Source organism: Perca flavescens, chromosome 7, assembly GCF_004354835.1.
Source record: "Perca flavescens isolate YP-PL-M2 chromosome 7, PFLA_1.0, whole genome shotgun sequence".
Classification (NCBI taxonomy): domain Eukaryota; kingdom Metazoa; phylum Chordata; class Actinopteri; order Perciformes; family Percidae; genus Perca; species Perca flavescens.
This window is the reverse complement of record NC_041337.1, coordinates 16,306,586-16,378,674: the sequence shown is the minus strand read 5'-3', so window position 1 is coordinate 16,378,674 and position 72,089 is coordinate 16,306,586. Positions and strand designations below refer to the sequence as shown.

General features: G+C 41.6%; 3 protein-coding genes across 4 annotated transcripts in view; 1 reads left to right on the top strand and 2 right to left on the bottom strand.

Moving 5' to 3' along the window:
• mafba (MAF bZIP transcription factor Ba) overlaps window positions 1-3,344 on the bottom strand; it is a 3,839-nt gene extending 495 nt beyond the window's left edge. Inside the window, exon 1 of the mRNA XM_028583953.1 lies at window positions 1-3,344. This exon is cut by the window's left edge and continues 495 nt beyond it. Coding sequence (XP_028439754.1) covers window positions 1,615-2,844 — 1,230 coding nt within the window. The 5' untranslated portion in view covers window positions 2,845-3,344 and the 3' untranslated portion in view covers window positions 1-1,614.
• Window positions 3,345-39,834: 36,490 nt separating this feature from the next.
• rnf114 (ring finger protein 114) lies at window positions 39,835-47,007 on the bottom strand. Its single transcript, XM_028584032.1, has 6 exons — window positions 46,827-47,007; window positions 46,065-46,215; window positions 44,343-44,449; window positions 42,364-42,478; window positions 42,132-42,239; window positions 39,835-41,453 (listed from the first exon to the last, which is right to left on the bottom strand). The coding sequence occupies exons 1-6, from the start codon at window positions 46,961-46,963 to the stop codon at window positions 41,388-41,390; spliced, it is 684 nt and encodes a 227-aa protein (XP_028439833.1). The 5' UTR covers window positions 46,964-47,007; the 3' UTR covers window positions 39,835-41,387.
• Window positions 47,008-47,659: 652 nt separating this feature from the next.
• spata2 (spermatogenesis associated 2) lies at window positions 47,660-52,482 on the top strand. Of its 2 annotated transcripts, none has more exons than XM_028583202.1 (3): window positions 47,660-47,814; window positions 48,878-49,728; window positions 50,612-52,482. In XM_028583202.1, the coding sequence occupies exons 2-3, from the start codon at window positions 49,378-49,380 to the stop codon at window positions 51,962-51,964; spliced, it is 1,704 nt and encodes a 567-aa protein (XP_028439003.1). In that variant the 5' UTR covers window positions 47,660-47,814; window positions 48,878-49,377; the 3' UTR covers window positions 51,965-52,482. The 2 variants fall into 2 exon arrangements, with proteins under 2 accessions (XP_028439003.1, XP_028439004.1); XM_028583203.1 differs by lacking the exon at window positions 47,660-47,814 and adding an exon at window positions 47,850-47,909.
• The last annotated feature ends 19,607 nt before the right edge of the window (window positions 52,483-72,089 follow it).

Here is a 72,089-nt window from a genome sequence, read left to right as displayed (position 1 = left end):
CAGGAAAAAAATCAGGAAAACACAGAACATTAATAGTCAAACTTTGTATTAAAATGCTCGCGCTATTTACATATTAACTCTACACAAAACCCCTGACAAGTAAGTTGTTGTTTCTAAATATTGTTAAAAATATAAAATCATATTGGGCTCAGTGTAATATGCTACAGGTGGCCGCCAATCGGAATGAGAGGTTTAGTCTGGGTTTGATGTCTGTTAAAGAGTTAATAGAAAGGCAGAACATAACTGAATTAGTGGCACAAAAGCCACGTTGAATTACAATGACACAGAGCACTAACCCACATTGTGTGTGCTGCTAAACTATGTAGAAAACGTGTAACCTCGCCTTAATTCTGTGCAATCTGGGTCCAATAATATTGTGGCCACGTGTTTGTCTCCTGAGCCTCACAGAACATGTGTCCAAATATCACTCTTAAAACTTTGCACTGTGCGGAATAATATCACAATATAGTATCCTAGTATGTCTTCCTGGAGGGAGGTCTGCACAAACTTCAAAATGAAAACTTGCAAATCATCATCCAAAAAGTGCATTTGACACACAAAGTTTGTTGTATTTAAATGCAACAGAAAAAAATGCACTCCTCTCAATCAACACCCCACATGATAAAAAAAAAAAAAAAAAAATAAAAAATAAATGGAATAAAAACACAAAACAAAGAAAGAAAGAAGTTCAAACCAGCCTCCTCAATCTTGTTGTGCAGTTTTGCGGTTGCCTAATATTTACAAGCTCAAAGAAACCCACACCATATGATACTGCACCGGCAGTCCTGCTGTTCTGTCCCCGCTGCATTTCTCTAACCCCCCAAAACTATGGAGAAGCGCAGATCAACAACATGCTCTTAATATACACGAGAAGATGAAAGTACAAAATAGAAATTATTACCGTACATGTCCAGCATGCAGGATTAATATTTAATGCAGATTTTTTGTTTCAATATATATTCGAATATAACCAAGCAGGCAATAAATCAATGAGATGTTGCATAAAATGTCCCTCCCGTGTTGGGTTAGTAGACAGAAGTTAAATTTGCATAAAGTGGAGTCTTGCTTTTGGAATTTTTTCTCAGATTACGGGCCCACTTGTCGAATGTGAGTCTCGTGTGTGTTGCAGGCTGCGAGGCCAGGCCTGCTAGTTGTTTCATAACAATGCCGTCATTTTGGAGAACAAAATTACAAGACAACGGCCTCGACGCCATCCCACATACTTACAGATTATTTCAAAGCTGTATAGCCTCAAAGGAAGAAAAGTAAAAGTTCATCAGCCGATCCTCTTCGTTGAAGAAGAAAGAAAAAAGTATCTTCACTACAAAGCAACTAATCTACAAAGATGCTGCGACTGGTCAGACACTCTACATTGCTCTTTGTATCTCAGTTGACACGCTGATGGAGAGATGATTATATATGAGAATACTATTTGGATGGATTATTCTTCTAATATGAATATAATTGTTACCGTTATTAGTATAATCATAAACAGTATGGGAGGTGTGGATTATTATCGTTTGTTCATCGGCCAGTCAGTCATTTGTGGAGAAAGGAAAGGTGGAGGGCAAAGTTTGTTGTGATGGGGGGTTCACAAGAAAAGGCTACGACAACTCACATGAAAAACTCTGGTGATGAAGGGTTGTCACTGGTTGAGCCAGCCTCGCGGAACCCGTTACTGGCCCCTGACCCGGTCAGTTTCTCACACTTGAGTTTGTAGGCGTCCCTCTCTCTCGCCAGCCGGCTGATCTCTGCCTTCAGCTGCTCCACCTGGTTAATCAGCTGCGTCTTCTCGTTCTCCAACACGTGCTTCTGCTGCACCCGCTTATACCGGCAGGACTGCGCGTAGCCCCGGTTCTTCAGGGTCCTCCGCTTCTGCTTGAGGCGGATGACCTCGTCCTTGGTGAAGCCCCGTAGGTGTCTGTTGAGCTCCCTCACCGACATGGACACCAGCTGATCGTCGGAAAAGCGGTCCTCCACGTTGAGTCCGCTCCCGGAGCCGTGGTGCCCCGCCGACTGGCTCAGGTGGCCGTGCGGATGGTGGTGATGGTGGTGGCGGTGGTGATGGAGCGACTGGTGGGAGTCTGGGGAGACCGGGGACGGGCTGTCGGGGTCCTGGCTGTGGTGATGGTGGTGCTGCTGGCTGTGTGGGTGGTTGTGTCCGCCCGGGTGTCCGGACAGTTCATCGGCGTGGTGCGGGATGGCTCCCGCATATGGGTGATGGTGCTGCTGGCCGTGGCCGTGGTGGCTGTGATGATGATGCGGGCCCCTGTAGCCCTCGAAAGCGCCTTGCTGCTGCAGCTGCTGTTGGACATGCGGAGGCGGAGGGTGGCCGTGAGCTGTGGCTCCAATCAGGGCCTCCACTGCGTCCTCTGGGGTCATGCTTAGCGTCTGCGGGTCTATCTGCTGGTGGTACCCGGTGTTCGGCATCCAGTACAGCTCCTCTAGGTGGCTTTTCTGCTCTGTGGGGCTGAAGCTGGGTGAGGAGGGCACCGAGCTGCAGGGTGTACTGATGGGGGTGGACGACACAGAGCCTTGGGGTTGGAGGCGGTTACACTGGCGCACCCCGTTGCGCTCCAGCCCGGCCAGGCCTTCCTTCTTCACGTCAAACTTCATCAGGTCAAAATCATTGACATATTCCAGAGCCAGAGGGCTGCTGGGTAGCTCCGGGCCCATGCTCAGCTCTGCACTCATGCTGCCGTCGCGACTCTTTTGCAGATACGCAAAGGTGCTTGCGAGCGTTGCAAAAACTGGCTTGTTAAATAGTGTCTCTTCTCTCCTTTCTTGTTTCATGCAATAGTTCTTTTGGCTCCTCCACTGCTGTGCACAGACTTGCTGTAGCATGAAACAGCGTGTGATCGGTGGGAAAAAAAAGGAAAATGAAAAAGTAGTCGAGGAAAACTTTCACACTATGCTCTGCACACGGTTTGCGTCATATAGCCTACTTCTGCTGGGATAATCTGGCAGAGAGACCAGACGGGAGGTAGAAAGCAATGCGTCTCAGTGCAAAAGTAAAAGCTCAGTCCCTTCAGTAGAAGTGTACTCGCACACAAAAACAAGATAAATAATAATAAAGGAAATACCACGTCTGTTCGCTGATACGGGCACCAGTCCACGTTGCGACTTCTTGGTTGTAAGTCCTTTTTTTCTCCAGGAAAATAATAGGAGCAAATAAGCAGAGTAAATAGGGCGTCTGATTTTCGCTGAGACGCAGCTTTTCCAGCTCTGCACCGCAGAGATTTAAAGGCTCGCCTCTCTTTCTCTCTCCCACTCAGTGGTATCCAGCAGACTGCGCTTGGAGCCAGCCAGCGCTTTATCCCTATAGCGCACCGTGACGTCGAGCTGAAAGGCTGGCTCCGTTGCGCTCAGCTCTCCAATGGGAGCAGGACTCTGCGCAGAAATAGAGGAAGAGAAGGAGGAGGAAAACAGAGGAGGGGGGCGCACGATACAGTCTTGACAGCTACAGTCAGCTGACCGACTTCCCTAAGAGCAGAAGGTAGAGAGAAATGCCTTTATACTTCATGGACACGACTGTGGTGTAACGCACTGCTCCTTGTCTTTCCTCGTGACAGTTTGTAGTGTAACGTGAGTGATTTACAGGCTGTGAGTTCAATGACAACTATCTAATAGCACGTTTAGGGCACAAACCCCCCTTAGAAAACTTAAGATATTAACAAAATGTTAATGGTTTTTAAGTGTAAAAGTTGATATAAATTGGAAATCCTAGCTTCTTCTGTTCTGGTGATAACAGTTGTTTCCAAAATGCACCTTGACTTTTCCAATTTTCCAGAAATCTAAAAGAAACAAAGGCAGTGCACATGAATCCCATAATTTCGCGATAATGCTATTTGCAATGACAGAGCTTTAAACAACTTGATTTTAAATGGCCTTTTACTTATTCAATCGCTTTTTGCAGTAATATATGTTTCAATTCTTTCAAGTTGACATGCGATTTCAAAACCAATCACCGTATGCTATCTGCCAGCAGATAAAGATCGAGGTAATAGGTTGAAGTTTTTAACAGTGTTGAAAAGTGAAATCTTGACCTTTCTCGCAAACAAGGACACATAACGTTATTGTGTTACTCCGCTCTTAATGTTGCAGTCACAAACACGTGGCTTACAGTCAGATTTGGAAGTTTAGAATAGGCCTATGTTATATAGGCCACAATGGAGAATCATAATATAATCCTGTACAAATCTTTGTATAATTTATAGGCCTATGTCTGTGATCCTCAATATTGACTACATATGGAGACCTTCTTGCACCGAACTTCATAGATGAGAATTTAAGCAATAATATGACCACAGCACTCCTGTGTGTATTTGTATAACCCTGTGTTAGAATCATTATGGGTTAAGTGTATTTTTTTTCTGGTGAAAGTAAAGTTGACTTTGTTCCAAGCCTGTTATTACTCCCGGATTCCCACATCAGGCTCCTCTTGGCTCGGACAGTTTGTTTTACACCGTGGAGCATCACAACAGGGTATTCACCAGAAAACAGGCTCAAGGCTGCCCCTGCGTGGCCAACACAAGCTGCTGCTGAGACGCTGCCTACATAGATTTCCTTTCACTTTGCGCTTGGATTTTTCTTTTTTACCTCCGCGCTAATTGCTCGTTTTAAAGGTCACATCCTTTAAACATGCCTCCAATTATGACTGACAACAATTAATCTCTGTCATTTGAGTCTCATAAACACTCAGTGTCACATGTTTAGTCATCTCGCTGACACTGTCTAACAGGTAGTTTGGCCAATATAGGATCAGATCCTCCAGCATGTGTGTGCGTATTGATTGGATTTGTATTTTAATTGCCCGCCAAAAAAAAAAAAAAAAAAAAAAAAGTGTGAGCAAATGTCTCGCTTCCCTGCAGAAAGAAACTGCTTGTAAATGAGTCAATTTAAAGGATCGATTGGATTATCATTTCGTTTCCACCTCATATGCACGGTTGAGTACAGCCGCGACCAGAGAGTATTGATCAGGCTGGATGTAAGAGGAGGCTGCCAAAGATGAGATCCGATAATGAAGGGCGTATTTGTTTGGTTTCAATTCTTAATCAGTTGTGCAGCAGCGATGAACCCTGAATCCAGTCATAAATCATAGCCCATACTCACTATTATGGTTTACTTTATATTTTTTAAACGCAATTCAAGTCATAGTTTAGGTAATCTAAGGATATTTTAGTTTAGACAAAAGTCTGACCTATTGTTACAACTATATGAAGGTAAAAAAGCTCAAAAATAACATTGAAATTACACAGTCTTTACAAATTTTAAAGAGAATATCAACATTTTCATAAAGCATTAATGAGAAATTTAACAGAAACAGATTATCACTTACCTATTTGTCATCGTGTATTATTATTATTATAATTATGATGATAGTAATTATTTTTTTCTATGATCTTAAGTCTAGTATTAGTCTAGTGTAGAGATGTTATGAGGCTGTCATTATTTGAACCAAAAGCAAATTATAATAATTGGCTATTTTAATTCAAGGATAATAAAAGTGCACTTTAAAGCGATTCTCGATTGTATTTATTCCTCACGTGATTTTTAGCTTTTATCAAGAGAGAGAGAGAGAGTGCTGATTTATCCTGAACCTTTCTAACATCTTAAGCCTATTTAGCCTCAGAGCGCCTGGATATAACCCCATACTAATGCACTGAATACTCATTCAAGCCACTTTTTTTTAAACGTGGAGGTAGCGTTAAAGTCATCCTCTTTTTATTCCCTTTAACTGCAGGCGAGCTTCTCAATTCTCAGCTCCAACTTCAAAAGCGCCCTGAGCGAGTCGTGCCGAGCCGAGTTGCTCTAAAACCCCTTCCCAACGAGGCCGAGCCGACGGCAGCCCCATTAGGTCGTAATGCTCTCTAATATAGCCCGAGTCCACCGTCTAATAGATCCAGGCAGACCTGCCGGTGGCTCTCCCCCTTCGGTAATAGCGGGCTGTAATGGAGAGACGAGATGTAAAAAAGCGTCCATGTCAGCAGCATATCGGTGGTTAATGATCTATTAAGTGATCCGTGTGCTTATGGACAGCGAAAAAAGTGTTGATGCTTGCTTATTCGCCCCTAATGAGAGTCCCATCCTACGGATTTTAGGAATGAATAACAGAAATAAAATCACCTTTAAAATGATACATTTAACAGTTGACGCATGGAGGCTGCAGTGGCAGCAGAGCTTCCCACAGCTCACATCTCACACCTGCAACAGGCCCGCTGGTTTCACACAGGAGGCCCATGGTGTTGTCTATAGGAAGAGACATGATCCCCCTCACAAATATGGATTTGTATTCTGCTCCAGGACCTATCCATGCACGTGCACTTGCTGTCCGGAGGCCGGGATGTATTGCCAAGACCGCTTGGATCTGTGTAAGCTCTGTATGGGAGATGCAGTGACTATAAGGAATACTTTTTTTTTTTTTTTTTTACAGTCAGAATCAGAATCTGTGTCTCACTCTAAGGTAAACAGTTGGTTTTATTTGTCTCGTCTTTTGGCCGTTTGGCGTGCGTAATGATTAACTCTAATGTCCCCCCTCGACCATTCCTGGAAATGTTGCTGAACAAAACGGAAGGTAGCCGAGTTGGAAGGCCAATGACAGGGAGAGTGAGGGATGGAGATGGAGAGGTGCGGTGCTTTCGGAAGTGCTGCTTTGATGAGCTTTGACGCAGGAGGGAAGAAAAGAGACGCGCAGAGCTCGTGCAGCCTCGGCTTCAACGTTCAAAAGTTTAACCCGTAACCGCTTGCATTGTGCAGCAACTACTGATGTTAAAATGTATTATAGGCTAAGTGAGTTTTCACTTGGCCATATGATCTGTGTTGTATTTATTTGATTATACAGAATAAAACTGCCGAAAAAAGTTGTCAATTTTTCATAATTCGTAATTGTCCTTGCGCCGACTCATGTTCAATTAAGTTTATAGCTGCAACTTATTAAAAATGCATTTTATCACTTCAACTGTCCATTTCCCCACCTTGAATCATAGTGCTTGCTCTGTGTTTTGGCATAAAATAATTATAATGCCAGGAAGAGAATGACTTAGGAGATAAATTTAAGGTAGCTCGCAATTTCAGTTTTTGCTTTTGCATCCCTAATCTAATTTCTTCCGTTTACAGTTACTCTGGTATTCTTGTTTACTCCAGACTGATCGATTATCTCTGAGAAAACATGTATTATTAAGACGTGTCGTCTGTGTAAACAGGCAGAGGCCAGCCACTGAAGAAAGCGAACATTCCCATTAGGGATAATTGACTGAGGTGAAAACAACAAGAGGTGAGATAAGAGCAAAATCTGTCATCTCATTAATATGAAAACATATCGATTTAACAGTAACCATCAATTGTTTATCTTTTAAAAAAAAAAAAGTTTGCAAGCTGTCTGCCCTCGTGCATATGTTTACTTTTGACAGTCTCATAATTCGTCAGCGTTGTTATCGCAGCAGTCACACTCCCACCATTTACCCGGTGAGAAGGTAGTTGTGTTTGCAGGGAAAATTAGAGTTTATTTCTTGTGACAGGGCGCCTCTGGTGGCGCATTTACTCATTGCTAATAGTTTGATGTGTATCATCCGTGACATGCAGCTTTTTCTTTTGACATTAACCCCATGCAGACAGCTCCAACTTCCCAACTTCAGTTATTTAGTCTTTTTTTAAATGACAGAGGATATAAAAATATGATGCAGAGGCCAGGGTATAATTGTAGGCCTTTTCTGAGATTAGATGTCTCTGATTGACATGTTGTAAATATAACAACAAATAAATGTCAGTACGCACTGTACTGGCTTAATCCCAGAAGAAAAAGAACAATAAATCTGCCTTTTGCTGTGGTCATTTCATTAATGTAAATTGCAATGCTATGTACAATAGTTTGGCTTTCTTCCAGTTGGCTCTTTGCTGAGGCTTATGCATAACATTGGGTCTTATCATAAACCGGGGCTGTGCAACCACAGAATGTAGGGGACACCACGAGAACCAAATATCAGAGTGCAGGCATAACATAATTAAAGCCCATATTCTCTGGTCATAACCACAATTTACATCTGTATTTTCTAAGCCAACTGTAACTCTAAAGAAACATACAAGTAACTAAATTCTTATGGTGTATTGAATACATAATTATTATATTTTGTATTCATGAGGAGCACCTGTTTCTTGTAAAAATAATTGACGTATGCCCCATGTTGCCTATAAAAAAGTATTTTTCTTTATTGTATTATTTTGCTTTGCACAGAATCAGGGCTCTCTGAAACTCTGGCATTAACATGTCAGTGTTGAGAAGCATCCTTTGTTGTGCATGGCCTTCTCTTATTGTCTGCATATGGAGCTGTCAGACCACATGTCTGGCTTATATTAAGCTTCCAGTTCATATAATATTCTGGAAAATACACATATATAGTATATACAACACTACTATGGTATTAAGTTAAGAGTAAAGAAAGGGTTTGAGTAGGCCTCAAATGGCTCTATGTAATATCTAAGAAGACTTTTTATTTTCCTAACAAGTGTGTAATGTATTCATGTTTATGATAAGAGTTTGTTCAAGACATGTTTCCAATCTGATCACTGTTGAGCACCGGCAGCTAGCTGACCCCAGGTCAGTTTTATGCCAGTGTATGAGTGTGTGGGTATGATTGATCTGGAGGTGGGTGGGTGGGTGAGTGGGTCGATGCTGCAGCGGGCATTTTTAGGGATAATAGCCAGCATTTCTTTTTTCTTCAGACATTGTCTAAAGTCCTCTCCTCTCTTTGATTGTTCACTCCTTACTCCTCCTTTCACCCTCTCTCGTTTTTCCTCTCCTTGTGTTTTTCTCCACTCAGGATGATTGGGATGCTCCTACCCAACACCGTCCCCGCATGTCATAATCTCCTGGACCTGTTGTCGTTCACTGTGGATCAGTAGATATTGCTTTTATCAAACATCTCTACTCTCCCCTCTTTTCGTATCCCCTTTTATTCTCCCTCTCTTCTCCTCTGTCCACCCTCCCTCGTTGGGTGACCTCCTTGCCTCCTGGCTCTCTCACCCCTCTCCTCTGGCCCTGGCCCTGCCCACCCTGGGTCATTTATCATGGGCCAGGAGGGGAGCCCCTGGGCCTGCAGGCCCCTGTCAGCCCCTGCAATCGCCTCTTTGTGGCTCCTAGCAAACAAGTGTCGGATCAGCAAAAGTCTATTAAAGCCTGGTGGGCCTTTCTCAGCCAATTGGGTTCGGGTCACTGAGCTGCTCTCCTTGCTGCTCCAAGAACTCTTTGTGTCGCCGCCGTTCGCTGACACAGATCCCCACAAGATTAATGATTTTTAGCAGCCATTTGGGTCTCATTCGCAGGGTCCTTCTCTCTTTCTTTCTCTTTGCTCCTTTTCCACTTTGATCCACTCATTCTGTCCTCTTTTTTTTCTTTAACCTATTTCTTCTACAACTCTACCTCCCGATTTCTTGCTTTTTGCTTCTGGTTTACTTCTCTGCTCCTCCCTTTCACTGTTACCCCAATTAATGTTTACTGTCTTCCCTTTGTGAAGTCATTACCCATACAAGTGTGATTGCCTCCAATGGCAGTCCCATATTTATATAATAATTGTCTCTGTATTACAGATTTTATGATACAAAGGATGTACATTGCAGTTGCTAAATATGTTATCTCAGTTGTTTGTTTCAGAGTGAAGCGTTCCTCCCTGATAAATCCAGAGGATGTTAAGAAACTTGAGTATTCACATTACAGTCCTGGCAGGCTTCCCCGCAGTGTGCCTCTAGAGGCTCAGAGTAATTTGAAATCTTCAAGCCACTTCCACGAGTTCCATGTTGCCGTGTTCTCAGTGTTGTTTTCCAGTAATTACTGCAGGTTAAGTGCACGTCCCGGAGCCCAGTGGAGGCAGCTCTATCTCTCACCTGGGACATGACTCAGCACAGTTCAGGTCGTCCGGCCATTTCTCTGACCACTGGACCACACCCCGACCTACTCTAAACCCACAGGACAAGCACTGTTTACGAAGGACTCATGTTCACTTACATCACGTAACGTAAAGGTTGTTTTACTTACTGTCTGAGTACTTTCAGAAACACAGCCTTACACTGGCACCATTTTATCCACTTGAGGTCTATAAACACATTTATTTATTTTTTTCTTAAACTTTAAGATGAGTTGTTTGGTATTCAAGGTTAAATAATTTGTACCAAGATAGTTTATATGCCAGTTGGATTATATTTTGTCAAGTTAATGCCATTTGGGAAGATTTATATTTAAATACACATCCTCTGTCCCTTTTTGAACAAACTTTTCCACTTATTTTGTGTTCCTGTCATGAACATTACAGGATTGGTTCACATTTTTTAATTAAAACTATTCTGGTTATTTGCTATATTTGCTTTTCCCGTCTACACTGGCCATGAAGAGATCCCCTCTAAACACAATTTCAATTTAAGTGATGGATGACAAAATCCACATCCCTCATTATGTGCAAAATGCATTTGAAACAAGTGCAAATATTCCATGTATTAGTACAACATTACCTGTTTGTTTAGTATCCCTCTGAAGCAGAAACACTCTGGGGAAACCAAAGGGGGAATTCTGTACTGAACAGAAAGCAACTTTAGAAAATACCACCTGATTTGACTAATTAACAACTAATTTTAGCTTCAGCTGTATGTTGAAATATAATTTTGCTACAAAAAGAGGGCTGTGGAATTAGCCTCCCATCACTTAAATTGGAGGCACGTTAGGAAGGGTTGTCTTTACATCCAATATGGACAGGGGGAATTGTTATTTCTTTTTTATTTCACTGTTTACATCAAGTAATGTGAACAAAACAATTGCTGATGACATTTAAGCTCTTCCTTTTAACATAATGAAAATCTGGAATATTAGAGATTGGTCTGGACTTTACAAATACCTCAATCTTTGATCTGTCTTAAATATATACTATAGATCTTTCATAGTCTAATCTGTCATCAATGGTACATGCTAACAGGATCTGTTTCATCTCTGGAATAGTCTTCTATGGTGAAGCATGTGAGGCAGCAGTGAAAGAAACTGTGTGTGTGTGTGTGTGTGTGTGTGTGTGTGTGTGTGTGTGTGTGTGTACACAATATTTCTCTTGTGTTGTGTTAGTGAAGCTGTCAGTGAGGCTGCTGGTCGGTCAGTGAGGCTGCTGGTTGGTCAGCGTCTGCTTTCACCTAAAACTCTCCCTGTGTGTGTTTACAGCGTGTCTGTTTTAGGACTGAATGGATGAACCCAGCCTGCTGCCATGTCCATCCACCTGCCCTGTTTCCTGTCTGATTAATCTGTGTGTGTGTGTGTGTGTGTGTGTGTGTGTGTGTGTGTGTGTGTGTGTGTGTGTGTGTGTGTGTGTGTGTGTGTGTGTGTGCATGCGCACGCGCGCGCCTGTGTGTGCCTGTGTGTGTAAATGGTTATAGATGGGGCGACACCACCACACTGGCAGTCTGAATCATTACTCACAAAGATAGGGAGAGACCCAGGGCCGAGGAAACCCTAACATCCTCCTCCTTCCTGCGTAGGCACACACACACACACACACACACACACACACACACACACACACACACACACACACACACACATATATCCCCAGGTTATTCATTTCTAAGCAGAGTGCCTGGCATTTCACCACATCCCCCCCGCCTTTATTAAGAGACTGAAGCTCTGGGTTCCTCTTGGAAAGGGGGAGTGAGGGATGGTTTTCGATTGGGCCTTATACTCTTTGTTTGCACCCTTCCTCTTTGCCTGTTCTCTCGTCATTTCTCTTAATCGTTCATTTCCATCTCCTTCTCCCTCTCTCTCTGTCGTGTTCTCTCTTTTTCTTTCTTTCTTTCTAGGGAAACTGTCCGCCCCCACAACAGCTACTTGCTGCTATGAAAAAATACCTCTGCTGACTTATAGTATGTGTTTCTACATGTACATTGAGTCTCTTAACATTGATTATCAGCAGCTACAAGCCTGCAGAGTTGTAGTAAAAGTTCACAACACTGATTTACCGAATCAATACAGAATTCACACTGATGATGGACATTTGGGGAGTTCCAGTTAAAGGCTGTGAACTCGGGAGTAGAGTGTGGTACTTCTGTCTGGCTGTACTGGTGGAGATGCCCTCTAATAATAAGCACAGTTAATGATAATAATAATAAGCACAGGTTCACCATGCTCCCATATTTAAATCAATGCTGCCATGCTCACGATATTTAGTGGGATCACTTTAGGGAAGGTAAAACATTCTTGTGAATCATAGCTGAATTTGTTAGTGTAGAATTTAGCAATACAATTAAAGCTGGCAGTTTACTTGGCATATTTTTAATAATCATTTAGAATTTATTGCAATTCTTTCCCATTTGCACCTGTGTTTAGTTCCTTATTTTGTCTCTTTCTAGGTTGAGGAAGCGTCCTTGCTTGGTGGAATATATGAGCGCAATTATAGTCCCATCATAAAGAGACTGTGAACCTAAACAATGGTAAAATGGCAATATATTTGAATATCCTCATTGGAAACTCATAGAGCAGCACAGAGATAAAAATGTGTGTGTTTGCACATAAGTGTGTTGTGTGTGTTCATATATTTGATTTCAGAAAAGGTGTGTTTGAGGCTTTCAGTGCTTGAACACGTCTGCTGTTTATAGCATATATACATGAATATATGTGTCCGTAGCAGTATGTATGCATGTGTTGGAAGGGGGCTATATACTGTATGTACAGGAAGTGAGCCTGTAAATAAATCTGTTTGGGGATTGGGGGTGCGGGGATGAAATATGGTCCCAGGGATGTGGAGCAATGTGAAAAACTCGGCAACGCCAGGGAATAACAAATCTCCTGATGTCGCCTCGCCGCAAAATAAATACACTCCCCCGTACAAGTCATCCATCTGGACTATGAGTTGCAACAAAGACGCCCCCAATACATCCCCAACACACACACATACACACGTCCACACATACTCCCATCCCACACAGCAGCCGTATTTATTTACACATTTATTTATTTGTTTGTTGAATTAAATGGAATGGCATTGGAAAGTGTATTCATTGGTTTTTTTTTGTGAATGAAACATAATTCCCCCCACCACCACAACCTCTCCTTGAAATGATGTCTGTGTCTTAATGGGTGGTTTGGTGGGGTGAAGATGAAGAGTGGGTGTTGTGGGTGTGTGTGTGTGTGTGTGTGGGGAGGGGGGGGATTAGGCGTTTTAACTAATGATCGATCATGGGGGATTAAATAATTAAATTTCAGCCTTGACAATTTAAAAGTCTCCCCACACGTATTTGACTGAATGAGGAAAGAGGGAAAGATGAAAGATTTTGCCTGCAGCAATGTATCAGAAGGATTCAACATCTAATACATTACAGGGGGCTTTAGAGTAGGGGTGTACTGTGTTTAGCTTATGTGCATGCACACAGACACACACTCTCTACTGTCTTTTCCTGACATATAGGCGATACTGTATGTAAGTATATTCAACTAACCATGTAGACCCACTAGACTCTTCTTCACTTTCCTTATCTGGGCCTCTTCTCCCATACACTTCCATTGCTACATTAAAAAGCACTTAAATCTCACACGTGTGGCAATATGTATCTGTATTTAATAAAAGAAATCACCACACAACTACAGCATAACGGTGTTCACTTTTATAATAAAGGGATGAGATGTTTGCCATTTTGTGGTTTTTCTTTAGAATTCAGTTTTTCCTTTTCCAATTAAGGTCTATTCTCTTGGCTTAATTAGGTCACGGTGAGCTGTGAGTCGGGTTTGCGTGTGTGAGGGTCTTTCTGTCTCTCCCAGGGAAAAATATTAGCCCTCGTTGTTTGCAAATAGGTGATGTATGGTGGCCATATCTCTCTGTGCTGAATGTTTTTTAGAAATTTCCTCTCCTTTATCAATTGACTAACAAACCCATGTATCACTGCCACTCTTTCCCACTCCCCACATAAATTAAATAACTAGCTCTCTCTCCCTCCCTCTTTTCTACCTCTCACTTGTTCTCTCATCTGCTCCTCCACGCTTCCCAATTCCCTTTTCATTACTCCTTTTAGCTTTATTTATTTTATTACATTTTGTACATTTGATATCTTCTCACAAACACACGCATGCCAACACATCAAACATACAGCAGTCAGCGTTGATGTTGTAATAATAATGCATCTCAATCGCAATGATGGAGACAATAAAGGTGCTTTTCACTGATTGGCACTTTGCCTCCAGCATATTATTTGATGTGCTCGTTATCAGGCGACATTTGACGTAGGTATGGACAGATCATCATAACTGAAAATGTGTTTACTTGTTCCTGTTTATCACTGTGATGTTCTCTAAATTTGCTGTCTTTCAGATGGACGGCGGGTAAAGAGCTACAGGCTGGAGCTGGGTTCCTCTCTGCCACAAGATGATGACAGGAGGCCGATTATGCCAGAGTGCCATATTGTAAACTACTCATCATTAATGGGCCCATCCCGGCTAACGACCACACCAGAGATAAACAGGGGCGATGTGGAGAGCCATCTTAATCAGGAGGGCCGTTTAAGAGTGGGGCTCTGTCATTATGCACAGCTGTATCACGCCAGGATATGGGAGATGTTGAGCTGTAAAGCTGTACCGTGAAGCCGGCTCGGGCCCAAGCCTCGAGCTCCGCAGAGGATCAGTGTTGTTCTGATTGTCCCTTTAAATCCAAAATAAAGAATAGAAAGATACGCGTCTAAAACATCCAGCCAAATTAAATTATTACCCACTATTAAAGGTCTCTAGTAACAGCCTCCCAGGGATGCTCACAAGCTTCAGTCAATAGCATGAGGGGGGTGAGATGAGTTGCATTTGTAGTTTATGGGAATCCCACTCCCTTGCTCCTTCTGTCTCCTCCGCTCTGTTTATACACAACACTCCCTTTTCTACTCGTCTCCCATTCCAAAATCATCAGTGGCTTCAGGGAGAAAACAAATAGATAGATAGATCTGTTTATGAGAATGATACTGTGCTGTGACACAGGCTAACACAACTTAAACAAGGTTTTGCTTGTCTTTCCAGGTCAATGAACTTACCGTTTAGACAAATTTACAGTATGTAGAATGTAATATCTTAAGCTTATTCACTGTTATCTCCTTTCCCTAATTCCTACTCATTAAGCAACCTTTACAGTTTTGTTAAACCTAGTAAGATTTTCACAATAAAATGTTTTACAAGACTTTTAAAGCCGCATTTAAGGCTCAAATACGATTAATCCAGTTTAAACCCAATATTGTTTTAGATTTTCAGAGACTCCGATCTTTCCTTGCTTCCTGTTTTTCGTTGCATCTCAATCCTTCTCCTGTGTTGTTATAATCCAGTGCATCCGGCATCTCTCTCATCATGTCTCCCAGTAACCCACTCTCTTGTCCCTCAGATGGACAGGCCTGAGTTGTCTGGACAGGCCGTAGCTCTCTCCTCAAATGCTTGAACAATTGGAGGTAAATACGTTGGAGACAGCCCATTTGTTTTGTGCCGGCGGTGATGCATGCTTTTGCAGCAAGCAGCACATTTTTACCACGCAGCCCAAAGCAGCTGTGAGTAATGGACTGCTCCGGCCTGTCCACTCATTCTGCTATTTTTATTATTGTCTCCCTTATAGTTTTCATTTTTCATATCAGGGAGAGAGGGAGAGAAAGAGAGAGCACACAGCATTCCCTTCAAGTATGTTCTTTCCCTAAAAGAGGCGGGAAGTGAGCCCCCCTTCCACTCACTTCATCATCTTCCATCAACTGTCCCTAGCTTTTTTTAGTCAGACTGAAAGATTTTGTTGGATGCCAGGAAGAGACAAATAAGGGATTATCAACAGACAGCACAATATTTCAGGTTGGACAGCTTCATAATAATTTTTCATCGATCCATCACTGTTTTTCTCTGGCATGTTGTTTGGTTCAGCCTCTGGGGATTCTGGAGATCTTGGGGTATTCTTAGATGGGAGACCTGGGTGTCAGTGACGAAAGAAGCAAATAAAACAAAGCTAACTTGAACTCAAAAAGCACAAATGAAGCTGCTGAAGAGAATATACAAATGTGTACTTACCGTAGAAGCTGTAGCCACAGAGCTGAAAAAGCTTGGCTCCAGCTTTGAAGATGATTCACTAAGTAGCTAAAATTATCTGCCGCTGCCGGCCCCAGGGAGAAGACTGGTATTTTGCATTGAGGCACTCTTATGGGCACCTATAATGGGTGCCTCTTAATTCCACTGACAGCTTTACAGGACCTGAGTTATGGTGCCACAGCCATGCTGCTCGTTAGGCCCTCGCCAATGGGTTACACTAATACACCTTCCGCCTCCCCTGCCCTTTCCCCCTGCATACACACGGATATAAAATCAGCCATACACACACATTTATGCAGGCTAGCACATCCTCACACACCTAGAGAGCTACTGGCCCACACAATTCCTCCACACACTTTTTGTATAATGGGGGTTATTTGTTCAAGTTGGTTCAGCTGATGTAAGTCTCAGATTTATTTCCCCGCTTCTGCCTGTCATTTTGTGCTCCTCTCTTCTACCTACATTTTCTTCTCCCCTTATCCTCTCTCTCATCATGCCCACCAAGCCAACACCTTCTCCCTTTCCTCGCCCCCCCGCCCCCTGCTCCTGTGCCGACAGTAGCAGGGTCCTGCCGGGTGATCCATCTCTGTCAGCCCGCTAAAATGATAATGCCAATTAAAGCAGAGGAGTAATTGCCCTCCGCTGCCTCTGATCCCCTGCAGACCCACAACAGGAGCCACGGCCCCAAATACGAATGAGACGCGGGCCCCTAGAGGCCCACGTCTGGGCCAGTGTGAGGACAGGTGGGGCGGGGAGGGAGATGGAGATCGGGGGGAGGTGGGTTGGAGGGCAGAGTGGGGGAGGAGGGGTGATTTGTAACTTTTAACCTCCACTGATCACCGATGGCCTTGACGACGAAGGAGCGGATAGAAGAGGAAGAGATATCACACACACACATAGACTAGCACACAAACACACAGGCGGAGATGCTGGTCGTTGTTGCACATGGATGAACACACACACACACACATATGTTCAAGGTCGCTATCAAAGGACTTATGGCCCTTGCCACTGCACGCAGACTCTGTGATAGGAGTCTAATAGGAAGTGAAAGGACTATCTGGCAGTGGACTGTAACACCACTGATCAGAGGTGACATAGCTGCACTCTCAGGTCAGCCAGGCGGCCATTATTACCACCATTCCTATCACAAATTCACTTTGAGGGTTATTGTCTTCCTTCTGATAACGTGCACAACACACGGTTTGGTTCTCAATATCTAACCAATGATCTTTATAGCTTGATGTGTCCTCTGTCTTTTGTAGAAGAAGAGAAAGTGAATGAACATAGCTCCTTGGAATTATTTTGTCATACCTACCAACCACACATGGGTTTCCTCAAGGTATGTTTGTTATTCAGTTTTTAAGTCTATAAAATGTGAAAATACTGAAGTGGGAAACTCCCAACACAGTTTCCCATAGCTTAACAGAATTTTCTTTTGTCTTAAAACAATAGTAAGGTGCCCATATGAACTTTATTTGTGCTTGCTGTAATCACCCTCCTGTTCATACTGGCCATTAAAAGACCCCTTCCTAATCTGCTTTAAGTAAGTGATGGGGGACAAAATTCATAGTTCTCGTATGGTGCAAAAATGTATTTAAAAGTGCATCTGAAGCTTCCAACCACTTTTGTAGTATATATATTTTTTCCTTTGTGTTTCCTTGTTGAGCTGTGTAGAAGGAATAGTAACACTAAGACTAAAAAGGCTGTAAATTTGGAAGACAAACAGTTAATTTGACAAACTGACTCATATCAGCTTTTAGATTAGATTTTGTCACTTAAACCGGAGGCGCATTAGGAAGGATCTTTTAATAGTCAGTATGAAGAAGAGAAATGACTACTGCAATAAAAAATATGTTACAACGTTCATATAGGCACCTGAGAGAGACTTTAAATTATTAATTGATTAAGCAAATTGTAGTTGTCTGTCAGTCAACTAATCGATTATCATAATTTCAGCACTATTATTAGCCAATTATCAAAAATAGATTCCTTTTAAAAGGGACGCCACGTCATCATGACTTAACAAGTGCAGGCCTTCTGCCTCAACCTCACTACCAACCAGTCAGCCATGACAGCCCATGCATCACAGCATACTTATGGCAGCTCTTTGTTGTATGAGCGTGTGTGTCAAGGTATATTATTACTGCTCAGTTTCAGGAGTGTGTGGGTGGAAGGCTGGATGCCGGACAAAGTGTGTAGGTGGGTTAACACAGGCTCCGTCACCCATCTTAACTGGGTGGTGACCTGTGGCACAGACAAGCGGGAGAGTGCAACAGCCGGGAACGTGACATAAGGCCTAGGGATGAAAATCACGCTGTTGATCTTTTTAAGGTTTCACATAGTTTAAAAGCATGTTATAAAAAATGGGCTACCATTGTATTTTAGCTCTGTTTCATCTGTTGAATCCTCTCTGTGGTTGTATAAGCACATTTAGGACACATGAGAGACACTTGTGTGTTGCATGATGTGTTGACAGGAGGGAGATGCTTCTGCCTGAACATCAGGAGAGCAGCTGATGAGCTCCACTACAGAGACCCAATGAGCTCCGTCACAAGAGTAATGATCACCAGAGCCTCAATGTGACAATAATCTCCTCTAACTTCATCAACACAAATTTATGCCAGCAGGCCACCAAATGCTTACAATATGTTCTGCATTATGATTGTCCTCTCAGCTAAAATCATAGTTACAGTAACAATAATAAAACATGGAAGCTCACATTGATTCTACGGGGCTACTCTACGCTGTGTGTCATAACGTCTTAGCACCACGTCGTGGGCTCGATGCTAACATTGACTTATTACAAGGGAGCGTGCCGCCAAATCCATAATTAGACTCCTTTTGTTGCCCTGGTTGTTGTTGAAAATGTAATTATGAAAGATGAAACACAGCCTTCAATGAGATGGCTGTAAAATAGCATAATTAATATGGGCTTTTGCGAGAACAATCCCCGCTTTACGGGAGCCCCGCGTTGGCTGTGAAATTAATTAAGTGTGCCAGGATTTATGGCCTGTGCTCGGAAATGAAGAGAATTAATCGCCGGCCGAAGATGGATGGTTGCTGGAAAATGATGATGCCCAGGACCATGTGGGGGGAGGCGTCTAACTGCTTTAGGGGGGCGCTCTTGGAGGGGATTAGAAGGTTTTGACACAATTACACCCCCCAGACAACAGCTGGGCCAGTGGTGGGATGGAGTACTTTTTGGGCCAGCTTACACCTTCAACCCACATGCACCTTTTCCCTGCACACCACATATGGCCCAAAGTGGAGTTAGCTTCGGCAACATGGACATTTCTTGGAGACCGGAAGAGTTGTGTTTTTGTTGGCTGTCTTATCGCATATGACTACATGACTTTTTACCCAGCCTGGGTAGCTCACCTGTCAAAGCATGCACCCATATATAAAGGTTCACTCCTCGACGCAGCGACCGCGGGTTTGACTCTGACCTGTGGCCCTTTGCTGCAGGTCATTCCCCCTCTCTCTCCCCTTTCAAGTCCAAGATGTCCTATAAAAATAAAGGCCTAAAATGCCCAAAAACAAATCTTTAAAAAAAAGTTAACATTATTACTGCTTTGAAGAGAGTGTCAGTTGGGTTAAAGGTATAAAAAAATCTCAGCACAAAGCTAAAATTACTTCATCCCACCACTGGCCCAGCTGTTGTCTGTTAAGCGAAGGTGAAGAAAAATGACCAAATCTCATGCTTTGTTTAATGGCAACCAATATTAAACACAGATTGTTAACTTTGACCTCCTACAGTGTCCTTAGACACAAAACACAACCTCCCAACCGTCCTACTGCCCCTCTACTGACTCTTAGGCGTGTGTGTGTGTGTGTGTGTGTGTGTCGTAATAATGGAAGGCTAATTACCTACCTCCCATGTCCCTGGACAGCGCCACAATGTCTGGGTTAGGTCTGTGTGTGGGATGGTTCGTGGTGGTAATTAGCTTGACACACTCATACACTCACAGACAAGATAAATGAAGGCTGGGTGGGTGTCTGTTGTTGGACAGTTGATTGGGCAGGTACTAGGGGAGTGTCTGGGGTCTCCAGAGCATGTCCACTCTGATAATTATGTGTGTCCATGCATGTGTGTATTTGTGTGTGCTCCTCCGCTGAGAAGGAGCTCTCAGCCCAAATTGCTGTCTCTTGTCTCATTGTCAGAGTGATTATGAAATATTGTTTAATTTACTGGGTAGTAGAGTCTTGTGTGATTTTGATGAATCGGACCTTTTATTTCTTCATTCCCTTTATTGTCTGGTGGTTAGATATTGTGCGTTTGCACGCTCAAGTGTTATGAGTGCTCTCTTGGTACCCATGTGAATAGAACAGTGTTACACCCACACTGATAGAAATGTGTGTTTATTGTGTGGCAATATTAGATACATGGAAGCTTAGTGTATGAGGCACTGTAAAAGATGCTTTGCTCAAAGGACCTGTGCTTATGACAAATGTACAGTGTAAAAAATCATACAGGAATTTAGTGGAATCTACAGCAGCATATTGCGGCCACCATGACAAGAAATATTTCTTCAGTTTCTTTTTAGAACAATAATTTCTTTTTTTACAAGATCCTTGTCAGGTGATATATTTTTCATATTATTATGACTTATTTCCTCATTATTACTAACAAATTATTACGATCTTACAAGAAACATTTGTTGTAATAAAAACATGTCACTTTATCTCGTCTTATCTTAAAACATACTTGTAATTTTACAAACTCAATGTATCAAACATACTTTTCTTGTTAAAACATAAGTTGGTATGTTGTTATAACAAGAACCAATAAAAAGTTAATAACATTATAGGGGCAGCAATACGCAGCCGTAGAAATCCAATCTTTTTTAGAAACTTAGAAACATGAGTTAACCTGACTTGAAGTCTTTTGAATTGCATTAATGTACTACTGAGAGTTGACTCAACTTATTAAATTACTTTTCTTAAAAAACAAGATCAGCATATTAGCAGACTTATCAACATGCATTATTTTAGGATTAAAATGGTCCAGAGACTCCTCGTTTTTTGAGAATCCTAATGTCTATCCCATGTGGATCTATGGCACATGTTGGTGTTTGCGTATTAGATGGTGAGGAAGTTGTGTAGGACATTCAGAACAAAAATAGACCAGAGTTTTGAGAGAGCATACCAGAGTTGTTAGAAACTGAGCCAGTGTAACAGTGAGTGTGTGTGCAAGAGAGAGGGAAGGAGGTCTAGGCCCACTCTAATTGATTATACCGCTATCGACAGGGACCCAGAAAAACAGGCACTCACTTTCCTCTTGATTGAATTAAACACCTTTTATGGGGCAAATCGATGGGACGGAGATGATGGGGGGATGACAGGGATAAAGGGAGAGGAGAGTCGAGTGTTATGATATGTGGAGGTGAGATCTGTCTTTACTCCCTTTTTCTCTTTACACACACACACAAACGCACGCACACACCCACACACGTAACCACACACACGCACACACGTAACCACACACACACACACACACACACGCATGCACGCACGCACGCACGCACACACACACACACACACACAACCTCCCACAGACAGGTGAGAGTTCTGATGCCAGGTTGTAATTCAGGCAAATCAATGCTTTTTAAGCATTAGCCGTGCCTTGAGATGAAGTACAGTCAGAATAGGCCCGCCAAGCAATGTATGTCCCAGACCCAAATCAATCATAATTACAGGACGGCCAGGCTGGGACAGTGCAGTGAGTGGACTGAGGGGTGGACTCCATTCACTCCTTTTATAGTTTGATCAGCAATGAATAGTAAAAAGAGAATTGCATATCAGATGCCCTCTGAAGAGCATCTACACTGTACTTACATGTATGGAGCCCAGGAGGTGACATGTCACAAGCGCTCTTTAGTAAGTTGCATGCACCTAATTTGATTAAACCTGCATTGAGACATTGTAACACATTCTTAATTTTCCTATATTTGAACTGTAATCAAGCCTCTTAAGGAACATTTTTATGAGAGTTCAAATATAAAGAAAATAAGAATGTGTTACAATGCATTTTTAGGTGATTTTTCCTGTACAGTAATGCACAGCTTCTCAGGAAACCTATTAGGGAAATGTTTTTATCAAATTCGGACTTCTTTGGTGGCGTCACATATTCAACAAGACTTTGATATATGATGTGTAATTTGATGTAAGAAATGATTGCTGCTCCAAGCACTCATACCGTAACAGCATGAATAGATGCGCATTAAAATCCACTCAAATGCCGTCGGGCAGGGGGACTGCATTGCCAGCCATAGTGAAGTGTTTGTGCCGCTTATTAAAGCGTATGTGAGCTTTATTGGTCATAGGCTTTTTTCACAGTCAACATTTTGACTTGTCATGGTAGAAAAAGCACAGGTGTTACTAATAATATTAACAATGGCTCAGTTCTATTCAAGTGCCTCACTACGCCATGCCAGTGTGACGGTGAGCCATCATGCCCAATACCAGGATGCTGAAATTCTGCCATCATTGATTTTATTATCTACAGATGTGTTTTTTTCTAATGTGACATGATGTCAAAATGCTTAATGACTTTATAACCTTTTTGATATCTTTCTTTCTTATGCTCCTAACAGATTGTTCTTGCCGGGGTTCTCATGTCTCCCAAAATCTCTACGAAGGATGTGGTGAGTTAAATGCATGATCAATAGTCATTGTGGACAGGCATACCAGAATAACACCCATTGTAACAAATACCAGACTGTTCCTTTAAAAGAGAACTTCACAGATTTAGCATTGCAATTCTTTAATAATGTGATGACAGGAACAACATCTATGATAGGCCTGTCGTCTTTTTTATTCCATGCATTCTTCTTCCTTGTCAAAACTGGTGCCTACATTACCCACAATGCAACTCTACTGCTGACAGTAGGGTTGGACATTTGGGCATGTTATGCTAGTAGCTGCTAATGTAGCCTCAAGCTGCTAGCCTCAAGCTGAGTTGAGGAGCGGGCTACAGAGGTCTGGTAACCTCAGTTCTTGCTAACTCCACACCCCAGATTATTATTTTTTTCATTTTGAAAAACTTGTAGTCTTTAGCTCCAAGCTTGCCAATTTATCAGACTTTGTGCAGCTCTCTCTGGAGCCACAAAAGGCTTTATACAACTTATTAAACATATGCAGTGGTACTTCCCAAAACCTGTAAACAGGCTTTGATGTGTAAAATCAGTGGAGATCTCCTTTAACTTTGGTATATAAACCACAAGAGAAACAGATTGCACTGATGTCAGAGAGCAGCAATACCACACCTCTCCGATCACCAATATCAGCCATGACAACAGATCCAGGCAAAGTGACATCATACCCACAAAATTGGCATAATCAATACAAAACAGGAGGCCGATCATTTTAAAACTCAACTGTCCTCTAATTAGTGCACACTGACCCGCGGCCCTGGCCTTGATTTTAATAGACCTCACTAAGTCGGAGCAGGACAGTATGACCTCATGTTGCCACAGGGAGGCCCCCCGCCTGCCGCCTTTCCTAATCAGCTCCTCAGCCGGGACACTTGGTCCACTATGACTACATTAGTCACCAACAGCACCCTACTACTGACCCCCACAAACCACCACGCTAACTCCGTAGTCTGGCTCGGCCAATCCACACTGCTGTCAACATCGGCCAAACCAATTAAAGTGTCTAATGAGAGTCTTGTATAACACTAACACGGCCATTAAAGAGCATTTAAAGAGAGTACAGGGGTATCGGGTGGAGGGCTGCGGGTTATGGTGTCATGGCTTATTAGTATTCAAGCAGCGTTTGGTTTCCATTAAGGCAGCATTCACGAGCACCTCAGGTGTCTCGATGGATCCAACTCCAGTGATGTGATGATTCACGCATCCTGGACTTTATAAACAGCTCTTACACAGATGAAAACAATCTCCCCTCATAAAGAGCACTTTTGATTTCATTTGCGAATATGGAGATATGCAAGAAGAAGAAATAAAAAAAAGCGTTTGTGAAATGTGTTCGAGAAAACAGTGACTTGACAGTATTACACAGGCACTCAGTTTAATACCCAGCCATAATATTGCTGAGGGAACAGGCCCGAGGCGCTACTCTCTTTTATTAGTCATTCACTGGGATTATGGACACATTGCTTCCATTACCTAAGAGAGAGGAGCAGAAGCCCTGTCCCTCTGGGGATAGCCAAATAACTCTCTCTCCCTCTAAATCTCACACACACACACAAACATTAATATACACTCTGTGGCTTAAATAGATATGAGCTTTAGTGTGCAGACGTACACACAAACACGCTTCATCATTAAGATGAAAACAGGCTTCTATGAACCCTTTTTACCATCAGGATAATAGAATCAATACTGCATGTAAATAAATGGCAACTAAATACATCCATAATAAAGCGGCTGAAAAACATAATATCACAAAGACTTTGTGAATAACCTTTCTACCTGTGCTTTTGATTTGTCTGTTTGTTACAGGTTATCCCATGTGTTGCTCTTTGTCTTTGCATTGTTTTCATGTTTGAGTTGATCTGCTGTTAGGTATCTGTGCCCTATGCAAAGATAGGTAGAGGTTACATATGATGAGGTCAAATTTGCACATGCTAAATCTACAAATGCAGTCGCACAAACACACAGCCAGCCAGCCACACGCTCGCTTGCTCACACACACACACACACACACACACACACACACACACACACACACACACACACACACACACACACACACACACACACACACACACACACACGTTGGTTTTGTCAGCAGTGATGCGATGAGGCTGATGGATGGCAGCAGAGAGAGAAAAGATGGACAGATGAATTTGATTTGTCTTAATGCAGGCGAACTGCAAGGTGGCAGGGTCCTACATCAGTGCATTACAACTACAGCTGTGAATGCATGTATCAAAGTAAATCAATTACCAATCAATACGATTCTTCAATTTGCATGAATCAGTGCATGAAGCCTCTCTCCCTCCCTCTTGTTTCTTCTGTTTCAGACAGAGTGAACATGCTCTTCACCTTCATCTTCAGTCTTTCAGTCCATCATCCCTCCATCGCCCCCCCCCCCCCCGACTTTGATGTGACATTGCTTACAAAAGAATATGATGTACTCTGGGGACAGAGATCTGCAACAGTCAGTCATGTTATACTGAATATTTCACAACTTGAGATAAACATACCCCTGCTGGCTCTTTTCCACACAAAAGTTGAATAATTTAAATTACTAGATTATCAAAATTACAATAAACAAATACTTCCCATGACTGTAAAGCATTGGTTCCTAACCTGGGGGCATCCCAAGGAGATGTAAAATAAATCTGAGGGATATGAGATGATTAACAAGATATTTCTTGCTTTTCTCATATATTTGCATTGTTATTGTGGAATATTTGATAGCTTGTTTCTGTTCTGGCCTCCATCCAAGAAGGGAACATCACTCTTTGGTAAAAAAAAACAACAACAAGAAAAACAGCTGAGGAGAGAACAGAGACAGAGATTGGGTGAGATGAGATAAGGGGTTAATATGACATGCCTGTATGGTTTGAAAACAGCCGCATACATCACTGATACTTTGTCTATAATGACTAACTATGTTATTCTAGAGCTGGACCATGTTATCAATCAGCACTTCATAGATTCATAATCCCTTACATTTTGACACTATAAACTAAAGATTCTGTAAAATCTCTTAAGGCACAAAGTAAATATTTTCTTTCGATGGCCCAATGAAATCATAAGCTGAAATTCATGTTCAAACATTTCTCATTTAATAGAGTTAAGATGCATGAGCAAGAAAACACAAGCGGGGGAAAGTAGCTGCCTGTTGACATCAATTCAGAGAATTAATGTGTCCTAACAAATCTTGTTGTTTTATTTCCGCCAGGGCCTCCATTATGCACTCTTAGTCATTAGTGCTGATACTTCATGATTGACACCCAGTTAAAGTGCACCTTCAGTGCATCGCTTATCATGACCTGCTCTCGTGCACACCACACACATACACACACGCCTGTATGCGTGCACACACATATTAATATTTACTCTCTTAAACACACAAACACACACAGCCATGCACCCACTCTCCTAAACCCCAACGTGGGCATAAATTTCTCCAGCTGTGACTTAAAAGACAAATAACCAATAAAAGTGCCAGGGGTGTTCACACATGCGTTTCTGGCACAATCAAATCAATTTCCTCTAAGTAGCCATAAACATGTTCTCTTTTAAAAGGTGTGAGAGGGGTCCCATTATCCCCGGACCCCCTGGCCTGCTCCTCCACCCCAGAGGTCTCTCCATAGGGGTCAGCATCAAGGCCTAATCTGTCTCAGTCCGCTAGATCTATCTGTAGCTCTGAGACACAGAGAGATCAGGACCTCAGCCACGTCCGAGCCTTCTGATCACAAGACTACGTCCATTAATCAGTTAGCAGGCAGCACAGTGACAAAGAGATTGCCTGGCAGGGGGTTAGAGTCCGGGGAGTTAGCCTGTTCCTGCTGCAGGGCCCAGGCTGTGCTCCAGGCCTGTGGAGGTCCGCATGAAGGTCCAGACAAAGGGCCCTGTTGTGGTCAAAGTTATTAATCAACAATTGTTGTCACTGAGTTGTCATTTAACAGATTTATCAGAACTCTAAAATCTCTAAGTACTGTGAACCCGTTACGTTTGTCCTCATCCTTCCTGCACCAGTGTTTGCTCCATTGTAATGCAGTTACTGTAGTGGCTTCAAGGGGGGTACGAAGACTTCAATTACCCTGGTTGTCCTTCCCATGGTGAATGATTGTAATTGTAATTGACTATAACTACTTTTTGCATATAAACCCCATGTAAAACACTCATCCCCCCACCTCGCAAATGCTCCTTGTTCCCCCTCTTTCCTCCATCTTCACCGTCTGCTAAACCTTGGGCCTCCAGCTTACACTCATGGGAGTTGACACTCAGCTCCTACAAATCCAGTTAATATTCAATGGCTCATTAAAGATTGATTGTGAGCTGTAAAGGGGAAAATCACACACATATATGAGCACAAACCCCTTCATTTAGCTTGTAATTGTGCTTTATGGAGGAGCTTTGGTTCTGCTGCTCCCTCGGTCCTCGTAGGGAAAGTTAGGGATAAATAGACCTGCATGGTGGGGACCATGGCCTGGCCCAGGTTAAGCCGGACCTACCCAGGCTATAAATGCCAGGCCAAGGCAATCAGGCACAGGATTGCCCCCCTGAGAGAGCAGTTCATTTCTAGTGCTGAAATATTTAGAAGTCTGAGGATGCCCTAAGAGACTACAAGTAGCACATCGTAGACACAGACCTGTATATATGCTGGAAGAAGTAATCCCTGCACTTCCCAGCCCAGGTGAGTTTTGCTGATGATAAAACAAATTACAGCCAGGATTATGGCACATGTGTATCATGGTATAATTTAAATACTGTCACATCTTGTTTTTATCAAAAAAATGGCATTATTATCATTATTTTAATTATTTTTAGATTAATTATCTTTCAATTAAGTTTTTTCAGGCTTTAATCAAGTCTGTTGTTTATTCTGTCTTGGTTTCTCTCTCTACCCGACCCCCGTGACCCTCACAGTTTCCCAGGAGTCCCTGGCCTAGGCAACACCACAAACGCAATTTCTGTAATGTCATTTGCAGCATGGATGAAGGAGAGAAAGTCCTGGCTGTCAAAACCACCTCAACGCTGCAGCGAAGAAAACACGACCCGACACATGACAGATTCTTAGGTTTGTACAAATGGACAGCTCCCCAACTCCCCTCTTTCTCACTTCAAACCTCTCACCTCTTCTCTCCACCACCCAGAAGCACCTTATCCCTCCACCCCCCACTAAACCACTCTCCAAATGCCTTGCCCTTACCCTTTCCCCTAAGAGTGTCACTCCCTCGCTCTCCCCATGTCAAATGGGCAGAAATTACTGCATTATTAAGTCTGCGTGGAGCATTGAGTCTCATCAAATCTAATTTAATCAGGCTGTAGAGTGACTCCTACTCTTATAGACATGATGCATAAATATGGAGTCAATGACTGAGAATTAGGCTAACCTGTTTCTGCCTCCTTGTTTTATATTATTTTATAACTTAAACAATCAGTATATAGACTTATATGTATAAAAATACAAATAAACAGAGCAAATAATTGCTGAGTATTTCCTTTATGGTTTATCCCCTTTCTTCAGCCCTCGCCTCTTCCCGCTGGCATTGTAAAGAAAGGTAGGACCCTCTCAATCATTGGCTCAATCAATGAAGATGATTGGACCAGTGAACAGGAACACATTGGGTTAACACCTCCAACTTGCTCTGCACCTGATGTGACCCACAGTCACCCAGCGTGTGCTCACATCCCATTTGTCACTGCAGTTTTTCCTGGAACAGGGGGATAAGATTGAATGGGCCACCATGGAAATATGATTTTTAGTACGCATTGTTAACTCACCGGGGAGAGGCTTTTGCCAAATTCTATCAAAGTGTGCAACTGTGTATTAAATGACTATTAAAAGGCCAGCCATCATTTTTCATGCCGTAACCATGATGTGCCCAAGGACTAACACTTCTACAATCACAAAGAAAGCTATTGCCATTGATCTGCTGTGAAAATGCTTCAACACTGGATGTGACAGTGCCACGGACAAACAGAGGCGAGACAGTTTTGAATATGAAGTCATGGTTAGTATATCAGAGGGCTGGATGGCGCATGCAGAGGGCTGGGTTAATATAACCACTTGCTCTTTGCACAGATGGAGAGGAGACCTAAAAGTCATTTTCTTCCCACGCTACTACCAAAGGTTTTTGCGCTCTGCCATAGTGATCCATATGGAAGCAGGTGGGTGCGGGCCCCTGAGTGGGCGAGAGGGGGTCCCAGTGGGCGGCAGGTCATGGATCTCGTGTTGACGAAACATCAGAATCTCCCACAGCAGAGAATGGTGGCTGAATGTGGTCTTCAGTGTGTAGGAAGAGAGCTGGTTAAAGTTTAACCAGCCCCATCCTGTTCTTCGCAAACCTCCATCAGCCAGCCAGAGCGGGGCCCGGCCCCACAGCCACCACCCCCACTGACCCCCACCCTGTTAGGGACAGAAGTGATGGATCGCCCCTGTCATTGTGCACTGTGAGGGGACCACTGCAAAGAGGGACCGGACTCCTTGTTAATCTGACCCTCTAAGCCAGAGTGGACAACACATTATGACAACCCCCGCCCCCCCTTTCCAAAAAGCAAAAAGACAACACATGGCATGTAACTAAACTCGCCCACCTACATATGAGCCAAGGCCCTCTCCTCTTTTTCCTTTATATTTAGCCTATTTTCACTCGCATTTGGTGAGGATTATAAAAAGAACAGAGAAAGTTGGTCAGTAGAGAAAAATGAGAGGTGGAGGAGAGAGACGGCGAGCAGCTGTGTGGAGTGACAGGACGCAGTGCAGATGACTAATGGTGCTGGATGAACCTATGATATTGACGAGTGATCAGTCATGTACTGATGCCATCTCTGTCCCAAACCATGTGTTCACTTGCACAGGGTGTTGCTATTTTTTTCTGTGTTGACTGTAAACAAAAGATGCATCAAACCGTTGTCATGTAAAAAAATAAACATTTGCCTATCACAAAGGGGCTTAGAGACCAAACAGAACAATTCAAAAGTACTGTGGGTTATATATAATCAACCTAGTTTTCAAATTAAATTCATCATATGGATTTATATTAATTATCTGTCTTTTCCCAATTCATCAAGTTTGATGAAGCTTTCCAAGAAGAAGAGATACTTTTTATTGGTGAGTATTTTTTAAATGCATTAACATCCTCATCAACAAAAGCAGCAAAAACTCCACATTTGCATCTTTAACACAAAAGTAATCTCAAAGTAAGGAATCAAAATTATTATTACTTTTTTTTAAAGACAAGTGAATAAAAAACAGATAATGGCTTTAATATCCAAAGAGTGAAATGTCAAAGACTACTCAGACAAAAGCATGAAAATCATGCTTATTTGTAATGGTCCTCCCCTTGATTATTACATGTTCCCGTGGGGTGAGCTGGCAAAGTTAATTTTACTGGTTTGTTAAGGGAACAGGATGTCAAGCCCTCACAAGGAAATGTAATGATGCGGAGGACATGGGTCAAGTTTACCATTTGCAGGAAAATAAAACATAAATCTGTTTTCCTTCGTCCAGTGACAATGGGGTCAGAGCTCCCCCAATCTGGGTCTAAACTAGAGACATTGGGTGTCAGTAGGTGACGGAGAGGGGCTCCATATTGCCTGAATCAGGGGACTTGATCACGGACGGACATGTGTGCATGTGTGTGGGTGGAGGGGTTGAGACACACGCGCTGCACCTCTCTCAGCTGACTCTGAGAATATGTTTGCGTGGGACAAGTCCACCAAGACCCATCCATCAACCGGGTCCAAATACGCCCTGCGCCACTGTTGACACGGGGTTAACAACTTGACACTGACAGAGGTGGGCTAGGCCCGCAGCAAAATGGAGACTGAGACAGAGAGAGAGAGATGGATTGGACTTTGATCGACATTCAATTTGAATTATTGCAAATATTTCCATTTAGCAGAAAATTGAGTACATTATTAAGTGTACATGCCGCTGGACAAGTGAGAGTGATTTTCCAGAGTGTTGTACACGGACACGCTTTGATCAAAACAGTTTGCACACAAACTGTATCCATATCCGCGACTGTTCAGTGCATCAGAAGGGAAAACAAGCAGCAATGTATCTCCTCATGACCTTACTTCAGAGTATTGCTTTAGGAGAAAATAGACAAGCTTGTCAACTTGGCCGCCAGAGATGAGTTATGTTGGAATTGTTCATGAAGACATTAAACTTCCTTCCTCTCAGTAATTACCGTGCATTATTACACATTAAACATGCACTAATGTACAAGTCATCAATTCTGTGGTAAGACAACAACCAGAAAGTGATTAAAAACTTTTAGGGAGCATTGATTTAAAAACTACTTTGCGGGCTATGTGGAAAAAACACGAGCTGTACATAAAGTTGTAAATCAGGGGTTGAGGAACAGGTCAGGATGCCGGGAAAGTTCCCGTCCAATAGAGACTGAGAATGTAAAGTAAATGTCTGAGTGGCTGTGGCAGGGATGCAGGTGGAGGAAAGCGCAAGGGAAATGTAGCGTAATCTCAGCCTCAGCCGCGTTATCGGCTGGGCTTTTTAACACAGGGGCCAATTTAATTGCACTTAAAGCAGAATGGCAGAACATCAATCTTGATGAGTGGATCTGCATCACAGTTCTCCCAGGCCAATCTATCACTATGCCTCTGGGTAGCCTCCCCCCAACACTAACACACTCATACATGCTCCTACTCCCTCAACGTCCCATCTGCACGTTCCTATCATGCTTTTTTCTCTTTTCTTTTACAAAACCATACATTTCTATATCTGTTGTTTGAATGTTGTAGCATATAGAAGCAATCCATAATAAGCAAAGCAGTATTTCCACATAAGAGCATGTTTATTTATCTGTAAAGGATAAGTCTGGAGATATTCTATACTTCTGTCATTGTTAACAAATCCCAGAAAATGTTACTCAATTTGGAGTAAATTGTGTATATGTTTGGGATTATTTTCAGCAGCGGATTCGTTGCTACAGCAACAGGATGGTGTATGTTGTATCAACTCAAAAGAAACGACAGGGCCGACATACCAAACTTTGGTGTTCTGAGTACAAGTTTAGATTAGTAGAAAGTTGTGTTAGATAAATGCTACCCAATGTCAATTAAAGGCCAGCACATTTTCACATTTACTGGTGAAATTAAAGTAGGGGAAATAGATACACGCATTAGGGCTTTAGCCAATAGTTCTGTGGTTAGAGAACAGTAACTACCTCCTGTGCCATAAGCATCTTGGACTCTTTGTGGCCATGGAACACTTAAATACAGAGAGTACTGGCTACCGAGACCATAAAGCATAAAGAGGACTTATCTAGCTTTGAAAGCTAGGGACATAGCCTATAGAGGAGTAATGATACCTTAATGTGGTGGCCTCTCTCTCTCAACCTCTCACACTCTCTCTGGGTTCCCCCCCCCACACACACACACACACACTCCCACTCCCTACTGCTACATTAGCAGGGATAATAAATGAGACTCCAGCATTACAAGCATAAACTTTTTATGACCCACCTAACCAGCCTTATCAAATGTGGATGTGATTACTTTGCCAGGTGACAGATAGAGAGATGAATGGACAGAAGTGATGGAAGGGAGGGAATGCAAGGGGGGGGGGCGTTTGCAGATGCATTTCTAGTGGAAACAAATAATTATTTCATATTATGTACACGAAGGAATGATGAGAGTGGGAAAAATAGGAAGAGGAAGTGTTAAAATAAAGGATGAGGAATAAAAAATGAGAGTAGAATGAGGAAGGTGAGGAGTGGGAGGATGGGAGTGTCTTGAGTGGTGCTCTGGGTAGCTGCTGTGAATGGGCTGGTAAGATGGAGTGGACAGGCTGTATGGGCCCAGTGAAAGGTGCCTTTCTCCTCTACATGATAACTTTGATCCCTCCTGTTTCCACACACCAGTCAGCAATATTGTTAAGCAGCAGTTGGTTAATACTTTAACCGAGTCCTGGTATGGAGACAAATAGAGGAGGGTGAGGAGACTCCCCCCAGCCCCCTCTCTCTACTCAGACAGTAGTTTATCCTGATATTTATATTTACTGTATTCTATTAAAATTATTCAGTTAGATGCATTGTCTATGTCTTAAAGTTATCAAGAGATGATAAGAAAAAATGTACAAATATAACAATATATATAAAAGGTAAAGATAACATGTAAAATGTAAGTAAGAAAGCCATTAAATGAAAGAAAGAAATTATAGAAAAATATTAATATCAATAAATATACAGAAATATAGTAATGGAATGTATATAAATACAGTTACTTTTATCACATGCAGTATCATAACACATAATCAGAAATGAAGGATAAATATTTAGCTGTTTACAAGTTTGGCTACAGAAGACAAATATTGTTAATATTAATGCTAAACTTTCATATTAAATGTAATGTCTTGCTGTCATTTTTGCCTCCAATGGACCTGCAACACCGTAGAATGCCGCCTTTAATATTTATATTTCATTAAACAAGAAAAAGTACAACACCGTTCCCCACCAAGTGATGTTATCTTTTATATTTTTCTGCTGAGATGCAGGACTCTTTTTGAAGTCAGGGGTTTTTCCTCACAGTAACGACTGTGCCATGTTAGCTGTATGACTGATAGCGTGGATGCACGCTAAATATTTTTGACATGTAGTTTTTGTTCAGCCTCATTAACAAACGGCCCGAGTATGAACAGATCAGATTAAAGGTAATTAAAATGACAAAAACACACCATCGCTCCTAATGCAGCAGTAATGATGGCCTAAGTGTAGCTGAATGCCAGCCCCCTTCCACCTGTTTTCCCATCTCTGTTCCTCCCTCTGCTCATCCCTCTCTCCAGCTCAGCTGTGGCTACAGAATCATTAACCTGGCTCTGTGAGTAGGATGTGCTGACAGAACACTCTGCTATTGTGCTTCCTGTCATCTTCAGGAAATCAGGGTTTCCCCCTGCTGTCGAGGTAAAGCACCACTGGGTGATGAGCGATGCCAATCTTTCTCTTCGTACCTCCTTTTATTTTGTTCTTCTGTTTCTATGTTTATCTCATTCTCTTTACCTCTCTTTATGTTCCTCTACAAAAACTGCTTGCACACAAAGAAAATATCCTTTTGTAAAATATCCAATACCAGTTCAGATTCCCGAGATTCAAGAGAGCCACACACAAATGCCTAAAATTATTAAAATTAGACTTTTTTTCTACATTTTGAAATAAGTGGAAAATAAGGATAAGATATACTATATGCAGAGGGTGGACAAAATAACAGGAACACTTAAATTTATAATAAAGTCCAGTACAACCCTGCATGAAAAATGAAGAAACACCTCTCTAAAAGTCTCCGTATCACAAGCTTTACAGCAGTAGTAGTTATAGCAAGACTATTATACTAGATTGCATGGTATTGTCAGGTGATCCTGTTATTTTGACCACCCCTGTGTGTGTGTGTGTGTGTGTGTGTGTGTGTGTGTGTGTGTGTGTGTGTGTGTGTGTGTGTGTGTGTGTGTGTGTGTGTGTGCGTGCACATGTGCATGTGTGTCCTGGTGTAAGTGATGGAGTGGGTATGCTCTGTCATGAGCAGCGCAGAGTTGACGCTTCCTTTACATGGCAGCTGCAAGGCTCCAGTGATGTATCAGAGTCAGCAGAAGCATTGATCAGAACCGAGGTTAATCATTGCTCCGGGAACCCAGAGGAGATAGAGGCTGCCTGGGGAGAAGTAAGCCAGGAGAGTGGGCGGCTTCACCACAGGAAGCCTGCAGCTCTACAGTAAAGGAATGCTGGCAGGAGGACATAACCACTTCTCTGTTTATCTCGCTGTCCAACTATAAGCTGTTCATAGAGGTTCAGTACAAGTTTATATGCTGGTGTGAGTATGCATGAGGTGGAGGCTGATGGGACCAGCAACGTAATCCCCTTAAATGGACGGACTTCCGAAATGTGGGCAATGTGAAGCCGGATCTGTGCTGTCTACTCAGCAGTACCCATTCACTTCACTGAGCTGGGGAGTTAATAATTCAAAAGAGAGATGGGGTAATAGGCCATAGGCCTGAGTGACAACATGGGGATCCACAGAGAGAGACAGAGACCAGTATGAGTTTGGATAAAGAGACCACTGTAGGAATGGAGAAGAACCATGGAGAAATATGGGAGAAAGAAATATTCCAGAAGGCAACTGACATGACATTAAGTTGTGTATTGTTAACATCTAAACTGACCCATCGACAACAACAGCAGAGACTTGTCCCGCCATTCAGCTTCCCCCTCCTCTCCATCCTCTTCTCCTCTCACTGCCCGTCCCTCTGGGATGACTCTTCCCTGTGACCTGCCACCACCACCATCACTGTTGCCAACATCAAAGTCCAGGATGCTCTCTCCAAGAAACGCACATGAGGTTATGAAGGAAACACACGTGGACCTACAAATAAGCAGTGGCACAGATAAACACAAAAGCCTGCATATATATACATACACACACACACACACACACACACACAAACACACACATTTGCATAGATACTTGAAGGAATGTCAGAAATGCCATTAGGAAGGATGAGGGGCAATGGGAATACAAAGAGGTCCATCTCCTCAGAGGGGAGGAAAAACAGGGCAATAAAACCGTCATGTCAAGCCAAGAATCTGCTGATGGCACACATACATATACGCAAGTTCAGAGAGACAAAGGAGAATCTGTCAAGCAGATAAAGCCATCACTTCTCCTTTTCATCGCTGGTTTTTGTCCAAAGGCGTCCCCCTTTCACCTCTCCTCTGCCCCGCCAACACTTGTCAGGCAAGAGAGTCATTAATGTTTAGCTGGGCAGTGATGGCAGTGCTGACAGCACTCATCTGTCTAAGAAGACAAGATGAGAGAGAGGGACAGCCCATCAAAGGATGCCACTTAAAAAGTAAGAAGGAATAAAGAGGGGCGATAAGGGGGGTGGATGGACGGACAGGGAAGAATCCCATCTTTCTTTGCAAAGTTAAAGGTTACGTCACCAAGGTGGGCTATAAAATGTTGCTATTGTCATATCTATCCTCCCCTTTCTATTTCTCTATCCATCCTCCACCTACACAGCCCCCACCCCTCCACGTGCTTGTCAGCAGTTTGATTCAATACCTGCAGGTTAGTTACTCATTGAGCTGAGAAGGGACCGGAGCCGATGGAGGTGTATGAACGGCTGTCTATGGGCAGCAACCGGTGGTTGGGGGCTGCTGTTTGATTGACAGATCTGCCTGCGTCGTCCATTCCCGCCTGTAAAGACAGAAGACACAAAGCACAGGAAGTAGAGGGAGGTAAATAGCTTTGAATATGAATGGTACACTGCAGGGGCGGTTAATAATTGGGAAGTGTTGGACTATTAATCTGAGAGACAAGGCGATGTTGGGTGTACGCTGCTGTAGATCTCTGACACCAAACTGTACGGTATTTGTGCCTATGTGAACAAGTCCAAATATCTATGTGCAATGTAGTAAACAAGTGTTTCCCTCCATCTTTCCAGATATGTCAGAAGTTAATGGAGAATTTGCTTTGACTGCCGTGACAAGTTAAGTAGAGGGAGCGGGACCATTGTCTTCCAAATCAGCTGTCAGTATGTTTCTACTGTCAGCAGTTTAACTCACTACCTGCCTGGTTAATCATCAAGCCGCTCTGAGCTGCTGGAGGTGCACGGCCCACCGTCACGGACCCCCATCATTGCCACAACAGGAAAGCATCTGATTGACAGATTAGCAAGCACTGACGCTTTTTCAAAGAAAGTCTGGGGCAAAACAGGGTGGAGAGTAGTGATTGGAGTTGAAGGAGACTCAAAAAGGAAGTGTGAGGTAGAGGTGTGTGTTTGTGTGGGTAGGTAGGGTGGAGGAATGAAGGTTAACAGGTCTTCTCTTCTATTGTATGTGTGCTGAGGAATATAAAGCTGTAAGATGTTCCTGTCTGTACAGAAAGTTTTTGCAGTGGGAGAAAGTGGAATAGATGGGTAAAATGAAAACATTTACAGGACTCAACAGATATGAGTGCACTGTGTCAGTTAGATGGGCAGATAAAAACATCAGGGACAGGGTGTCTCTAAACAGTCAAAGCAGATCATGTATGACTTTTCTCATCTGTTTTCATAACTGCTTAGTTATGATCAAACAATGTCTTGATGGCAGGCAGTGTTTCCCTGGGGCATGCTGGACCGGGAAGACTAAGGAAGCAGAGAGGAGACAGTCTGACAAATAAGGATTCCTTTGAAAGTGAAATTGCCTCCCCTGTTGGACATTAACGCTGCTACAACCAACATTTGTCCCCCCACACCCTGCTAAGGTTATCGCCACTCTAGTCCTCTCCCCCTCTTCTGATTCCCTCATGCACGCCCTCTGAGGTTTGATTTCAAATGGAAAAATTAATGGGAGAAAATTAGCCTTGGGCCTCGCTCTCCTCCACACACACACACATCCTAGTTGGTCTACAGGGGTACAGAGAGGGGGAGTCAAATTTAAATCCATTCGCCTCACATGGCCGACTGTTCCATTGTGACACAGGCACACACACAGTGCATGAGCACACACATACACCAGGGACGCCCCCCCCCTCCTTCATTTACACCTTAGAGGGCTTCACTTTCAAATATTAGTACAGTGGCTGTGCGGATTTCAAATAAATAAATAAATGAGGAAGCGATGATTAGCAATTCTCCTGACAGTTATACCGATGTCTTTCATATTCATTTTCACTTCCAGGAGAATATTTCTGCAGAAACAGTAACTTTCCAACTTTCCAAGCTTTAAGAGGGACTCTTAAAACTGGTGTGAGGAGTTGTTTTCCCCACATTTTTTTGTTTTGCAGCGATTGGGGGAGTCACAAAAAGAAGCTTCAACATGAATTCAAAGTCCCTTGCTTGGATTTACACCAAACAGATCAAATAATGATTCTTCTCCTTCAATATATTGTATTTGATTTACTGTGACAAAGTACACATTATGCTTTTAGAGACAGGAATAAAGATAAACTGTGTCATCCTTGCAGTTCTGAGTACCTCTGGCATAATTTTGGCATAGGGCACAAAAATAGATGCACACACATGCACACGCAAAATGTGCAAGTTTCACTTAGCTGATACAGGGCCAAGCTGGTTGCAGGCATTATTAAATCAAAGTTAAGTCTTGTTGCTCTCAGGCTGTGTGTGTGTGTCTGGCTGGGGTAGGGGGTCGGTTGTTAAGAGTTTAAAAGCGGAAGAGGAGTTGGTGTAGAAGCAGTATTGATGTCGGGGAAGCCCGCTGGCACTTTCTGTTCAAACATTTGAGAGGACCGACCTGCCCGTGCTGCAGTGCCCGGGCGGCAGGATTCCCGCTCTTCCTGTTTCTCCTGACTTTGAGGAATTTTACGGTGAACAAACTCCCAGTGCTCCTCTCACACGCCCCACACCTCATCACAGATACCTGCCTCAGCATAACTAGAGAGAGATAGACCAAGAGAGAGAACTTTCCAGGCATTCCAGGAGTTCCCATCTCTTGTCACCCTTTCCGTGTATCACACTAATTTTAATATCACAGACACATTTTCACTCTTTTTACATTATTCTTCCACTAAAAGCACCAGGTAATTTAGTCCGTCCTCCTGATTTTTATCTGACTCACTTTAATATACACTTCTTTTCTCTCCGACCAAACATTTAGGCAGAATGCAATGTGTGATGATGATGATGATGATGATGATGATGATGATGATGGGTGTGAAAGAGCCTAAACCAGGAAGAAAACCATCTTTTTGAACCGGGTCCAAAACAAAATCTTTTCAGACAGCTGCCAAAAATCAAGCAGACAGACAGAGAGGAGTCTCCTTTCTATTCTGAATCAGAAGTAGGCCTACGCAATTTCAACAAAAATGGTAAAACATTGACTGAACTTGTAGTGCGTTCACCTGGGACTGTTCAATCGTCTTTGCAATAACCAGTTTAGACAGCTAGTTCAGGGATGCTGGATTTCAAGAGACTTACAAGGTTTACAATTCATTGAAAGAAAACAAAAGGCTGCTAAAAGGGTGTCTAGGGTAGAGTGATGGTACGACACACTTCTAAAACAAGTCACCGTCCCCACGCCTCTCACATTGTGCCTGTGGGCACATGTAGCATTAATTGCCGCCTCCACTGAGCCTGCAGACTGCACACACTATCTATTGCTCGCATCAAAGAAACCACATGCTGAACTTTATGAAATTTTTATTCAATGTGTTCACTTCTCTTCCCTTTTTCCTCTTTCTTCCTTTTCCAATTCCCCACCTTGGCCCCCCTCTTCCTTTTTTGCTCCGCCACCAAACATACAAGAAAGACTTCTCTCTGCCATGTTATTCAGCTCAACTTCCTTCCTGCCCAGAAGCACTCAAGTATCTCGTTAGTTCTCTCACAGCTAACATCTCTCCTCTATTTGCCAGGAGCAACAAAAAAAAAACTGATCGGGAGGGGGAGTTTGGAGATTCTCCATAGAGCTAGGTGAGAAACTGTAATATCATTTAGCTACAGTAATTACACTTACAAGAAGCACACAAAGGAAAGAAAAGATATGAGAGGGTTTTCTCTCCCTGGGGCAATGTACACCAAAGGGCCTAAGTTTCATCATAAACTTAGCATAGATACAAGTACATGGAAAAGCACATTGCAATATCATTGTTGGTGTGATATAGCACTGCCCTGATACCTAATATATGAACAAAGGTTTGCAGAAAGGCAAATGGCTTTTTTCATGTAGTCCACAACTACTTTGTTTCACCAACAAACACCTTTTGCCCCTTGCCTGGTTATTACAACTGAGCAAATCCATTTTCAATTGATGCACCCTGCATATTAACTCCCTTTGAACTGCTCTTTCTTTCTCTCGCTCACTTACAGACACACACACACAGGTCATCCATCAAAGTAGCAAGTGTTGTTTCTTCCCCCACGTCTCATACACAGGTATAAATCACTACGCCTGATTTCTGGGGCCAGGGTTTAAATAATTAAAGAGCTTTAATTTATCAGGATTTAGCACCACTGAACAGTAGGGCTGACAAAAGAGAATGAGATATATTGAGAGAAAAAAAAGGTAATTATACATGAGAAACACATCAAATTATTACACATTTTACTGGAGAGAAAAATGAATATCAAGGGCTAAGTGGCACCAAAGACAACGTGAAAAGGCATTAAGGCTCTGCTCTAGAGCTACTTGATCTGGGTGTAGTAAGTTTTATTTACCTGTTGGTAGAAGACAATGCAATGCAACCGTGTGTGAAGATTTGCACCACTGTATATGGTTGATTTGTGAGAATTACAAGTCATTGGAAAACAACACTGATATAAGAGATAGACACAATCCACATTTTAAGAATTAAAATGAAAAACATCCAAACTAAATTTTCTTGTTACTTCACCTGCTGTCAATTTCAGAGGCATACAAATAATAACCATGTTGATTTTCTCTTCTTTTTTTCCCCAGAACTGTTGCCAGTGATTTTTAGAACTATAAAAGAGTTGTTTGTGATGGAGGATCCAAGACTCTGGGCACTACAGTAAGTTACATGTCACATCATTAACGGTCTAAGCAAAGTTAGGGTTAGTTAAAACTTTAACAAATAACCCCACTAAATCCTCTAAAGATCCGTGCATCAAAAAAGAACAACACATTGAGAAAAGCACATTTATAGTAATTAAATCTGTGTTGAATTATGTCTTGCAACAGAACCACGAGGTTGGTGAGGGCCAGTGGCTGTCATGGATGGCCAGAGAACAGTAGAACTCTACTGCCCCCTTATGGCTATTAACATGCAAATAAATTCTCATTCAAATGAAAAAAAAAAAAAAAAAAATAAAATAATTCACAGAACTAAACAATTATGACACACTGAAGGTCTCCTACCAGCATCTTTTGGTTCACTGGATGAACTATTAGCCCTATGAGTTTTGGAAGTCAGAAACAAGATCTACCAGCAGGCACAAAGACATAAGGGAGAAACATTACAATAAAGCAAACAGCCAACCTCTGGCTTTGTTTGACCCTCGTATTATTTATTCTTTCCAGTAGATCTCTGAACACAGGATGAACATACACTCTCTCACACAAACACACACTTCAGCCAGAAACAGCATAAAAAAGACAGAGCTTCCATCTGCTAATGAACTCAAAAATAAAAACAACCCCCCCCCTCCTCTCCACTTTTAAGAGTAAACATGCAGTGTCACTCGAGTAGATTATTATATATTATTGTTAACATTACTCGACCACCTCACTGAGTGAAATTTATCATTTGCTGGCAATAGTTAGCCACCTAGTGGTCGAACCCTCTTATAACATCAAGTATTGACGACAGGGACATTTTATTACAACTTTGGAAGTTTTTGGCTATATGACACCTTGTCATCAATGAACAAACAGCTTGAACAAACATAGTTTAGTAGATATTCAACAAACTATTAAGTCTACAGACTCAACTGGGGGGTAAGATAAGAGTTTGTCACACCAGAAACACATTATCACTCCTAAATCAGACAGTACAATATGCTTTTTTAACCATATTGCATGATTTATTTTCTGAATAATAAACCTAAAGATCCATAATAACAATACCAATTTCCCTGTGAAACTGATTACCCATAGTAATACAGTACCACCACCATAATCGTGATAGATGAATGATGTTACAGTGTGTTGTTATGCCTTCTAAAGACTTCACGTCACCATCTTCCCTTCACTGGATTCCTCCTCTGATGCATTGTTCTTCACACTTCAGTTGTCCAAAAGGGAGCGCTGTAGAGCCTCCTGGATCATTGTGTGCTCATCTGTGGAGTAATCCTGCAACGACATGGACGTAAAGAAAGAAGGAAACCGACTGAACATTAGTCTATATCCTCGACCTTCCACTTCCGTGATTGCCCTGTTAGCGCCTGAAAATCCACTGCATGTCCTCATTTTTGGCCGGATTTCCATTAGCTAACGCTTCCTGGGGGAATTACTGGAATTGTTGGGGCTTTGTAAATTATAGAGTGTGGTCTAGACCTACTCTATCTGTAAAGTGTCTTGAGATAACTTGTTATGTTTTGATACTATAAATAAAATTGAATTGAATTCCTTTATGTTCAAATTCTAAACTCCGGTGGATTTATGAAGACTATGGTTAACTGCTCCTCAGATCTCTGCAGGGTAAATCCAGACAGCTATCTAGACTATATCTGTCCAATCTCAGTTTTCTGTTGCACGACTTAAAAAAACACCAAAACAAGTTCCTTCCCAAGGCTATTTTGCAACCGCACTGGGGCTCCGTGCAGCGCTTAGTGTCGCCCATGACGATTGTGATTGGTTTAAAGAAATGCCAATAAACCAAAGCACGTTTTTCTCCCATTCCGGAATGCTGTGTGGACTAGCCAGACCCTCCTCCGCAGCGCTGTAGAGGAAGGTCTGGCAAAGTGAGACTAACTAAACATTAACATCACAAAAAAGAAACTACAGATACTGTTTAGGGCCTCAACTTACAACAAAAGTATCATAGGAGAATGTGTGTCTGATCTTCAGGTGCTGGAAAAAGTCAGCACTCCTGTAGTTAGGGTCCCCCCAGGGCATTGAGGCACAGATGGGACATACCTGGACAGACACAAAGTGAAAGTAATGCATCTATGACCAAATTAACCCTAGCTAAATCCAATGGGTGGAACCTTATTTTTGAAAGAGCGACTCTTGGGGTCACTGTGTAGTGTAGATTTCCTACCACTTGTCTTGTATCACGAGCATGCTGGGAAGTGCAATGTTCAACCAGGCCATCCTGATCGAGGTTCTGGCAGTTGCAGTATGGGCAGGTGAATGTGAAGCGATTTGGTACTGGACTGTGGAAAAGAAACAAACAATAAAATGTGTTACACTACTGATTCTGTATTTAAACATAGAGAAGAGATTTGTTTCTCTTTTCTATCAATTTAAGGGTCCCCACACTTTCTTAAAAATCAAATCCAATGACGTTTTAAGGACTTTACAGGCCTACGACCCAACCCGGCATAGTTTGAGACACGGATTACCGTTACAACACTGAGAATTTTTATTATGAGACTACTACTACTACTACTACTACTACTAGCAGACTGGCTCGTGACACAATGACGCAACTGCCGGAGACGCACATGCCAACAACGGAACGTAGCCTATTTATTTTTACTATTTACTAACGTACTAAAGTAGTCTGGCTTACTGGATGTACAGTGCGGGTATAAAGCCTGACAGCCAGCACGTGTAGTTGTTGGTAGTTCCCCTTCCCTTCTGCTATCTATTTTGCAAGAGCACCTTAGCTGCATCCGAAACTTAACGCTGCCCAATTGTGATTGGTTTAAAGAAATAAAACAACCCAGAGGGTTTTTCCCCTATACCAGAATGTTAACTCATGCAGCCAGACCATACTTCAGCGCTGACACACACTGTGGAGATAGGTCTGGCAACACAAGACTAAACATTAAGTAAAGAAAACTAAAAATAGAAAAAGAAAAATAACTTCAATTTCTATTCTTGCACACAATATATAAATTCAAGCACTTTTAATGACCCATATCTACTCATGTCTATTTTCCAAAATGTTCAAGGTCTTGATTTTTACCCAACTTTTCAAGGATAGCAATATAATATTGATATCATGATATGAGAGAAGAAATCATCTGAAAATTTAGCTTAAAGGCCACTGATTAGTCCTCATATCCACATGACTGTTTCTCAGACTTTTCTTGTTTATAATTATCTTACAGTCATTACAACAAGTTAACATTATGGTCACAATATTAAAAGCAATTCCACGTCTTACAACCTGGGTCTTGCTGTAGTTTTAGCCAATTTAACTTCAGATAATTGTAACAGTCAAGGAAATCATCCCCCATCACCGTAAGTGCAAGTGTGTGCACTCTAATGGATTCTTTCATCGATGAAGTGAAAACAAAATGGCAAAGGTTCAGTCTGATTATCAGGCTAAGGAAATACAAGCACTTGACAGAACACAGGCCAATCTTCGGACAACTCCAAAAGGTTATAATGGACTGTCTTTTGTATGGCAAAGCTACTTTCCTATGTGTTCATCCTGCAGGTTGATTGTTCGGTTTACAAAAGGGATGTGGGATATGCTAAGACGACTGGCAAGTTTAAATGGTACAAAGAACCAGTTTAAGGCTGGATTGTGATGGCAGTGAGAATGTAAATGGACTGTTCTTATATAGCGCTTTTCTAGTCTGAACGACTACTCAAAGCGCTTTTACATGGTACAGGAACCATTCACACACATTCATACACTGAATGGCCGAGGCTGCCGTACAAGGTGCCACCTGCTCATCAGTCAATCATTCACACACATTTACACTCCCGCAACTCAGGGTTCAGTGTCTTGCCCAGGGACACTTCGACATGGGACTGCAGGGCCAAGGATCGAACCACCCACCTTCCGATTGGCAGGCAACCGCTCTACCACTGAGCCACAGCCGCCCCAACATTCAGCTGTCCTATTTCCTTATCTTGAATAAAGATAGAACAGTAAGAATTTTGCGACACTACATATATCAGTAATGGCACAAAATCTCTCTTTACTTCACACTATAGTTTAAACTATTGAGTGTTTATTATGTAGGTAACACGTATGTACTGTACGTTTGTATGTAGGTAATAGTGAATGAGTACGCAACTTCAGACAGTCCTTGTTTTTCTTATTGCTCTCTATTTCACCTGATGATGGCAGCCTGACTCTGGGCAGTGGTCCTCACTCCCTCCTCAATGTACTCCTGGTATTTTGAGCAGGCAGCTGTGTGGCTTCTCATCTGAGAAAGGCCAACCTGAATAGTGAGAAAACACACATCAGTAACTGCTAGTGCATAACCAAAATTAGATCATTGGTTTCAAATTTCAACTCTGCTACTGTCTCAATATAAAGACTAAAAAAGTTTAAGTTCAGAATCAGATTAAGTTTGTACATATGTGTAGTTATGATTTGATTTATTGGGCCAATAATAATCATTTTGAGATAATTAGCATCAGACGAGGTCTGCACTTACAAAACATGTCTGCAGACACATCTGCAGGAAGCCTTATCAGTGTAGCTGCTGTGAAACCAAGCAGCAACTTCAGTTTGTATAGAAGTCTATGACAAAATTGCCCTACTTCTCAATTGATTTATTACCTCAGTAAACATTTTCCTAACAAGTGTATGGCCTCAACCATTAGTTTCAAGTCTTCTTCAATAGAGCATGATGTTCATTTAGTTGATTATGGTTCCATTTACTATAAAATAAATGATAAAGTAGGGCATGCTTTAGGGCAAGGCTACACGCCGACCTGTCAATCATGACAGAGCCTAGCAATGCTATCCATGGCCCTGTGTACATTAGAATAGCAGTGAACTTGTTTTTGGGGTGTTGTCCATGTTTTCATCTTAAACTTTGACCCTCTCACTGTGCGTTCTCACTTTGTCAAAGTTTTTTGGAACATTTTGGTCACCTAAAATATCTTGCTTAGCGTTCGGTAGCACCTTGCCAACCGAAGCGGGCTAGCTACCGCTAGCATTAGCTGGTAACTTATGGGAAAGTCTGCCAATTTTCTGTACTGCCGTACATGCATGTATGATGTATGATTTCATTTTGATCTTGGCAATGCCAAGAATAGTAGTTGCGAATAACCTTAGTTGGGAATTGTAATATTAGCAAGCCTTCAACTAGCTAAACTAGCTTACAGGGCTAGAAAAACTAATGTATGGGCATCCCCCACTCCTACTCCCGTCAACTAAAACATTGATCAGATTTTTCATTTGAGATGGTTGTAGGCTGGTAAGCAAGTGTAACTGTAAAGCCTTTTGATTAATCAGCGAAACACATATGTGCAGCGACCGGATGAAGATCTGCATTCACACAAAATCCGTCAATGTGGTAACTTCCCACAGGGTTGTGGGGGAAGATGTGTTTATTTGTACTTAAAACGTAACTGCTGCGAAACCATCAGAAAATAATGTTTTATTTCTCTGATTCATGGCTTTGTTCTTGGCTCCCTCTCTTGGTTCACTCTCTAGTTGCTCAACTACCACTGCTTTCAGTCAACCTTGAACGCTGTGTTTCCAAACACCAACCGACAATTGCTGCTTAGTGTACCTTTAAGCAGACAATAACAGTGTTAAATAAAGGTTCAGCAATTTTGTGTCTCATATGTTATTGTTGTATTTTATCGGCTGTAAAAAACAACAACAACATGACATCGGTATTATATATTGGCCGGCCACTAGTCGCCCTGCTTTCTAAATATCGTCATTGGCCATTGAAGTCGTCAGTCATCCACTAGATATGATACCGTAGTGATATGTTCTGTTTAAACCCTTGCATGTTCCCAAATCCAATAAACAACAAACCAGCAGAGGCCATATATGCCTTATGTTATTAATCTTTTCAGTGTCAAAAAACATACCTGTGCTCCACATCCCTTGCAAGCAGCCACAGATGATTGGATGACCATCTCAAGCTCAGTAGCTTTAGTCCAGTGGCCCAGCCCTGCCCGACATACAGCACAAACAGGTTTCTGTGGACGCAAGCACTCCTGCAAACAACTCTGGCAGAACCTGACAAGAGATGGATGAAAAAAATGTAATGATGAACAAGGTAAGGGAAACATCATACTGAAACTGTGATCAATTTTAATTTGGCATCTTGTGACCAGAAGGAAAAAACCATTTACAAGTATTCCTGCTATTTTTTAAGCTGCCATTAAAGTAAACTACAAAAAAAAAAAAAACATGCTGTCATTTGCTGGAAGATCCCTGTAAAGCTCCTAACTAGAGATTCCTGTAAATCCTATGGAAAGTCCCCACCTCAAGAGGGCGCAGGGACTTGTAGTCCTTTAAAGAGGTGTCTTGAGCATCATTCATTACTTAAGCAATAGATATCTAAACTACAACTCCCAGGTGATGCCGCCTCTTTGATGTAAACAAAACTGAAACTGATTTAGCAAGGTGGAATTGTTTTTTTACCAAATATCCAAGTGAGCTAAACAGAATAACAGGGTCACAACAAACACACACACACACGCATCGTCGAATTTTTGCGACTCTGGTGGCACGACATGTTTTAAAACAAGCCTTTCCCCCTATTATGTTTGCCTCTAACCATTGCATCGCTGGTGGTAGAGGTGGGTTGAGGGGAGGGCGATCGAAAACAAAGGCAAAAGACTCACGTATGGCCGCATTGTGTTGTTACTGGACTGTCGAAAATTTCGAGACAAACTGGACAGACGAATTCTGACACGTCGTTGCTCCCGTCAGAGACGTTTTTCTTGTGCTGTGCTGCACTAAACCCTCCGAGCATCGCCATTTCTTTTCTTCACTGAGTCAGCCCCCCCCCCCTACTCTTGTTCCTGTTCGACGTCATCAGGTTCTGGTTCTTTTTTTAAACGCGAGGGCGGAGTTATCGCTGAAAGTACAACATTTTTGTATAAAAACGGTGGACCACCATTTAACTGTTAAGTATTAGTGACAATATAACCATCGTTTGAAAAAGACAAATGAGTTAGGGCTGCATATAATTATTTTAATCTATTTATCTTCATATTTTCTCGAATAATCCACAAAATGTATATGTATTATATATATATATATATATATATATATATATATATATATATATATATATATACACATATATATACACATATATACACTTATATACACTTATTTGGAACCACACGGTGGAACTGGAGAATGACACTGCGACTAATTACTTCATCTTCTCATAACAGTACAATGTATGTTAAACGTTTTATTGAAAGTATCATATGGACTTGGGACATATTAAAAGGGAAGGTTAACATAAATTCAAAAGAAATGGTTAAAGTAAGTTTGGAAGTTATTTGTAAATTGTAGAAATTGTAGCTGAAGACAAATAGTTTCTATGTGAACACACGTACCGCTGAATGAACTACAACTGCACACGTGAGCTCATATTTTTGTTTTCCGAAAAATATTGTACACACTGAACAATGGTGGTGATGAAGTCCGGGGGGCTTCGCAACCTCCTCCTCCTCCGGCTCCTTCTCTCAAACAGCACGTGGGCCCCCGCTGATGAACTGTCAGAACTGTGCGCATGCGCGTTATGATGATGGGAATTTCCAACAGCTGAGTCTATGCTGAGGAGGCGTAGCTAGCCATGGCTAGCACTTGTTAAAGGTAAGATGTGCTGGTAGTGGTGTTGAGAAAACGGTGTGGTCTCTAAGCTGAATCAGAATTAGACTTGGTCGCACAAGAGTCATACCACTATGACGGTATAACGTTATGTTTAGAAAATTGCCAAAGATGTCTATTTAGCGATGGACCGCCCTGCTAGCTAAAGCAATTGTTAGCTAGCCAGCTGCGCTGAAATGGGCGTTCACTGCTTAGCCGATACTCAGGTGTGGGCCCGTGACAGGATCGGGTTTTGAGGGTTTGAGATTAATGAAGACTTAATGTATACGCTGTCCTCCGGGCGTCTATCATATTATTAACATCGTTCACGAGGGAGCGATTCTGTTGCACTTAATGCGCAATATTAATGCATGGTGATGTTGTTAGCTAACGTTAAGGCGTGTTGCTCGTTAGCTCGCTAAACGGGTGCCCACTCGGTTGGTGTGTGAGGTAACTGGAATAGCTGGTCAACTTGCCTGGGAACGAGAAGCAGAAACACTCAGCTGATGTGGTTCAAGCTTCAAGCTTACAACCATCCATATTCTCACATGCGTATAAATATTGCGTTCTTAATTTGAGCTAGCTAAAGCTAAGTGCAGGCTACCATGGTTTACACGCATGTTGTACCCATAGGTTTTACTGCTGGCTCACATATTCACTTGCGCAAACAGTCGCGCAAGAATAAGGGATATGTCTGTCAACAGTGAGTCCCGATCCTGGTTATGTACACTGTAATTCCTCTAGTGTTTTTCTTGGTTGCGTATATCGTTATAATCAGTCAAACCTATTAGCTGTACGAGCGACATAAAAATAGCCCACACGATGCACCCATCAGAGAACACACTGTCTTTCAAAATAGTGATGTCTACACACCCTCTTTCTTGTTTGAATCATTGCAGATTTAAAGAATACTCTTGTTAATGATCGTTACAAATGCATTTTCTTTTGGACTGAATTAACACTACTGAGTAAATAGAATATATGTGGCACAAGTTTCCTTCTACTGTATTTTTGTGGGTGTCAGAATGAGAGATTTCCATTTTCACAAAGCTCTCCTATGTCATTACAGCTTGGAGACGGCTCAGAACGGCTCAGAAGAATCACATGATCGTGAATGTGTCTTCATGATGAGTGACCTTGAACTCTCCACACTCTGCTGAAACCAAGGAATGGGATAGATACAACTCTGCATTAACAGAGCATGAAGCAAACGCTCCTCTTGACCTCATCTTGAACGGCAGGCCTTTTCGTCTGAAAACAAGTCAGGCTTTTAGCCAGTACCAAAGATGCCCATAAGAAGGCATCCCTACAGGCTGCAGCCTAGCTACGCCAACTGAAAGGTCCAGGCAACTGCATATAATGTTTAAAGGATGTACTGCTGATTGGATGCAAAATTTTATTCCTCTTCCACATCTCCAAAACGTTAACGTTGAGTCTGTGCCAGCGTTTACAGTGAATTATGGTGACCAAAAATGGTGCTTGAATGTGGCATCCTGGTGCAGAGTATGCTAAAAGGGGTGAGGCTCTCTCAGAAAAGTGTAACAGCCGACTGATAGTCTGCTGCCGATAATGGATGCCAAGTTAAAAGAGGACCTTTTTCGAAGGTATGTGACAGCACTGGAGAGGCGTCTGGAGGATGGAGGGGAATACACAGGGACAGGAACAACACCAGAGGAGGACAGAGGGAGACACAAGGACAGTGAGGCACTACTCTCCACAGCTACAGCTCTGCTAGGGGCCTACCAGCCTGATCCAGCACAACGTTTCCGGATGGTGTGTTTTTATGAAGTGGTGGAAAATGCTCTCCGCTGCCAGAGAGGCGGCAACATCAAGAGCCTGGAGAGAGCCTTCCACACATTGGAAACAATCTGCACCAACCTCTTGCTCTATCCCTGGAAGAAAGAGTTCAGATGTATAAAGGTGAGTTGAGTTTATTGTTAAGGTTGTCACTTACTTGAAGCTGTGTTTAAAGCTGAAAACAAATACTTAGTTATTAAAATGTTGGTTATAACAGCATTAGCCATCAGCTTTGAATATCACTTCCCCCACAGAGTGTGAATTCACCATATAGATTTCCCAATCTCTGTATTAACAGTTTCAGAAACACTATCCAAGTGAACACCTGAAAAATACAGCCACTTGCAAAATAAATGTATTTGTTTATCTAATTTAATTTGTAGAAGTTTGGAGTGCAACTTTTAGATTTAAATAAGACAAGTGGCATATGCGCAGGCAGAAAGAGATACAGGTTATCTGGTCACAAATATTGCACTGAACTTTGAGCAACAGTATACAGAGGCTTTTCTTTTAAATATGTCAGCTGTTTGACCCCATAATTGATCCGATACCTAATAATTGCTAGAAAGAATACAGTGACCTAAGGTTACCCAACATTAGCAACTGACTTACAACAACAACATACATCCTATAATATATAATACTACATAATATAGTACATAATATAGTTAACATACAAATACTCCTTATAATGGTTGTCTAATTTAGTATTTAGTTTTCTAGAGTATTTATTGCCTAATCATAACACCATACTATGTTTATATGTAAACCAAAATTTGAAACACCGGATTGGAATCTGCAAATAGTCCTGTTTTTTAACACTTTATTTCTGTACAACATCTGTGCGTGAGGTAATGTTTTCTAATGCTGTTGTAAACACAGTAGCCAAACCAACCTACACTTTGAATTATATATCAGAGGAATAGCGTGTAGATTTGAGCTTTTATCGTGTCAAGGCGTTTGAATTGACTGACAGCATTGCTAATTAACCCATTTCTCTTTTTAGACCTTCACTGGCCCATATGTGTACCATCTGCAGTCTGCCATTTGTGATGCTGAACTACGAACTCTTATGCGCACCATCGGCTATGCCTGTGACCATGATTCGCAGTTCCATTTGCAGGAGCACCCAGGAGGCACAAATCATCTCCGGCAGTTGGCGTTTGAGCTCTTCCTGGCCCAGGCAGAGTGTCGTCTTCTGAGAGAAGTAGTGGCTCTGGCCCGTGGTTCGGCCTCAGAGCTGGAGGCCCTGGAACTCCGAAGAGGCTGCAGAGATGATGCAGCTGGCTGTGCTGAGGCGCTCCGCAGACGTGACAGCCTTGGGGCAGATATGGCTCGGTTGTCTGTGCGGCCGTTAGATATAGAGAGGCCTCATGCCCACCACCTGAGGCGAGGTAGCCGACCGTCTAAGTCTGTGGATGTTACAGATGGGGCTGGTCACTGGCACGCAGCAGTTAGCAAGCCTGTCTTGAAGGCCTCATTGAGTCTGAGGAAGGAGCCTCTGTTTGTGGATGCGGAGGAGGATATGAAGGATGAGATCATCAGGCCCAGTACCTCAGCATCTCTGTTCTCTGTGGCAGCTCCGCCTTCCTATAGCCCTATTGCGGATTTCTTTCCAATTCAGTCACCTCCCCTGGCCGATGCTTACACGTCCTACCACCTGTCCTCTTTGGATGAGATTGACTTGTACACAGAGAGGGGTGTTGGGACAGGAGGAAGGCAGACCCCCTCGCGACCTCCATCCAGAGAGCCTCGGGATGTAAGGGATGGGTGGCTGCTCAAACCTCATGGTAGTGTGAAGTGTCAGGGCTGTGGGCTTGGCTGCTCCTCTATGGCCTCCTGCCAGAGATGTGACATGATCCTCTGTTCTGCCTGTCATGATGTGGACCCCTCCCCTTGCTGCGGCCTCCAGGACTACCACCCAAAATCCCCACGACCCCTCGATGGATACATTCCTGTCAAGGAAAAGCTCTCGGTCTACTCTAACACTCACTCCCACTCCCATCTCCATCCGCACCCCCTCACACTGACCCACTCACACTCTCACCCCCACCCCCACCCCCAGATGGTGGAGAAACCCCTCATGTCCACAAAGCTGTTTGCAAGCAAGTCTATTGCCTTGACCACACCAAAGGGAGGCAGCACTGAGCGAATAAGCATGGGGGGATCGCGATGCGGGTTTTGCAACAAGCCAGGGGCATCCCACACCTGTGTGAACTGCTCTAAGGTGTCGTGTGACTCATGCATGGGCTTGTATGCAAAAGATATTTGCACGCGAAAAAATCCCCAACACAGCTTTGTGCCCAACCATCAGCTCAACTTCAAATCTGGCACCATATCTCACCTGGTGTACCGATGAATCAGGCATGGATCAAAATATTTGTTTCTCCCTTCTAGTCCCCTCCCTTAACCTGCTGCATAGTCTTGCACTATTGCTTTAGCTCTGTTCCGGTTTAAATAACTCATTCACTATCTTCCCCTTAACTGATGGTCTTTTGGCCCTATCGAACCCTCTCTTGAACTTTGTACATTTTCTCTTACAGTCAGTAGGGCCCTGGAATGCACTTGCCACAGAGAGCAATATCGTCTGCCCATCTCTCTGCCTTGTACAAGTTCAGGCCTTTTATCTATTTCTTCTTCTTTTTACCTTGCTACCTGCTCTTGAGTAGTCATGTGATGTTGTAGCGCTTCCCCAATTCCTTAAATTTTGTCCTCCTGAAAAGGGAAACTGAAGAAGATAGAGTGTAATTCCTTCTCATTTTGAATGAATTATGTCCAAATGAACATATGTACTTTGCCTAACTTCTCAGCTAAAAATTCCTCTAATATATAAATATATATACAGTGTGTATATATATATATGTGTGTGTGTGTGTGTGAGAGAGAGAGAGAGAGAGAGAGAGAGAGAGAGAGAGAGAGAGAGAGAGAGAGAGAGAGAGAGAGAGAGAGAGAGAGAGAGTGTATGTATGTATGTATGTATGTATGTATGTAGAAAAGACCTCTGAGCTTGCATACTGACACAGGAGATCTTTTTAAACTTGAAAAATAGTAGGAGAAAACATAACACTGGAAGTCAATTAGTCAATAGTATATATTTTTAATCTCTATTCTCTAGAACAATGTGAGACTGTTAAATGGGCATGAGGTCTGGCATTGGGAGTTTTGGGGTATAAACTTATGTCCGTGGGCTCGGGTGGATGATATCTCAAAGGGACATATTGAGACAATGGTTAGATGCCATATATTCTATTTAAAAGATTATGCCTTGTAAATTAACCCTCAATTGTTTCTGGTGATATGACTGAGGTTTAAATGCTGCTGTTGACTTGAAGATGTGTGGCGTTGACTTCTTTCTGGTAAATAGCCTGTTGAGTTGTGTCAGTTCCAAGCGCCCCATTCTCTTTTATTACACTCCTTAAGCCCCCATGGTCCATGATGTTGAAGTGCACCCTTACCAGATCAGTCATTCCCTGTCAGTCACAGGTAGAGTCACAGAAAGTCTCAAGCTGGGCCACAAATCAAGTGATTACGGTTTTTTGACAGTGTGTGAGCCTATTGATTGGTTTTAGACAGTATGAAAGTGTATACTCTGACACGGTTTCTGTCTACCTCAAATGGCTTCAGCTTATACACCCAGTTTGACATTGTGGTTTCAAACTAGCCCGACTGGTGTTTTAGCTGAATAGAAAACATATTTTACTATCAGCTGATTTAGTCACTTTTAAAGGTTAGCAGAGGTTATTTATCTTGTGAGATAATCCTTGGCTTTTTCATCTGAATGACATAGCACAAGGTTTTCTGTCTTGCAGCTGTTTAGTTTCTCAATGGAATGGACATAAAAACATGAACATTTGTAAATCATAATGCAGTTCAATACAATAGCCCTGCAACTTGTGAAGCTCTAACTGTTATGGTTGCTTGAAACGGTCAGAGAGGTGCTATTTAGTTTATTGGTCACTTTTGAGCCTGTATTTTATGAAAGTGCATTGAAATGCATTGCACTGTAAGTTGTCTCTTTTTTCCCCCCCCATGGACAAAAGACTCACCACTTATATGTTGCAGTTCAAGACAACACCACAACAGACTAAGGGCTCAAAAATGACTTTAGAGTTGAATCTACGCCTCTCTGACATGAGTTAATACCATTTAACATTTTAGCTTTGCAAAGGTAGTATTTATCACATGACTATTGCACTAAATTATAACAGGGATTCATGTTGCTGTGTCTACCCTCTTGTACAGCACAGCAATTGCCAATGTGTAGTGTTATTTTTCATATTTTAAGACCCCGAAAGCCCTCTCTAAGCCCCTTGTTTTAGGTAAATTTGGTGCATGAGGTTAGCAGGCGTTTCCTCAAGCAAGCCACTGCCGTTTGCTGTGGACATTTCATTAAACTCTTTTATTAATATACTTCAAAGGGGTGGGGTCATCATGGGTGAATAAACTCTGCTAACATGTTAACTGAGTGTCTTAAATTTGGAAGGTATCTTTAGTGGTTAGGCTTTGGTTCTATATTAAGGGATAATTCATGCTGTATTTTGAAGCTGAGAGTCACCAAGGGCTAATTTTAAATCACATTTCATTCAAAAAAAAAGTCTGAGTCTGGGTTATTTTGACAGACCGTTTAGGCAACCGTAGCCTTAATGTTCTGTCAGGAATAACCTCTAAATGCCTTAAGCTCATTCAGCTGTTTTATCAAGTATTTTAAGTTTCCACTGTTGTCATTGACATGGTTTTGTGTTTTACCAGCCGACATGAACTAAATGCACAGCTAGATCTATGACCGCTAAGGAAAGAAATCGGAGTAATTCAAAAACACACACAAGTAGGGATTACTTAAAACGCAGTGTCTTAAGACGAAGCATATTAAACCATGCATATTAACAGAATTATGCAGCAATTCACACTTTGTAATATATATATATATTATATATATATATATATATATATATATATATATATATATATATATATATATATATATATATATATATATATATATATACACACACACACACACACACACACTACATGCTTGCTGGGGTTAATGTCTGTTTTCACAGATATTACCTGAACACATGGTTGGTTACAGGGAGTGATGTTATACTTCTGTTAATTTCTTTCCTTTTTAAATGAGTTCTGTGTCTTCGTAATGTTAACATGAAAAAGGGATCTTTTGATACCGTTTGGATCTACATTAAGGGTTCTTTTGAGAGATGTTTTTGGGTCAAGGTTAGCTAACTTGGGTATCACAAAAATCTTGAGTGACCTTAGGGGAGGTGTGCAATTGTTTTTTTTTCATCTTCTGAAGCCTTTCTAAATAGTTTGAATATTTATCATAGATATATTTCAATTGCACGTCTGTTTATCGCAAATCATACCAGCAACAAACGAGTTTCAGAAGTATCGAGCCAGGTTGCAAGAGTGATCATATTGCCAGATGAAGAACAAATATCTCATTGGAGTCGAAAACGAAATCCTGTTGCGTCCCCGGATGTACAGTTCATGTAAGATAAATCTGTGGTTTTGCTAAAGTTTAGGCTTGTGTCCGTAGATGTGGGCCTTTTTAAGAAGCCTAGAAAGAGAATCATCAACATATATACCTACTCGCACACCATGGAACGTTGATTTTTACTCGGATCAGTGGACTGATAATTTGTGTAGGTCACTACAAAGGGCTAAACAGTCTTCAGGGCTGCTGCTAAGTTTGTGGGCACTGTTTTAATCTTTTAGTGAACAACCGCCTTGTCATAAAGTAGGTGAATATCTAATGTGGAGTTGACTTTACATTCATCAGTGGATGTGAATTACTGATGTTGGAAAAAACAAAGAGCTATTTTATTTTATTTTTTGTGTCATGGAATACATTGAGCCATTTGAACATGATTGGTTTAACCCACACCGGACACACTCAAGTCATTGTGGAAGTCAATACTCCCTTTACCTCTTTGTGTGGTTATCTTACTGATGTTAACAGTGGTGGTGTAGTTAGGCAGCCCCTTTACCGTTCCCTATTTCCCCCAACCCTTTCTTGGCATGCTCTGTACAAGGCCCAAACCCATACTACTTCTCCCTTGACCCTCACCCACTGTCCCCACCCACCTCCTCCCTTCCCACCCCTTCCACCTTGGCAATGAGGATCACTGCACAATATCTATATGAAGGGGTATGGACCTTATGATCAATATGTGGGCATACATTGGGGTGGAAAGGGAAAATAGCCAAAATTGTTAATCAGTGAAAAAATATATATATATTGAAACGTAAATGAGATTTTATAAAATAATTTAAAGAATAAAATTCTGGAGAAAAAAAATTGCCTCGAGTTTTTGGGTGATTGAAACTTGGTATGTAGCATTATTTTACTGTTGAATGCAATGTGTGCACAGTCAGTGTTTTTGAACCACTATGGGTAAGTTTTTTTATTTTATTTTTTTTTACTTTCTACAGGTTTACACATTCACGTTTCCCAACAATATGATAATTTAGAACTGTAATCCATCTAATATCTCCACTGAGGGTTCACACAGCTGTTGTCTGACGCATTGAGCTAGTGAAGAGGATTTACATCCCCTTTTGTATTTAACTTATACTTATCACAAGCTCTCTAACTTCAACGCATTTGATATGTTCACTTTGTGTTTTCAACTGATGTGTTTGTATCTCCCTTCTAACTCAAACTGTGGACAATTGTACTAGCACATTTTGAGTTTCCAGGCTGCCCAGTTCTGCATTGGTTTGCTTTTTTCCTATATGACCACTAGATGGTGATAAATACCCATACATGGAGAGACAGGCTGCATGAAATACACTAATCTTTTTGAATAAATACTTCCTTTTCAACTTAAAATATATTTTTCTGTACATTGAATAACTATATCCAAGTCCTTAGTTGGGTCTAAATTAGTATTTCAATATGAATTATTTTTTATCATCAGCAGTGTAGCTTTGCTGTAAAATCGTTGAATGACTTTTTTGCCATTGTTCCTCTTATCTGAGACGAACATGAACATCTCAAAAAAGGCAACTACAGCGTAAAAAGACAAACTAGATGCAGCCCCTTTCCTCTGTATGTCATGCCCCTCTGTTTTAGACATTGGCTGACTGTTGCATGACATAGCGTACTAAAATAGTCTAGGGTCAAAGAAAAACTATGCTCAAGCCAAGAAGGAGATGAAAGTGCAAATGCAATACTGTATTTCTGTATAGCAGAATACAATTTAAGATTAGCCAAGTCAGTTATTTTGCGTGTAGTATTTGCTATTCTATGAGGAGTACATTACATGCTGCAACAAAACTGTTAAGAGAGAGGTTGTGTGTTAAGTTGAATGATTATCTCTGTTATGAAGAAACTAAACAGCAATTGCATAGAGAGAGAGAAAACCTATAGCTTGAGTGACATGGAACAATATGTGAGGAAGTTAATACAGGACAATGGTGAGACCACCTGAGAAAACAATAATGGTAACTTCCTGAGATGAAACAAAGTGAGTTTTCTTCTGATGCTGCCTTTCCTTAAATTTGTGACTTGTGATGTCTTGATATGACTCGCTGTTCCCAAATTAATTATGATTCCTTATTTGCACCGGTTGAAGCTAAGGTGGAATTGCTTTTTATATTAATAACTACACGACAAACCTCATTAAGCTGTTACCTCAGATCCGCATGGCATGCTTCATTAACTATGAGTTATAAAGAGGAATATTTTTAAATGGACACCTGCTTACGGTTGGATAAACTCGCATATGCTTGTTTTGGCTCACTGTGCTTTAACAAATGACATATGGAGCCTAAATAAGCTTCCATGTTGTGTACATTAACTGCATACGTGTCTGGACCTGCGCCTAGCTCCAAAAACTCATGTAAGATATGATATAGCTGTAACTGAGATTATCCACAAAAGGGGAATTAGCAAAGATGGACATCAGCGGGAACTCTGCAGTGTCCAAAATGCTAAGTGCCAGTCCCTGCACTATCCTCTCCTCTGGGACACAACTATGCTGACTAACAGCCTTTATCGGCCTTGAGGGAGCCCGAGACACACTGAGTAACACACATTACTGTTCAGCAGAGAGAAAGGTAATGACTGATGGCACACTGCTTAGCCTTTGAATAAATCTGGCAGCAGCATTAGCACCATTTTAGTTAATGGTTTCATTGAAGAGAAACTGCAGGCATTTAGATAACCGTTATCTGAACAGTTCACATCTTACTTATGTAGGAGTATTTGCATGTTTATTTTCACAGCACAGAATGCATTAAGAAATATATTGTGCATGTGCTCTATTCTCCATTGCATTAGGTCATGGTTTTCCTGTATGTGCCTCCAATTTATTACCATTTTTCCCATTTTCATAGTTACATTCTACCATAACTGCTGGAGAAAATGGACCGAGAAATGTGCATCTTGTGGTTCCAGCAGCAGAAACGTCCATGGTTTGCATCCAACAGCAGCTGATCGTTAGCCAAGGGAGTTGAGCACATATTTGAATGGACTACATTTAGAATCTGAAAGCATGTCGCTCCTAATCGGGGCAATGACATACACATGACACTACGATTGTGTTCCACCCACATACCATGGCATGTTACCTATTGCTGCACCTACACCCAGTATAATTCATACATTGATGCATTTACACCTACACACACATGCATTTGTGTGAATGAGGTCAGCATTAGCTTGACAACCACTTGTTATAGAAGCTAGCCATAAAACCTGTGTTATGGGATGAGTTATGCCCTCTGTTAGAGTTGGCGCGTGTTCAGTGAGCATCAACAAATACATGACTGTACACACACACACACACACACTGTATGCATGCAAAGGCTAGCACTTAACCGCCTATTATCAGTGCTTACTCTTGCTCTTGTCTTCTCAAGGAAATATTATAATAGAGGTCTTTTTTCCAGTCTCATAAATATTTTACTACACACAATACGTAATTGCCTGCAGCTAATGTGTGTTTTGTGATTTATAATTTTAGGTGTTAAAACCTCCAATTGCCATTACAAAGCCTCAATTCATCACTGCTGATGATTGAGATTTTTCTTTTCAAATATTTTGTGAAACGATACAACAGTGATAGGACTGAGAGTGATAAATGCTGCTACATTGTAAGTAAAATAACTTACATAACTTTACACTTTACTTACACTTTGTTCTGCTAGATAGTATTTCCTGCTAGATAATATTTCATTGTCTTAATGCCAACCACACACAAACTTGACAGTGGAAGCAGCTTATTGCTTTACGTTTGCCTTTACTGTATTTCATTGTCTCGATTTGAAAATGAACATAACAGTTCTAACACTAACTAGTCATACATTTTACATCTGACACATTTAATACACAAGTAAATTCAGTGGACTCTAAATTACATTTATAAAAGAGAGAGAGAGAGAGAGAGAGAGACAGACAGACAAAACAAGCCTGTCACCGTTAAACGGTAACTTTGTTTTTTTGACTGTTTTTGTGTCTAAGTGACTGTTGGGAACAACAGTAGTTTTATTTCTGGCTTTTCTTCTGCTGTATTTCTGTTGATTAATAGGGAAACAATATGTTTTACAACCTAAAACTGTTTTAGAATATGTTGAGTGATCAGTGAGTGATTATAAGACACTGACCTGCTGTATGCCATGTTAAGGAGGCATACAACTCCTTAACCCTCCCTTCCCTTGAAAAATCAGATCACAACCTAATCCAGTGCTCTGTAACTCACATGGAGAGGACGTTGATGATCTCACGGATTGCACAACTGGGTACAATCAATTTCTGTGTGGAAAATGTTGTTCCAACAGAGACTGCACACTGTTTTCGCAACCACAAACCGCTGGGTCAACAGAGACATTAAGGTCCTCTTGAATGAGAAGAATAGGGCATTCAGAGGAGGGGCCAGGGAGAACGTAAAGGAGAGGATTCAGCAGGGCAAGGTTCAGGAGGAAGATAGAACAAAAACTCCAGCAGAACAAACCAAAAGATATGTGGAGTGGCATGAGGAGCATCACTGGCTACAAGCAGACTGATTGTATTGCTAATTTTATCCCCCCTTCCCCTTCTCTATCTCTAAAGGCATATGACTCTGTACATCTCTCCATAGTATTTGTGTTACATCTCTCACTCAACACAAAGAGGCATGGCTTATTGCTTTCAGCAATTAATTAAAAATAATCTTTATTTTTTAAGATCAAAACCGAGTTAAATTGCGTAGGAAAAAAATCCCATTTACATTGCAACAACTCTGCAGTTTAACCATTTATTTTTTACTTCCTTCCTTACGGGGGCGCTGGTACATAATCAGCAGCTCATTTGCATGTTTTTCCCATGTTTGCCTTACTGTAAACTGCAGTCATCAGTGTCCTCTTGCAGCATGAAACAGACCCGCACGGGGGACATAAAACCTGGGTTCAAACAATGCTTTAAACTAACTAAACAATATTTGGTAAAAACCTGTTAGAAGCAAAAAAACAATGCCCCTTAAAAATAAGAAAAGCTTTTAATGCATTAAGACATTCTTCAGCCTGACATCATTCTTGATCTTCCTGCCTGTTTGACAGGCTGTGTGATCAGCTCATCGCTGTTCATTTGCTTCAGCACCGCACAGCTCACTGACAACCTCTAAGGAAGAGAAAAGGAAAACATATTTTCCACATTAAAGTGCAGTGGATGTGTTTGGTGTCCGGAGGTGAAGCTGATTTGATTTTTAGATGTGGAGAAGAAAAATACATGTAATGGCATAATTAAACCTCTGCCCTTGTGTGAGAATATGCAGTATATGTTATAGTGGTGGATGACAGGAAGATTTATATCTCAAAGCATGTTCAATTCCCCCTTGTCTTGAGCTTAATTAAGGGAATTAGCACACATCTAGAGATGAAGAAGTCATGGAGCATGCATAGCTTGTCGTGCCATGTGGGCTGCCATTAAGAAAAGCATATATAAAATCACTATGGAATTCACACATAAAGAAGAGAAATGTTTTGTAATTGGTTATATAAGATGTATGTTATGTAAGTGCTAAGGGAGAGCATACATGCTATGTTAGTACTTCCCTCTTAGGACACACCAGAGTGGAAAGCCTTGAAGTGTTAAAGGATCGGTGTGTGTGAACACAAGAGTGAGTGTGGGCTTATGTGTGCTTGTGTGTTTAAGAACAAGGGAGAGAGAGAAAGTTGGGTTTTGAGGGTCTCCCCAGATGAGGAGCAATGAGCATGTGGGGGACTGATGCTGATAAAATGAAGTGATGAGACAGATAATGGCTTTTAATACGTAGTAGTGGTGTGACAATTTCCCTCTACTCCTCCTGTTTCTATGTAACCTTTTCTGATTTTACAGTTTTCTATGTTTCATTCTTTTTGTTGTATGATATGTTGTTCTATTCTTGGTTCCTGATGTAAAGCACTTTAGATACCTGCTGGTTGCTGTAAAGTGCTATATAAATACATGTTGATTGATTGATTGATTGATTGATTGATTGAGATAAAGTGCAGTGATGCAGCAAAGAGGAAATGGATTTTGAGGAATATAATGGAAAATGAGAGGGAACTGAGAGAACTTGGAGGAGATGAAGATTAATGGAAGCAGTCAGCAGAAGAGCTAAGAGGGAGTAAGTGACGACAGACGTGTCGACAGAGAGTGAGACGAGGGGTGACAGTGCAAGAGGACAAGACGGGGAGAGGAGGAGAGTGACTGAGAGATTGAGGGTCGGCAGGAAATAGTGTGGTCGGGTGAGAACGGCAGAAAGGGAGGGTGAAGGAAAGATAGACCTTCTGGCCCATTGGACTTGTAGCTGAGTCATGGAGCATGAAAAAGAGAAATGATTGCCTGGATCTCTTCATACCCCATGACACTGGGAGTTCGATATTTCTGTCTTAAGCTTCTTCCACATTATTGTGTTCCCTATACTTTTTAAATAATTAAAAATAATTGTAGCTTATATATTTTTAGGGCAAAAAAAAAAGTTAAATACATCAAAAGCAGTTAACGTTAAGTTTTGTTTGTTAACAACTGCCATTAAGGGGGATAAACTGACCTGAGTGCAGATTATTTGCTTACTAGTGACTTAAATTATGTAGAATTTGAATTGCAAACATTTGATAATGCTTTAGTGGAAGAATTATGATCCCCCTTCTCACACTGGATTCAGGATGCATTGTATTCTATGAAGTGAGAAAGGATAAACTATTATTTGCGAGGAACAGCTGCTGAATTTGATCATATTTGGCTCCTATTTTTGCAACAGATGGAAAAGGTGTGCCTACATTTTTATTACAAAATATAACAAACTTCTTGTGATACAGCAGATTAATCTTTTAGATCTCATCTATATTTTAATTAAACCTTTTCATCAATGCAGATGGGACTGGGCAAACAGTCATGCAATTTAAAATTAGTTTGTAGTAGTTTTTTAGCTGTCTCAATTAACTATTCTTAAACTTGTTAACGTGTGCTTGCGCTAAACTACTGCGTTTAACTATTTACATTACTGCTCCCTTGTTGGTTGTGACAGTTATATCACTGCAAGCTTTGTGCTTTATTCAACAACTGGCTCTGTGCTGAGAGTTTGCAGTCCTGTGTGAACATGAAACTGCATTTAGAAGCATATACCCTGATATATAACACTGCAAACTTACAGAAGAATAACACCATCTATAAATCAGACATGACATTTTTTTGCAGGCAGGATGAGCAATACTAAACCGTCTGGAAACAAACACACAATCGATCAATTGTAGCAGTACCACACTGGCCTGACTCTGACAGTCATAGCTGCAGGGACCCTGTACAATGTATGTCCTGATCAATAAGGAAGTTTTCGTCCTTATTACAGTTGTTTATTGTTGTTTTTACTCTATATAGATTGATAGGCCTATCTACAGTGTGCTATTTGTTTTGAGTCTAACACATTTTAAAGGTACTTTATTGTCACATACATAATACATGTAGCAAAATTCATTCTCTGCATTTAACCCATCTCTCAAGGGAGCAGTGGGCGACCATTTACAGCGCCCGGGGACCAACTCCAGATCTGAGCCAGTGCCTTGATCAAGGGCACTGACTGGAGAACATTTAGTTGACTGACCATTCAGGTTTGCTGAAAAAGGCCCAACAGCTGCTGTAAGTCTCAATATGTTTATTTATTTATCACAATATAATATTATTGTAATTTTTTTCTGTCCCAACTGGTTTTGTGCGCTCCTTTTTCTCTGCACAGGATTTAGTCAAGTAAAAGGATGAAGTGAAGTGGAGAAGTCTCAGTGGACCAGTGTATGTCAATGAGGTGCTTCCTTCCTGCTTGCATCCTTCACTGGTAATATATATATATATATATATATATATACAGAGAGAGAGAGAACAACAGGCCTTTTTTACAGCAGACATTTTGACTTGTCATATTATGAAAAGCACAGGTGTTACCAATAACATCAACGATGGCCCCGTTCTATTCAAGTGTCCCATGTAAGTGATGGTGAGCCAGCATGCATACCATTATAATAACCAGCTGCATTACTGTGTGGTTTGGGGGCTGCACCGCCTCCCAACTGCAAGACCCTGCAGCGCACAGTGAACGTGGCTGGGAAGATCACTGGCACCTCACTCCCCTTCCTTCTGGACATTTATAAAACCCTTCTAGCCTGCAAAGACATTAGCACTGGGAGGGACCCCTCCCATTCCTCACGCAGCCTCTTCAGTCCCCTGCCATCTGGAAGAAGATACTGGAGCCTCCGAGCTGGCTCCTCCAGATTGGGAAACGGCTACATGTGTCAGGACACTGAACTCTTTCCCCTCTGCCTCCAAAAAGTCTGGACTGTAACTGTAACCTACCCATCCCGCACAGCACCAGCCTTAAGAACTTTATTATTTCATACATATACATTAAAAACTAGCCACTTTCAACAGAACACTGCAAAAAAAACTGCAACTGCTAATTGTTAATCCTGAGGATGGCATATTACCTGCACATCTTTTCATTTCTATTTGCACGCTGTTCTATTTTGCACTATTAGTAATCATTACAGTTTTTAATTTGGTTCTTGATGTCTGTATATTGTTATTGCAATTTGTTACTGAATACTACAATACCATCATCAATGTTTCAAAATGTTCTCAATATAGTTGTCATTTCAGTGAAAAGAATCTAAGGCTCCTGTTATTAGACAATACTCAGATTTGACCTACTAAGGACAGGTCGATGGACAAAAGAGCACATGCACACTACTATCCTGCTGATGATAAGTTTTTTTTGGAGAAGTAAGCTGGTTTTGAGAAACCAAATGAAGAAGCACTGTTACAGTAAGATACTGTTCAGTCAGTACACAAACTCATAGAGGTTGGTGGAGATGTCAAGGATTTAAAGACCAGGATCAAAAACCTGGATAATATTATAATCATGTATACAGGAACATGATAAATAAGTACTTTACTCTATGCTCCATGCATTGTAAAGATCATATCTCAAATATGATCAAAAACAGGATGCAATTTATAATCTAATTCTATGATGCCTCAGTGAAAGTAGGTAATTTAGAAATTCAGTAGCACTCAGGGTTATGAGGTAACATGGGTGTTGGGAATGTGGGGTGAAATTAGATGTGGCGTTAAAGAGAGAGACAGAGTAGGGACGTGGTAGTGCTGTAACATGTGAAGGCGCACAGAAAATCACACACACACACACACACACACACTTAAAAAAGCTAATGCATTCATACAGTATAAGAAATGCTCCCACTGATTTGGATTTACTTGTATAAAAGCATAATTTGGCAGGATGCTTCTTGTCTTCTGATAAGACCGTTCAATTGTGCAAAAAATGTGTTGCATTACTGTCTCATCTGCACTCTCTTTACAAAAGTAAACAAAACAAAAGCTTCTGACAATGCATGTAGACTGGCAGTTTAAATGTTTAATATACAGTTAATCTAGCATCAAATATCAAATCACAAGTTTGCAATTACAAAGAATGTTGCAAAACAATAGAAAGACATATCAACACACGTGCATGTCTGCGTGGACAAAGATTTTTGGTGTAGCCCAGAGGTTTTCAAACTGTGAGGAGGGAGACACATGAGGCAAAGATACTGCCTGAAGTAAAAGGGACAAGTGCATGCTGGTGTTCTGAAAGAAAAAAAATGGGTTAGTTATTATAGTTTGGCCCACCGATTTGCATCAAACATTGCATTGAGTCATAAATCACACAAATACATGATACACATATTTTTTAGATTCAGTGTGATTTACACTTCCAGAGGATAATATTTTCTCTGAGGTCCATCGCAAATATACGTCCATAAATCTGCTTAGACATCATAAAAACTAGATGCAGTTGTCTCAAATTTGTCTGAGTGGGGGCCCACTGTGTCATCCCAAACCCCTAATCTAGACTTTCTGGAGACCCAAAATTGACCTCAGAGTTAGAGTCTCAGGACCTGTCCGATAGTATGCAAGCCTGCCTTCTAAGTCTCTATGCAACAGTTTGAACTGTGTTTCCAAAGTGCCCAAAGGATGTCACAAACTCTTCTCTAGTTTGCTGCAGTCTTTTTGTGTCTGGAACATCTCTGACCACAGGATATCTAGTCTTAGCTAAAGCCCATGCATTGATATCACTACCAGGGCGAAAGTCATGCTACATTATATGAAAACATTTTAACTGTCCCCTTTGAATGTGCAGGGTTTTTAACTCACTCACTCCACAGGTACAGCATTTTGAGTTTGCCTTTCCCTCTCTAGGATAAACATGCTTTTCTTTGGACTGACCTGGTCAACACAGAGGAAGTATTGTCCAACACATTTGATAAAAAACAAAAGTATCACAAAGTGATAATCAACAACCAGACGTTAGGTCAGCTCAGTCACCAGCCTCCCGTTCCTTCTTTTCACACTTCAGGAAGAAGAAGTAAAGAAGTGCTTCAGCTGACATTACCGGTGGGAAACCTAATGTGCACGTGTGTCAGTGTCACGCCACAGCAGGAGGCATCACAGCCAGCACTACTACAAATAATCCACTTCAGGCATCACAGCGCCGACAGCTGCCAGACATGTATGTCATTGATACATTTGGCACCTGTGATTGCACTTTGTTTGTTACCAGGAAGCAGAATGCATTTCCACTGTGACATTATTACAATGCGATCAGAATCACTGTCAGACCTTCCTATGAACCTCAATCCCAGATTGAATGATAATCAACACATTACAATACCACAAGAGAGACGGAACCTTCATGTGGCTAGAGAGCTGTAAGACCTGATAAGACACTCTTTTGACAATTTTTTTTCAATTGTTGTAGCAGCTAATGCCAAAAAACAATATGTTCAAATGACAAAGCCCTCTAGCAGCAGTAGTAAATAATGTCTGGAGCAAAGAAGGTTACTAAACCTTAAAGTAAAGCTTTGTTTTTCTATAAACCTGTTATTTAACTAGCTAGCTAACTAATGTAAGTAAACTAGCTTGCAACATTAGCTAGCTAGCTCTAAGAAATGACAGGATCATAGCTAATGTTAGCTTATATTCTATTAATTACCTTAGCCTGATGAAATGTGTAAGTTTTAATGGCTACGATAGCAAGTTACACTTTTCTCATTGCACCTTATGTTAGGTCTAGGGACATTTTTGCTGCGGTATTCTTGCTGCTCTCAGGGCATCTTGTCATAGCTACATGCCAGCTACATGCAACTAATTTATTGGCTGCTTTCAGTGCATTTTTGCTGCATACATTCTAATACTGCTCTTAGAGCACCTTGTATCTGCATGCAACATGAATTGGCTGCTCTTAATGAACTTTGCTGCATATATTCTAATACTGGCTGCTCTCAGGGCACCTTGTAGTATCTGCATGCAACATTCATTGGCTGCGCTTAGGGCAACTTCCCTGGTTATATTCTAATACTGTTCTCAGTGCACCTTACCCTGTCTCCATGCAACATTCATTGGCTGCTCTTAGGGCACCTTCGCTGCATATATTCTAATACTGCTCTCAGGGCACCTTACTGTATCTCCATGCAACATTCATTGGTGGCTCTTAGGGCAATTTTGTTGCAGATTTTCTTATGATGCTCTTAGGGCACCTTATGACATTAGGTCTGCAATTGGCTGCTCTAAGGAAATTTTTGCAGCATACATTCTAATACTAGAATGCAGTACTAGCATATGGCGCTAGCATATAGCTTAGCTTGATGTCCATAAACAAATAGATTTTCTTTATAGAGTTTAGCTAGATTGAACGACATATGATGGACAGTATGTGTATATGAGATGACCCCACTTTGTATTTTTTCCTCGTTTGGTTAACCATGTTCCTGGGCATTTGGATAGTTTCATGATAGAGCCAATGGTAAAACCTAAACTGACTGACTAAAAGTCTGCTAAAAGTACCTACCTGCAGTTCGGTGTGTATTTGTAGCTCATCCATTTTGTGTGTGATCGATCTGGTGTTGCTGAGTAGGAGGCTTGGCAGTGTCGATCTGTATGGCAGTTCCCTTAGCTGCGTTAGCAGGCCCGACCGGCATTTGCAGGCTTTTACTTTTGCGTTCACATGTGTAAATAGCCTAGGGTGACCATATTTTGATTTCCAAAAAAGAGGACACTCGGCCCGGCCTCGAGACAAATCCAGACAGGCTTCTCAGAGGTTAATAAACATGCTTTATTATGCCTCAATTTTGCAAAAATAACTTCTGTAATAAAATAAAATCTGTAACAAAACAATAACAAAAATAATAGCTCTCTTTTAAAATAAATAAATAATATGAAATAATGTTCTAAATATGACCTCTTCTGTGTTAGAAAATCCTGCTTCAACAAAATATCTCTTAACACCTTTTCAATGTAATAAGAAAAATAATAAAGACACTGAAACATATGTGCCAGCTTTGCACACGGTGCACTCCGCTTCCCACTTGTCTGGTCCCGACCGGGACAGTACGTGGGACATTTTTTTTGCAGTTCAACTGTGAAGCTGCACTAGTCTTGTTTTATGGTTGCCTGATGTTTATACTTGTGCGCTAGTGTGTGCGTCGAGCCGGCGTGTGTGTGTGTGTGTGGGGAGTGGGTGATATAGAGCGAGGGAGAAGTGAGAGTGACAGCGAGCGAGTCCTACCGACTCTTGAGTTATAGTGAGAGAAACAAAGTGTCTCCCCTGTGTTTTCTGGCATTTTGTGTGTAATGCTGCTCCGCTGTCTGTTCTGGTCCCTGTGTATGTGCGCGTCACAGAGCTGCCCACACGGCAGCCTCTCGGGAATTACGTCACACAACAAAGTAGCCTACCGTAGTATTGTGTGCAAAGCGCCAGTCAATTTAAGTACAAGCTTAATGGTCCCATGAAAAACTGTGAAAACCGGACATTTTCAAGAATGTATAACCCCCGGACGCCCCGGACAGTAGGTAAAAAGTGGACATGTCCGGGCAAAAGAGCCTGTTGTGTTGGGTTGTAATGTTACTGCTCTGCCAGACACAGAATCAAATTAGACTAATATCCTGTGTGAGGCGCATTCATAAATTGGGAGATAGGATCTTAATGTTTAAAGATAAAACTACTGGGTTGTGCAATTTTGTCCAATATAGCATGCAAACTGTGGAAGCAACTTATTGTTTGTTTTTAGGATATATACCCATGGGCAACGAAAGACCATTCTTAGGTCCATGAAAAAACAGAATGCAGGGGATATTATTAAGCAAGACGAAACATTAGAGCAAGTATAACAAGAAAACAAAGGCTAATCCATGAAAAATAATACGTACAATCAGTAATAATGAATTATTTAATGAATTCTATTTTAATGTTATAACAATTAAACATGAGCATCCCTGCTACTAAAACCTTAGTGACTTAACTTGATTATTTTATTTATGGTAATACAAAACATCCTTTGTAACCGATCTCTTGAATACATTTTGTCAGTGTTTGAACTGCCAGTGTACAAAAGGAAATTGGTATTTATCAAATGAACATATGCACAGCTGTGTTAACACAGCAAGTTCAGTCATTATCTGCCTCATCTGAGTACATATTTGCTCTCTCAATCAAATATGCTGACAATGCAGACATTGAATGATGGGATTATTGTCCTCCAGCTATTAGAGTGCTGGTATTTATGCACTGTGCTTATAATGACCGCCATTTGCTTTCAGTTTTTTTTTACCAACAGTCAACTTAGGTTTTGTCTAACCATGACCATGATCGATTAAGTGCTCTTTTAAGGAAGGAACCTTTACAAATTATAATTACAATTATAATTACAAAAAGTGTATTTTGTTTAATTTGAAGGACCTGTCGTTTTACACAGAATATTCATATTAACCGTCACATTTTTCTCATATGTTCCATTTCCAGTTTTGTTTCTTAAGTTCCGGTTGTGATTGCTGGCTATAACGAATACAAGTAAAAAAGCCATACGATGCTGCAGGTTAAGTTATTACCATTATTTGCATTCTTCACAAACGCTCACTAAACCAGATAATTTTAAATGGCAGTGTGTAGGATTAAGTGGCATCAGCAGTTAGGTTGCATATTGTAACTAACTGAATCCTTCCCTCAACCCTCCCTTTCCAAGCGTGTAGTAGAACTTAGTTGGCCTTCAGGTAACGTTAAAATGTGAAAGGCTCTCTCGAGCCAGTCTTTGGTTCGTCCGTTCCGGGCTACTGTAGAAACATGGCGGGATCTGTTAAAGGAGGACCTGGTCCCTATATGAAGGGCTCATGTTAAGCTTACGGAAACACAATTCTTAGTTTTAGGTGAATATACACTAATGAAAACATAATTACGTATATTATATTCCGTTTCTGCCTAAATCCTACACACTGCTCTTCTAAAACACATCTTTTTACCAAACTATGTAACATACAATATACTGATTATATAATTTGGAATAATTAGCTTGTTACACAATAATAATCCCATGTCATTAAAAAGTGGACTATGTATAATAGTGTAACTAATGAGTCTGACTTTGTGTTATGGATGAAGACATTATATTAGCACATGTTTTAAATGGCCACAATCAGACAATTTCTGTTATATCATATTGGTATAAACACAATGACAAGCAAATACCATCACATTTTGACCAGTCACCATATTAAATCAATAATGTGACCAGCTGATCCCAGCATTGCGCAGCGCTCGTGGCACGTGCGCATACGTGAGCACTGCTGTACTGGCGCATGGAGGTCTTCTAAAAGAGCCAGAGCTGCCATTGCTGATAAGTGATCAACTGATGACTTCTCCTTCTCCTGTTAAAATGATTATATGCTGCACCGCAAGTCCACACTGACTCGAAAAGTTGTGTACGCGAGTTCAGACCAGACGTGAGATTTTATCGCAGCCTACGCTCACGTTCTAATTGATAAATGCCGAGCTTTGCATAGGAATCGGTGTACGTCCGTCCTACGCCTGTTTTAGGTCGTACGCACGTTTCATAAATGAGGGCCACTGTGTGTGTGTGTGTTTGTGTGTGTGTGTGTGTCTAGTACATAATGTAGAAAAACATGGATAGTTGAACGGGAAAAACGTGTGGGGGTTGCCCGCAGGCAGCGATTGTAGGGGCAACCACATCAGCTGATGATAGGCTGACCCCCACCTCAATACATACTGCTTTGTATGCCTTAACGTCTCCTAGGCTCCTAGGTTTCACAATTGTTTTCTTAAAACAATAGTCAGGTGCCCATATGAACATTGAAATTGAAACAGGTTTTGCTTGCTGTAATCAGTCATCCTGTTTGTACTGGCCAAAGATACAACAAAAAGATCCCTTCTTAACAGGGCTGGACTGGCCATCTGGCATACCGGGCATCCCGGTGGGCCGACGCACTTTTGGGCCAAATCGCCGATATAAATAGGGCTTTTTTTATTTTTTGGCCGGGTTGGCCCATAAAGAACTCACAGCGGCCCATTGGTTAATTTTCTTTATTGGCACGGGCCTGACCCAATCAAATCCAGGAACCCCCTTCCCCCCTTCGGGCCGCAATATTACGAATCCCACTATGGCCACGCATTCACACACTACTGTTGGCCAGGCGTCCATGGGTCCTATCCCCTGACCAATCCCCTAACCCTAACCTTAACCACTCGAGGTGAAATGCCTAACCCCAACCAATCGAGCTGCTTTGTAGGGCGAGTCTTGGCGTGGCCATAGTGGGATTCGTAATTTTGCCTCTGGGCCGCAAATTTACGAATCCCACTATGGCCACGCCTCCCAGCCCTGACACACAAGCTGTAATAGTTATGCTGGAAGTTTAGCATCCACGTTAAAATGGACAAACGACCACCAAAGCGCAAGGGAGGTGCAGAAAAATTACAGGAGAAAAAGATTAAGAATCTACAGGCGGATTCCTCAAAATGTGCCAACATTTCATGTTTGGGGCTGTAGGCTAGTAGCTGCTTCAACATCAGCATTACCTGAAGCCAAGGAGGAGAGGTGGCCGGCTATACAAGCAGAAACAGCATCATAGGGAAGAAGCCGAGGAGGAGGCAAGTGACCATGACAGGGCCTTGGGAGCGAGTGAGGAAAAGATGGAAGAGAGAGTAGATGACGATGTGGTAAGGAGTAGGCACATTAACAGGGACTCTCAGGAAGGGAGGAAGGCTGTGTGTGTGTGTGTGTGTGTGTGTGTGCGTGTGTGTGTGTGTGTGCGTGCGTGCGCGCGCGCGCACGTTTGTGTGTCACGGCATAACGATAACAAGAAGTTTGGCTGTAACATTAAAGTTAGTGGCTGTCAGGTAACCTAACTGTTTAAGTTTACATTGAAAATGCTAGCTGTTAGTCTGTTGGGTAGCTGAAAAGTCTGTGATCTATAAAATCAGTGTTGATACGAGCATCAGTGTTCCTTGAATGGCTTAATTAGCTTCTCTTGTATTGGTGCTCTTTTCCAGGGCATATACCACTCTCAGCTTTATTGTAGCTTTTGGGAAGGGTTATAGTTATGGTTATAGTATTTAGCAAACACTTGTGTCCAAAACGACAAAATTTGTATCTTACAATAGTTAAAATTAACAGTAAACTGTTTTTAAAGTTGCTAAGCCAATATTAAGCAAAATAGTAATAATAACAATAATGGCAATACAATATCAAATATCAATAATAAAAATAATAAAAAATACCATAAATATACCATAAATATACCATAAATATACAAATCATAACTATAAGAATTAATTAATTATTTAAGTGTAAGATCAACAGATAAGTCTTGAGACCCCTCTTGAAGGATCCAAAACGATCACATGAAGGCAGAACACTAGGCAACTCATATCATAGAATGCACACATATTTTAAGAGGACTGTCTGCAGGGAATGTGTCTGACCAATGACGGTGGGTGTGGGCTGCCTGGACCAAAAATGCCAGGGCCAATTTTTTGTCTAAGTCCAGCCCTGCTTCCTAATAGGCTAAGGTTTTAAAGTGATTAAAACCCACAGGCCTTGTTCTGTGAAAGAAAACACATTCCAAAGTTTATCTGAAACTAATTTGGCTTCAAAGAATAATTTAGACAAAT

Bases quoted from the DNA above. Each gene is read 5' to 3' on its own strand.
- rnf114 (XM_028584032.1), bottom strand. From the start codon at position 46,963: ATGGCGATGCTCGGAGGGTTTAGTGCAGCACAGCACAAGAAAAACGTC. The intron at 42,479-44,342 runs GTGAAATAGAGA...TCTTTTCCACAG, and splicing joins AGTCAGGCTGCCATCATCAG to TCCAGTACCAAATCGCTTCA. The intron at 41,454-42,131 runs GTAAGTTGAGGC...ATGTCGTTGCAG, and splicing joins TCTCCTATGATACTTTTGTT to GATTACTCCACAGATGAGCA.
- spata2 (XM_028583202.1), top strand. From the start codon at position 49,378: ATGGATGCCAAGTTAAAAGAGGACCTTTTTCGAAGGTATGTGACAGCA. The intron at 49,729-50,611 runs GTGAGTTGAGTT...TTCTCTTTTTAG, and splicing joins AAGAGTTCAGATGTATAAAG to ACCTTCACTGGCCCATATGT.